This window comes from Dromiciops gliroides, chromosome 2 (genome assembly GCF_019393635.1).
Source record: "Dromiciops gliroides isolate mDroGli1 chromosome 2, mDroGli1.pri, whole genome shotgun sequence".
In the NCBI taxonomy this organism is placed as follows: domain Eukaryota; kingdom Metazoa; phylum Chordata; class Mammalia; order Microbiotheria; family Microbiotheriidae; genus Dromiciops; species Dromiciops gliroides.
The window spans coordinates 176,518,000-176,588,727 of record NC_057862.1 but is presented as its reverse complement, the minus strand read 5'-3'; the positions used below and the strand labels follow the sequence as shown (position 1 = coordinate 176,588,727).

At 45.1% G+C, this 70,728-nt stretch overlaps 3 protein-coding genes and 1 long non-coding RNA gene across 4 annotated transcripts; 3 read left to right on the top strand and 1 right to left on the bottom strand.

The window, feature by feature from the left end:
* Positions 1-4,944: 4,944 nt before the first annotated feature.
* Positions 4,945-10,598, top strand: MRPL52 (mitochondrial ribosomal protein L52). Its single transcript, XM_043981102.1, has 5 exons — positions 4,945-5,149; positions 5,289-5,346; positions 5,567-5,634; positions 9,285-9,349; positions 10,432-10,598. Exons 1-5 carry the CDS (start codon positions 4,954-4,956, stop codon positions 10,570-10,572), a joined length of 528 nt encoding a protein of 175 aa, XP_043837037.1. The 5' UTR covers positions 4,945-4,953; the 3' UTR covers positions 10,573-10,598.
* A 2,263-nt stretch (positions 10,599-12,861) lies between these two features.
* Positions 12,862-31,385, top strand: MMP14 (matrix metallopeptidase 14). Its single transcript, XM_043990237.1, has 10 exons — positions 12,862-13,274; positions 21,944-22,092; positions 23,022-23,144; positions 23,537-23,844; positions 26,116-26,277; positions 26,676-26,836; positions 27,041-27,179; positions 27,332-27,482; positions 28,734-28,849; positions 29,230-31,385. The coding sequence occupies exons 1-10, from the start codon at positions 13,170-13,172 to the stop codon at positions 29,556-29,558; spliced, it is 1,743 nt and encodes a 580-aa protein (XP_043846172.1). The 5' UTR covers positions 12,862-13,169; the 3' UTR covers positions 29,559-31,385.
* A 68-nt stretch (positions 31,386-31,453) lies between these two features.
* Positions 31,454-60,561, bottom strand: LOC122741724. Its single transcript, XR_006354873.1, has 3 exons — positions 60,503-60,561; positions 32,422-32,490; positions 31,454-31,971 (listed from the first exon to the last, which is right to left on the bottom strand). It is a non-coding gene; the product is annotated as an uncharacterized LOC122741724 (long non-coding RNA).
* LRP10 (LDL receptor related protein 10) lies at positions 59,341-69,799 on the top strand. The gene is made up of 7 exons (XM_043985455.1): positions 59,341-59,972; positions 60,422-60,475; positions 62,716-62,851; positions 66,185-66,375; positions 66,711-67,719; positions 67,988-68,117; positions 68,665-69,799. Exons 1-7 carry the CDS (start codon positions 59,915-59,917, stop codon positions 69,238-69,240), a joined length of 2,154 nt encoding a protein of 717 aa, XP_043841390.1. The 5' UTR covers positions 59,341-59,914; the 3' UTR covers positions 69,241-69,799.
* The last annotated feature ends 929 nt before the right edge of the window (positions 69,800-70,728 follow it).

The following is a 70,728-nucleotide window of genomic DNA, read 5'->3' as shown; positions in this document are numbered from 1 at the left end:
TATTGTTTCCAGCTACATGTAAAGACAGTTTTCAACATTTGTTTTATACAAGATTTTTTTTTTTTGCGGGGCAATTGGGGTTAAGTGACTTGCCCAGGGTCATACAGCTAGTAAGTGTCATGTGTCTGAGGCCACATTTGAACTCAGGTACTCCTGAATCCAGGGCCCGGTGCTCTATCCACTTCGCCATCTAGCTGCCCCTCTTTTTATAAGATTTTGAGTTTCACATTTTTCTCCCACCCTCCCTTCCCTCCCCTCCTCCTCCCCAAGACAGAAAGCAATCTAATATAGGTTAAATATATACAATCACATTAAACATGTTTCTGCATTAGTCATGTTGTGAAAGAAGAATCAGAACAAAAGGAAAAAGCTTCAAAAAACAAACAAAACAAAACAAAAAAGAGTAGAAATAGTATGGTTCAATCTGCATTCAGATTCCACAGTTCTTTCTTCTGGATGTGGAGAGCATATTCTATCATGAGTCCTTTGGAATTGTCTTGGATCATTATATTGCTGAAAAGAGCCAACTCTATGACAGTTGATCATCACACAATGCTGCTGTTACTGTGTACAATGTTCTCCTGGTTCTGCTTACTTCACTCAGCATCAATCCACTTAAGTCTTTCCAAGTTTTTCTGAAATCTGCCTGCCCATCATTTCTTATAGCACAATAGTATTCCATTACATTCATGTACCAAAACTTGTTCAGCCATTCCCCAATTGATGGTCATCCCCTTGATTTCCAATTCTTTGCCACCACAAAGAGAGCTGCTATAAATATTCTTGTACATGTGGGTGCTTTTCCCTTTTTTATGATCTCTTTGGGATACAAACCTAGTAATGGTATTACTGGGTCAAAGGGTATGCACAGTTTGATAGCCCTTTGGGCATAGTTCAAAACTGCTCTCCAGAATGGTTCAATCAAGGGGGCAGCTAGGTGACACAGTGGATAAAGCATTGGCCCTGGATTCAAGAGGACCTGAGTTCAAATCTGCCCTCAGACACTTGATACTAGCTGTGTGACCCTGGGCAAGTCACTTAACCCTCATTGCCCCACAAAAAAACAAAAAACAAACAGAATAGTTCAATCAGTTCACAATTCCACCAACAATGCATTAGTGTTCCGATTTTTCCACACCTTCTCAAACATTTATTATTTCCTTTTTTGTCATCTTAGCCAATCTTTTTATTTATTTGTTTGTTTGTTTATTTATTTATTTTAGTGAGGCAATTGGGGTTAAGTGATTTGCCCAGAGTCACACAGCTAGTAAGTGTTAAGTATCTGAGGCTGGATTTGAACTCAGGTACTCCTGACTCCAGGGCCAGTGCTCTATCTACTGTGCCACCTAGCCGCCCCCCTCATTTTAGCCAATCTAATAGGTGTGAGGTGGTACCTCAGAGTTGTTTTAATTTGCATTTCTCCAATCAATAGTGGTTTAGAGTTTTTTTCATATGGCAATAGATAGATTTGATTTCTTCATCTGAAAACTGCCTGTTCATATCTTTTGACCATTTCTCAATTGGGGAATGCCTCTGTCTATTCTTTACACAGAACTCCAATTCTTCATCCTATCCCACATGCCTACAATAGACACTTCTCTCGTCTCTACCTCACAGGATCTCTCTTTTCCTTCAAAACATATCAAGCACCACCTTCTCAGTCTCTAAGTCTCACAATAACATTTATCAAGCTACCATGCCAAGTACAAGAGATAATCCCTTTTGTTAAGGAGCTCACAGTGTAATGGAGGAGACTATCTTGATTACACATAATATAAGCTCTTTGAAAGTATTTCCCCAGCAATTAGCACAGTGCCTGGCAATAGTAGTCACTTAATAAATGCTGGTTGGTTGATTTTTTAAATGTTATTTTTTGCCTTTCTGTGTATCCCTAGTCGTTAGTACAGTGAAAAGTGATTGGCACAGAGTTCAAATTCAGCCTCAGATAATTATTTGTTGGGTGACCCCGGACAAATCACTTAATCTCTGTCTGCCTCAGTTCCTTCATCTGTAAAATAGGGGATAATAATAGTGTCTTTTCCTCAAGGTTTTTGTGAAGATTAAATAAGATAGCTGTAAAGCCCTTTGCAAACTGTTAAGAATGCCATATAAATGAAAAAAAAACAAAAACAAAAAAAATGAAAAAGAAGGTAGCCTAGCAATACCAGATCTCAAACTGTATTATAAGTTGGTAATTATCAAAACAATGATTTGGTACTGGCTAAGAAATAGAGTAGTGGATCAGTGGAATAGAATAGGTATGAATTACACTATGGTAATCTAGTATATGATAAACCCAAAGATCCAAGCTTTTGGAACAAAAACTCATTATTTAACAAAAACTGCTGGGAAAATGGGAAAAAAATTATGACAGAACTTAGGAATAGACCAACATTTCGCACCATATACTAAAATAAGGTCAAAATGGGTACATGATTTACACATAGAGGCTGATACCATAAGCAAATAAAGAGAGAATAGAATAGTTTATCTGTCAGATTTATGGACATGGGAAGATTTTAGGACCAAAGAAGATATAAAGAACATTACAAAATATAAAATAGATAATTTTGATTATATATAATTAAAAAGCTTTTGGACAAACAAAACCAATGTAGCCAAAATTATAAGGAGGCAAAAGACTGGAATTTTACAAGTATCACTGGATAAAGGACTCATTTCTCAAATATATAGAAACCTGAATCAAATCTAAAAAAAAATACAAGTCATTTCCCAATTGATAAATGGTCAAAGAATATAAACAGGCAGTTTTCAGACAAAGAAATCAAAGTTATTTATAGTCATATGAAAAAATGCTCTAAATCACTATTGATCAGAGAAATGCAAATTTTTTTCTTTTTGCAACAAACATTTATTTTATTTTCCCTTTACATGAAAGGGTAGTTTTCAATATTCATTTTCATAAGATTTAGAGTTCCAAATTTTTCTCCCTCCCTCCCTCCCTTTCCTCCCCCCTCCACAAGATTGCAACCAGATTATATATGTACAATCCACAAGTGTTCTTTTTATCAGTTCTTTCTAAGGGGGTACATAGTAAGCTTCCTTATTAGTTCCTTGGGATTGTCTTGGATCATTGCACTGCTGAGAGTAGTTAAGTCATTCACAATTGCTCATTGAACAATACTGCTGTCACTTTGCACAATGTCCCCTCAGCTCTGCTCACTTCACTATACATCGATGTTCATTAGTCTTTCAAGGTTTTTCGGGGATCATCCTGTTTGTCATTTCCTGTAGCACAAGACCATTCCACTATAATCATGTAACACAGCTTTTTCCATCATTCCTCAATTGATGGACATTCCCTTGGTTCTCAATTCTTAGCCTCTACCAAGAGTTGCTATAAATATTTTTTGTACAATTTTTCCCCCTTTTCTCTTTTTCATGATTACTATTGTTAACTGTTTCCCTTGCATCCTATTCCCTTCCCCATGATATTTATTCTATTATCCATCTTCTTTCATCCCATCACTCTTCAAAAGGGATTTGCTTCTGTCTGTCCCCTCTCCCACTCTGCCCTTCCTTCTTTTGCCCCTCTCTCTTTATCCCCTTCCCTGTTTTCCTTCATAGTTAGAGAGATTACTCCACCCAACTGATTGTGTACATTATTCCCTCCTTGAGCCAATTCTAATGAGATTGAGGTCTTTGAGCCAATTTTGATGAGTGTTAGGCTCATTTACTGCCCAGATTAAATAGATTAGTCCACCCAGTTGGGTGTGTCTGTTAGTTCCTCCTAGAGGCTGCTCTGATGAGTTTAGGATCTTTGAGCCTTTTCAGACACGTGTAAAATTCATTTACTGCCCTGCTCCTCTCCCATCTCTTCCCCCACTCCATAAGCCTTTTCCTGTTACTTTCATGTAGGATTTCACTTCTGCCCTTCCCCCTCCCCCAGTGAATTCCCTTCACCCCTCAATTTAACCCTAAAGATGTTATCATCTAGCTAAGTGACACACTGGACAAATCATCACCCCTGGACCCAGGGGGATCCCAGCCAAAACCCGGTCTCAGACACAAGACAGTTGCCCATTGTACGACCCCAGGTATGTCCCCTAGCTCCAATTTTTTTATGGTTCTCTAGGGTCTTGTATTTGAAAGTCAAATTTGCCATTCAGTTCAAGTCTTTTCATCACAAATATCTGAAAGTCTTCTTTCTCATTAAAGTCCCATTTTTTCCGCTGATAGATAATGCTGAAGGGGGCAGCTAGGTGGCGCAGTGGATAAAGCACTGGCCCTGGATTCAGGAGTACCTGAGTTCAAATCCGGACTCAGACACTTGACACTTACTAGCTGTGTGACCCTGGGCAAGTCACTTAACCCTCATTGCCCAGCAAAAAAAAAAAAAAAAAAAAGATAATGCTGAGTTTTGCTGGGTAGGTGATTCTTGGTTGTAATCCCATTTCCTTTGCCCTTTGGAATATCATATTCCATGCCCTCCAGTCCTTTAACGAAGAAGCTGCTAGATCTTGTGCTATCCTGACTGGGGCTCCACAGTACTTGAATTCTTTCTTTTTGGCAGCTTGCAATATTTTCTCCTTGACCTGAGAGCTCTGGAATTTGGCTATAATATTCCTAGGAGTTTTCCTTTTGGGATCTCTTTCTGGAGGAAGGAGGGGGAAAAAGGGAGGAAGGAGGAGGAAAAAGAAGGAAGTGCTTAATAAACACCAGTTTGCTGACTGCTAATATGCTAATATTTTATTTGCTTTTCTCTGTACATGCTACATGTTACTCTCTCCACCCCACACGAATATAACCTCCTAGACGAAAGAGGACTGTTTCATTTTTGTCACTGTATCCCCATGGCCTGTGCCTAGCACATAGTAGGTTGCTTAATAAATTGTCTTGAATTGAGGCAGGTAGTGTCAACGACAGCGCAGGCGCAGAAGGACCCCTTGCTGCAACAACTAAAAATGCCTGTGGTAGATTCGTCTGATCAAGATGGCAACGGCTTTCAGTCCGTACAAAGAAGGAAGATGGCAGCGTCTTCCGTTTGCACACGCAAGATGGCGGCACCCAGACGTCTCCTCGCGGACAGTACTAGAGCACTTCCGCTCCTGCCCTTTCCCGTACCCCGCCCCTTCCGTTTTCCTCAACCCTTCCCTTGGCATGGCTGGGCTGGCTGTTACGTGGTTGGGTAGGTGGGAGCTGGGGAGCCGGACGGGGCTGAGGGGCCGGGCTGGGGGCGTCCCTGGAGCCGGGGCCAGCTAGGGTGCGGCCTGATCGGAGCCCCCCGGCTCTGGGGACACTAACGGTGTTCCTCTCCCTCTCCCCAGGTGTGCGGCGGCTACATTTGAGCGTTGCGAGCCGGGCTGGCGGCGCGTGGCGTACCCAGTGAGGGGCTGGGGCTGGGGTGGAGGACTCCTGGGCGGGTGGGGGCGGACCAAGGAGCGCCGGGAGGGGTCCTCCTGAGGCGGGGTACGGGGTGAAGGGCACGGGGGGGGGAGGGGCGGGGAACCGAGGAGAGGGATGGCTGGAGGGCGAGGCTGGAAAGAGCCCAGGTGTGGGGGCGGGACTTCCCTGACCTCTCCGGCCTTTCTCTCCCCCTCCCCAGGCAGGGCTTGGCCGCCAGCCCCTCTGGCTATGGGCCTCTAACGGAGCTGCCCGACTGGTCCTATGCAGGTGAGCCCTTCCATCCAGCGACCTTGAGACATATGCCTGAGATGAAGGGAAAGAAGGGCCAGTCCAATAATAGTCCGGTCCTTTTTATACAACCCATAAGTTTTGCAAAGCCCTTTACTTTTATTAACTCATTGAGCCACCCAAACCTTGTGAGGTAGGTGCTGCTAGGTGGCACAGTGGATAGACCCACCAGGCCAGGAGTCAGGAGGACCTAAGTACAAATCCAGCCTGAGACAAACTCTGTAATCCTGGCCAATTCATTTAATCCTTTTGCCTCTGTTTACTCATCTGTAAAATGAACTAGAGAAGGAAATGACAAGCCACTTGCCAAGAAAACCCCACATGGGGTCAGAAGAGTGGAACAGGACAGAACAAGAGTAGCCATTAACTGCATTTTACAGTTGAGGAAAGAGACAGATTAAATAACTTGCCCAGGGTCACATAGTTTATGAGCATTTGGGACTGGGGCCAGGTGAGTAAGAATTGCAAACCTTATGGTTTGCTAGTGATTTACCAGGGTTATTTGATCCTCAAAACAATCCTGAAGGGGCAGCTAGGTGGCGCAGTGGATAAAGCACTGGCCCTAGATTCAGGAGGAGACCCGAGTTCAAATTGACCTCAGGCACTTGGCACTTACTAGTTGTATGACCCTGGGCAAGTCACTTAACCGTCATTGCCCTGTGTCTCCCCACCACCCCCACCCCAATTTTTTTTTGATCCCTATCTCAATTGAGGAAACAGGTTAATCGACATTCCCACAGTCTTACAGCTAGCAAGTTGTACAGTTGATTTGAACTTAGGTCTTCCTTACTCTAGGTCCAACATTCTATTCAGTGCACCACCTAGTTGCCTCTCTCTATAAGCATTTATTAAAGATCTCTTCTGTGAAAGGAGCTGTTCTGGGCCCTGGAGATAGATTTAGAAGCCAGACCTGTGATTTCACTGATACAGGGAACTCCTATATGAGAAAACTGCCTCTGCCAAAGCAGGTCAGCATCTTACATTCAAAGAGTTGTCTGGCTTGTTGAGTGGTTGAGTGACTTGACCCAGGTTCACACAGCCAGCATGTGTCAGAATCCAGGGCTTCTTGGTTCAGAGGCCAACTCTGTCTACCCTGCTCCCTCCCAGTTGGAGATAAAAAGACTAGTTTTAAAAAATAAAACATTGAAAACAGTCATTTCCTCAACACACTAGACCAGCAGTCAAAGTGCCCATCTATGTCTTTTGCTTCAACAAATGTTTATCAACTTTACTAGTGCTTTGCTCTAGATACTGGGAATTCAGAGATAATCATAGGATTTAGAACTGAATAATAAGAGTCCATCTAGCCCAATCCTGTTGTTTTGTAGATAAATAAATTGAAGTCTAAAGAAGGCTCCCTGCACTTTCCACTACACCAGAGTTTCTTCCAGAAAAAAACAAGACAAAGTCTTTGCTCTGCTTGAGTGGCAGCCACCTCTTGTATGAAAATCTTCCTGATACTGCCCAGTTGAAAGTTAACTTTCTCTCCCTTGATTTTCATAAAGCATTTGGTCTGGCTCTCTACTTTGCTCTTATCACACTCTACCTTGTAATATGCTTTCTTATTTACATATAGCTCTGTCCTCTAATGGATTTTAAGAATAGAGACCATTGTGGGTTTTATTTTCATATTTTCTCATCCCGAGAGTCTAGCCCCAGACCCTGGCTATAGTAAGCGTTCAACAAATATTTGTCGAATTGAATGCTAGGATGCCACTCTGAGAGATACAAAGGGGCAGCATGGCATAATGGAAAAAGCTTGTGACTAAACAAATCAGTTAGCCAGTAAGCATTTATTAAATACTTACTATATGCCAGGCACTTTGCTAAGCACTGGGGTTACAAAAAGTCCCTGCCCTCAAGGAGTTCACAGACTAATGTGGGAGACAGTAGGCAAACAAATATGTACAAAATGCTATATGCAGGATAAATAGAAGATATTTACCAGGGGAGGCACTAGAAGTGGATTGTGAAAGGCTTCCTGTAGGAAGTGAGATTTTAACCTGGGACTTGAAGAAAGCCAGGTGGCAGAGATGAGTGAGAACATTCAGACATGGGTGGTAGCCAGAGAAAATACTTGCTAAGAGATGTAGGGTTTTGTTCATGAACTATTATGAAGACCATTATCACTAGATGGGAAAATACTTAGGGGGATAAAGGGATAAGATGTAAGAAGACTGGAAAAGTAGAGGAAATCAAATCACCCAACTTCTCTGAGCATTAGTTTCACAATCTGTAAAATAAAGCTACTATTTGCCCTATTTGAAAGAGATGCTATTAGGACCAAAGGAGATAATGGATGCCATTTCTTTGTCACAACTCTGCAGTATCTGTTGAACCTGTTTCTCACCAAGCACCTGGGTACACTGGCTACCAACCTAGTGTAAACTATCATTATCACTTGCCTGGACTACTAAAATAGCTTTTGCACTGATCTTCCCAGCAGTTCAACCCTCCTTACTCCCATCGACTTGCTTATGTATTGATTTAATTGTCTTATTCTGCTCAAAAATCTTCAGGGGCTCCCTAGTGCCTTCAGAAAAAAATTCAGATTTCTTTGCATGGCATTCGAGGCCATATAAAATCTAGCAAAATCTTAACCACCCCACCTTTCCAGCCTTATTGGATATGATTTTCCCTTACAAATATTTACTCTATCACTCCTAAACTGGACCACTGTGTTTCCTGAACAGATCATTTACTTAACTATAACTGTCAACATGCCTTTGCTCATGAGGTTCTTTAAGCATGAAATATCCTTCCCTCTGCCTCTTGAGTTCCTACACAAATGTTGAAGCTCAATATAAAAACTTCCTTGAAAACTTCCCTAATTGTTTTTGATGACCACCACCTTCTTTGAACCTTACATAGGGCTTTGTTTTACAATATTCTGAAGCACTTCTTTATTGGACTAGATAGAAACCCTAGGAGGACAAGGAGTCACTTATTTAAATTTGTCTCATCAGCCCACTACTGTGTTTTGCATGTAGTAGGCAAGTAATAAATATATGTTGAATTGAGTAATATACATAGAAGTGCTTTGAAAACTGGAGGATGCTGTGTAAAGTGTTGGTGATTTTTACCTTTTTTTTTTTTTTTGGCTGGGCAATGAGGGTTAAGTGACTTGCCCGTGGTCACACAGCTAGTGAGTGTCAAGTGTCTGAGGCTGCATTTGAACTCAGATCACCCTGAATCCAGGGCCGGTGCTCTATCCACTGCTCCACCTAGCTGCCCCTATTTTATTTTTTGGTGGTGTTACTATTAATGGAGGCCATGCCTTCAAGGCAACAAAACATAAAAGAAAAAACTGACATTGGTGTACTGGATGGATTAGAAAGGAAGAACCTAAAGGCAGCAATAACAGGTTATTCTAATAATCCAGGTATGAGTGGAGCTCTTCCTGAAATAGACAAATACGGTATTTTGTCTTTAATGTTGCTGACTGCCTTTAATAAGACATGCCTTTGGGGGGCAGCTAGGTGGCGCAGTGGATAAAACACTGGACCTGGATTCAAATGTGACCTCAGACACTTGACACTTACTAGCTGTGTGACCCTGGGCAAGTCACTTAACCCTCATTGCCCCACACAAAATAATAAGACATACCTTTTTCTTATCTCTGTTTATAGATGGTAGATGTGCTCCCCCAATGAAAGGGCAGCTCCAACGGAAAGCACAGAGGGAAAAGTTTGCGGTAAGTCACTAGAGCTCTATTAGGGGCACTAGGAGGACAATGGATGCCTGCACTTGCATTATCTCTGAGTTCCCCTGACTTAAAGGTTTTAATCACTTGTATGTGAAGGAGACCACTTCTTTAATATCCTCTCTTGGCTTCCATGACACTGCTCTCTCCTGGTTCATCCCCCACCTCCCTGATCTCTTCTCCCTCCTCCAAAAAAGCTGGTATCTCACAAAGCTCTAGCTATAACTCTCTTCATTTTCCCGTGGTGACCTTATTCATATTAATGACCTCTCTGTAAGTCTGAAATGCTGATCTCTAGTTCCACTTTTTTTTTTTCTTTTTTTTTTGGCTGGGCAATTGGGGTTAAGTGACTTTCCCAGGGTCACACAGCTAGTAAGTGTTAAGTGTCTGAGGCCGGATTTGAACTCAGGTACTTCTGACTCCAGGGCCGGTGCTCTGCCCCTAATCTGCATTATTAACATTTCCTCTATCCTTAAGTCTAAATAATCCATAAAACAAATTAAACCTTGATTTGTAGCATTTGACAATTTCCTGGGTGTAAACGATCACATTTTGACAGCTTTCTCCAGCTGGTATGAGCTGGCTCCTGCATACCCCTTCCCCTTTGCCCCATCTAAATTCAAATTTTCTGTTGATGGACTACAATGCTTTACCCACCTCATGTAAACCTACATTTTCTTACTGTTTGTTTTATTGCTGCTCTTTAAAAATAATACTCTCCTAATCACTCCCTTTCCACTTCATCCTCACAACTCCTCTCGTTATGGATAAGTTCAGTATAAACAAAATAAATCAGCATTTAGACATTCTAAAAATGGATGGCGCCACCATTCTTCCAATTTGTGGGACTTGAAGACCCAGGCCCAGACCTCCTTTCCAGTCAGAAGCATTTGACTTTGATCTGACAGTAGAAAGATGGGTGGCAGGACTGGAGTCCCCAGGTGAGCACTAGATTTACCCTTTCTAGGTATCAGTTTCCTCATCTATAAAATAAAAAAGTTAGATGAAATGAAGTCTGAGGCCCTTTTCCATCTCCAAATCCTCTTAACCTGTTCTCATTGGTTCTCTTTCAGAGAAGAGTCGTGCTGCTATCCCAGGAAATGGATGCAGGATTGAAGACGTGGGAGCAAAAGCAGCAGGAAAAAAGGCAGGAGGAGGAAAAGAAACTGCAAAATTTGCTCAAGCCCAAAGGGGCTTCAATGAAGGACCCATGAATCAATAAAGCAAAGCCCCTCCTCCAGCCCCAGCTTTCCTTCCTGTCTTTTTCAATGTTCTCTTCACCAGCTTCAGCAAAGGGAGCCTTTCACAACTCCAGGGAACACCCCCCCCCCCCAGGAAAAAGAACATAAACACCATCGCAGAGGGGAAAACTGTGGGGTCACTTGTTTAGAAGGGTAATTAGTGCCCTTGTCCCTGGGAAGCAACACAGTGCATTGGAGAGAGTGATGGAGAACTTGATGGAGTGATGGACCTAAGTTCAGCTCCTTGCTCTGCAGCTGACTGTCCATGGGACCTTGGGCAAATCATTTAACCTCTATGGGTCTCAAATTCTTCATCTGTAAAATGAGAGGGTGGAGCTAGATTACCTCTAAAGTCTTTCCCAGCACTAGATCTATGATCCTATTATCCCTGGTTCCTTTCCAACTTAACTGAACAAAAGAGAAGTCAATATCTTCCCATCTCAGGATATAGAACTGGCCTGTATCCTGTATTTTTGAAGGTACCATGCCATGTGAACACAAAGTAGAACTGGGGGCTGCCCTGGATTTGACTAGGAACCCAAGCCTTATAGAATCAAGATAACTAACATATGCCACCAATTAAGCATTTAGTAGTAAATGCAATTAATAAGCTCTGAGATTCATATCTTGCCCATAAGCCTCTAGTCCAACCTGTTTAGGGTTCTATTAACCTTGGAGGATATCCTGTGGTGAGGTCAAAATTAGGAGCCAAGATACCTCCATTTCTGGCTCCTGGGAAACATGCCAAAAGTTCAGTAGGTGAAACCTTGAGGAAAAAGGGATGGGTACCTGTGAGTGAATGAATACAAGGAAGGTCATGAGGAGCTTACTCCCTGACTGGTGGTTACATCTTGCCTAAGGAAGATAGCTGATAAATTCTAACAATGTACAAATAATAAGTCTTAAAATGGCTATAATATAATGTTCCTAATAATATTAGGAAGAAGTGTTGCCTGTTCGATTCATTTCAGGATCCTGGTAGAGAAACCCAGCCCAGAATGAGTAGGACCAGTATACCATCTGATCAAGATTCTCTCATATTTCCCATTCTCCAACTCTCCCCCCCCCCCCCCCATCCCAGCTATTAACAGCAGAAGAACTGGTTTTGGTCCCCTCCTGTGAACTGGATTCTTCCTTCCCTCCCTAGGAATCCCCTACCTGGCCAGCTAACTGCTTACGCTCCTTTCTTCCCTTGATTCCTCCCTCTCTGCTCCCCTCCCTTCCTCCTTCCTCTCCCGCTGACCAAATGCAATTCTTGGCTCTTAGATTTCGCTGATTGTCAATTTTGTCTCCCACTCTTTTCCTGCTTGTTTTTGTGCTGCCTCTCCAGATCAGCTTCTTATCGGGTTCCCCTCCTTCCTTCCCATTCTTTATGTCAGCTGGACCCCCTCCCAAATCTGTTCACTTTAAAAGCCCAATCCTTGAAGAGAAGTAGAGTTTAATCATATTTCAATACAATTACATCCCTCCTCTTTCTGTTCCCTCACCGTTTTACCAAGTCCCTTTGCTTCATGTTCCTACTAATGGTCACTGGATTGAGCCTTTGGCCCATTTCAGGTACTGAAAAGCAGCTTAACACCAGCTTCCCCCACCACATCCCAAGAAACACTTTAAGATAAAGTCCCTATAGTTTATAGATACTCCAACCCAGTGTCCTCAATCTTTTTAAAATGCTACTTTTAACAAGGCTTTTGCAAAAGGAATGTATTTTGTCAGATTGTATTTTGATCCTAAGTATGGTCACCTTTATCGACTCTACCTATATATGAGGATTATGGGGTAAAGGAAGACAATGAAGGGACAAAGGTCTCCAATCGAGGCTGGCTGGATTCCTATAAACAGACCCTGAATTGTTGCCGTGCTCAGCTCTTCCTCTACCCCAAATGCTGAACCTCTGGACACTTAGCCCTATCTAGCCCCAACCCCCAACCTGAGCCTCCCCAGACTTCCCCACTCCCTGGGGAGAGAGAGGCTAAATGCCAGAGGAACAAAGCCACCCTAAATATGCTTATGATGAGAAAACCTCCCACATCCAGCCTCTAACCCCCCCTTCCCTCAACTCCCTGCTCTTGACTGTGGGCTCAGCCCCTGCAGATGGCAGCCTATACCACAAAAAGGCAACTTATTATTTTTTTTCCTGCTCTTTGCTGTAATTGGATTCATACTAAAGCAACCACGTCCCCATCAGAAAAGAAGGAGGGGGCAAGGGGAAGAGGCTGGGAGAGAAGGGAGGGACAAGAGTAGTAAGTGAGTGAGAGAGAGAGAGAGAAGAGGGCTCCAGATCGCCGAGTAAGCAGAAAAAGAACAAAAAAACAAAAAAAAAAAACCAAAACAAAAAAAAAAACCCAGGAATCTGAAAGAAGAACCAGACAACCACTTCCACAGAACAAACCCCCCAACTCCAGCCTGCTCCTGCTACTGAAATCCAAGGGGGAAACGAGACAGAACAAAGGAGCCCAGAGAGAGAAGAGACAGAGACACTAGGGGGGTGTGTGGGGCATAGGGGGTGTACAAGGCTCAGAATACCAACAGAGAGATTCCCAAAAGTTGCCCAGAATTGGGTGTGAACCATGTTCTGTGGCCCTAGCCCCGACGGGAGCCTGCTTCTCTCTCTCCTCACTCTCAGCACAGCCCTCACCTCCCTCTGCTCCGCAGACAGCAGCTTTAGCCCAGAAGTAAGTGTGATTCTCCCTCCTTCCCCCACTTCCTATCTGTCATGGGGGGTACAAGCCTCTTCGTTTCTCAAAAAGCCAAGAAAAGGGACTCAGATCTGCATGGGGGATTGTTTCTTGGGTGCCCCAGCCTCTCTGGCCCTGGGCTCTCCTCCCCTACTTTCCTCTCCCCTTTCATCTCCTGCCTCCAAGTTGGTAAAAACTTTTGTTTGTCTCCCAGTCCCATGCTTAACTTTCCCATTCCTTTCTTTAGGAAAGCTGCACAACTAGCGGGCAGAACTTTCCCCTTGAATCCCCCTGGGTTCTGAGCTCAGCTCTGGATCGGGTTGGGATTTGGATAAATATTTGGAGCCGGCTCAAACCCCGGCCGCTGTCCCCATTTCTTGTCATGTGCCGAGTTTGTTGTTTTTCCAACTTTCCACATCTCCAGTTCTCACTTGCACACCGCTCGCCCTGGAGCCAACCTCCCTCCTTCCTTCCCTCCCTCCCTCCATCTCTCCCCTCCAGCTTCATCTGCTCTGCTCATCCCCGGGCCGGGTGGGGGAGGGGGGAAAGAGTTAATCGTTTGGAAGTCTGGCACTGGAAGGAAAGGGAGCTCTGTGCCTCCCATCTCCCCTCCTCTAGTTTTTCCTTCCCTCGTCCCCTCCCCTTCGCTCTTCTCCGCTGGGTTCCTCTCCAGTCCTTCTTCCTCAGAGAACTGTTTCTGTGCCCTGGCGTCGAGGTCCACGGGGCGGTCACCCTGGCCTGGCTCGGCCCCACACCCGAGCTGGGGTTTCCATCCACACAAAGCTCTCCTTGTGAGCAAAGGGCTCCACAGGAGCTGGGCTTAGGGACTGGGGCACTTCTCTACCTCCCCTACCTCCCCAGTCTTCGGCATGCGGGGGAGGGGTGTCCTTTCTTTCTTTTTAATGTGAAAAAGGAAACTAGGGACGGGTTCTGAGGGAGAGTAGAACTGGGTCAAACCTGGCAGGAGAAGCCACCTTCACTGGCTTCTTCCTACCCTGACTTCCAAAGGGGAAGACCCTCAATGCATGTTTTTTCCACCTCTGGGTTAGTCTAACCTGCATCTTAGCCTTCTGTAGTCTCCCTCCCCCCCACCCCCAGCTGTCCCAGGCCATGGGTCTCCAGGTCTCCCAAAGGAAGCTGTGTGGGAGTTGTCTGTGGAGTTTTTTTTCTTCTCTCTGCTTTTTATTTTGGGGTGAAGGTGGGAGACAGATTTAACCAGCTTCTTATTTTGGGCCATCCCATCCCACTCAGCTCAGCCGTGGCAAAAGGCCTGGGTGCGGCAGGGAGGGGCTGGGTAGGGCAGTGGGGGAGAGGGAGGGGGAGAATCCAGAGTCAGCCCCTTTGGGCCCTGGGTAGTTGGGCAGTTTAAGAGAGCGGAAACATCTCTAGCCAGCAAGAAGGGAATCCCAGGCTGCAGGGAGGCTTTTGTGGTTATCTGTATCAACCCAGAGGCCCTGAATGGAAAAAATGTCTCCCTGATAAAGAAAAAGGTAGAGCCTGCCCTGAGGCTGGTGTTAGAGCAAGGGCTAGGAGGAGGCAGTTATCTTTCTAGGTTGGCAGTCTGGGGCCTAGAGTTCCAGCTACTCTATGGGATGAAGAGGAGAGTCTAGAACAAAAGGAGCTTGGGCATCTGTGGGACCTGCCCACTGCCAACTCCTGCCCTGATCCTAGCCAGCCTCCCCTCCTCTGGGGCCCTGGTCCAGGCCCTCTGAGGGGAGGGGCTGGGCAGCCCTGGCACTAGGCTAAACTGGGTCATAAGCGGTCCCAGTGCCAGAGCCACCATCTGCTTCTGGGCCTCTGCCTGGGCCACTGAGGGGTGGAGAGAGAGAGAGAGAGGAAGGGAGGAGCAGGGCCTAGGGGGGCCTGCTCCAGGGTGGGAGATGCTCAGGCAATGTTTCCAGGCCCCCACCCATGGCTCAGCAGTGGGAATCTAAACTAGGCAGGAAGATGGGAAGGGGCCTGTTGACCTTGGCTACCACCAGGGCTAGGCTCCTGGGTTCACTCCCACCCATCCTCCCCTACTCCCTACTCCATATAAATTCTAAGACAGGGAGAGTTCCAGAGACAGAATCCTTAACCCCAGAACCCCTGAGCCTCTCTCCCTAAGGAGTGCATGAGAGTGTTGGGGAGCTTCAGGGAACTGAAGCAAATTTTTCCTCTCCAGAGCCCCTCAAAATCTTGAACTAGGGGCCTTTTTTGTCCTAACTCTATAGCTGACCTCTAGACCCCATGGCTTGTATCTTACTTAGCCTTTCCCCGACCCTCACCACAGACACAAGAGTCTTCTCTTCTGTGGTCTCTGCTTCATTCCATGGTTCTTACCCCACTGGGCTTCCTGTCACTATGAGAGAGGGAAGAGACCCTGAGGCCTGGGAAGAGGGATTATTGGATCATTTCACTGGAAAGGATGAGAGAGGTCATCTGGTCCAACCTCCAATTTTCCAGATTAAGGAATCTGAGGCCCAAAGTAGCAAAATATCCAATTCAGTCTGATCCAAATCAATAGTCATAGATTGAGAGCCTAATCGTGTATTTCAGATTGTGCTAAGTTGGGAAAACTATAAGTTATAAATAAGAGATAGTTCCAGCTCCTTTGGAATTTTGTTTTCTTAGTTTCCCTAACTGTAATACTTTCTTGTTGTTTGACTCTAGAGAAGTCACTATCTTACTCTTGGCCTCAGTTTTCCTGTCTAAAAAATGGATTGGAAGCTGGTTGGGTTAGGCTTACAGGATGTAAATATTTATTGCCTGCTTCCCTAACTGGGACAGAGCCTGGGGGGGGGGGGGGAAAGGGAGGGTGGATTAATGTTATCTGAAAGTATCTTTAAAAATTTCGTTCCTGCTCTCCCCTCTACTCAACCCACCAGAAACCCTCAGAGCCTCAAAAATCAAGACAATGACCTGCTATTCTGTTGATTCAGTGCTGGAGACATCCCTTAATCCAGAGACCTCCCCTCCCCACCCCCAGTTTTTCTCCCAGTCTGATTTAAAGCTAAGGCAAGTACCTCAATGTAGCACTGCCCAACTACCCATCTCCTTCCCTGAAACAGTCATGTCTTCTTGTTAGGGGTAAGATGCCCAGGTCTTCCCCACAGGTAAAGCACAGGGATGATCTAGGAATGATGGGAGTTCCCTACATACTTGAGTACAGGCCACTGCAGGTCTTATGCATACATTGGCAGTGGGGCACACCTGGCCAGCCCAGCACAGGTCAGGACAGGCCTATGGCTCCCAGAGACCCAACATGCCTGAAATGGGTTTGTTCCAGAATTTAGGAGGTTAAGCTCCTTCCCTTCTCCCTCCTCTCTTCTCTCAAGGAGGGACTGAACAGAAAAGGGGGATGAAGGATCTTGAAGAGATTGATTTGTTTACAGTTTGGGCCCTACGTCCTATCAGCCCTTGTAGAATGGCTTCCCAGAATTAGTGTTGCAATGTCTATCCCTCTGGGCTCAGGTCCCCTGTCAGCTGCTCCTGAGTCACCCCTAGCCAACCCCACTGCAGAAGTCCCAACTCTACCGCCTGAGATATCACCCTTATGCAAAGTTTGGAGTTACCTAATTGCCACACGCACACTGAAGTCCCATCTGCAGCTAATAAATCTCTGTTCCTTTTTAGCCCTAACCCAAGTTTCTGGTAACTCTTCTTCCTATCCCTTAAAAATGCCAAACTAGGGAATAGTCCAAAGTATCTCTTGATCCTATCTCCACTCATTCTTCTACCTCTTTCCCCATAAAAGAATTCAAATATAGCCATACCCTATCTTCTGTACTTTACTCTTCCAATTTTAATTTTCAGGCTCTGGATACTACCTCATTGTTCCTACAATAAAGGCTGATTTTGTCAGAAATTGGGCTTTTACAATATGTGTGTGTTTATCATTCAAATATCAAAAAAAGCCTCCTTTCAATGTTGTTGTTTTTTTTAAAGAAAAAAACAACCTACCCAGCCTTTATCATATGAACAATTCATAAAACAGACTTTGAATCAAATACTATCTTCCCATTCAACCCCCCTTTCTTTTCCTTACCTCATTAGAATGCTGAAAGCAATTCATAGGCCTTTAGGGTAAACCATCAACCCAGAGGTCAGATGGTACCTGGAACAGGGATAATTTGATGGATATCATGTAATCTCAGTAAGTCACTTGGGCAAGTCATTTCCCTTTCCTCAGCCTCAGTTTCTTCATCTGTAAAATGTAAGCACTGGACTAGATGACCTCTAAGGTCTCTTGCAGCACTAATCTGTCTGTCTCTTCTCTGCCTTACTCATCTTACTCTTACCCAGGCATTCTTATAAATCCATTGGCTGGGGGTCATAGGGGTACCAGTGGACCCTATGGGCTGCTAATCTGTCATCCTTCAGTCTTGCCACCTGAATGACCTCCTTTTCTAGTCATACATCTATCTCTTTTTTTTTTTTAATTTTAGTGAGGCAATTGGGGTTAAGTGACTTGCCCAAGGTCACACAGCTAGTGTTAAGTGTCTGAGGCCGGATTTGAACTCAGGTACTCCTGATTCCAGGGCCGGTGCTCTATCCACAGCCGCCCCTATATATCTATCTCTTTGATACATCTATCTCTTTGAAGACCTTCTGCCACTTCTTGTGATAATTCTTCATTGGCTATAGGCTACAACCCTCCATGTGTTTGCATTGCCCTTTGAGTGACCTGAAGTTTTGATTCGCTAGAGACTATAGTATGCCATATGATTCACAGCCATAAAATGATATATTGGAGTTAAAAAGACAGGGATTTGTTTTAGGAAATGTAGGGCCATTAAGAGCATTGTATAATTTCCCAAATGTTAACTAGCCTATTCTCTTCCTACTCAGTTCTGGGCACAGGAATGGTGATAAACTTCAATGGAATATAGATTTCTAGATAGATGATACCTTCTCTAACATATCACTTTCTCTAATGCCACTGAGTTCAACCATATCATTTTATTTATTTGGGGGGGAGGCGGGGCAATGGGGGTTAAGTGACTTGCCCAAGGTCACACAGCTAGTAAGTGTCAAGTGTCTGAGGCCGCATTTGAACTCAGGTCCTCCTGAATCCAGGGCCAGTGCTTTATCCACTGCGCCACCTAGCTGCCCTCAACCATACCATTTTAAATGACGTGTCCAGGTCACACAGTTATTAGGAGTTTGAGGCAAGGTTTTAGTCCAGATTTTCCTTATCCCAGGTCCAGTGCCTTATCCAGGCATGAGGTTAGCACCATAGCCTTACACTAAGCACTTAGTCTATGATATTGCCATACCAACACCATGACCCTGACCAATCCTTTTTCCCCAATCTTCATGCACACCTATAACCTCAGTTCCTTTCTCTCTACCTTACTCCTGTCTTAGTACAAACCCTAATGGGTGCCCCAAAAGGATCATAAACACTGAATTCATGAGGCATGGGCTGCCTAGTCCCAGTGGGGACTTCATGCTAAGCTTTAAAAGCATCCTTTTTAGAGATATACTCCAAAGAGCTGGAAGGGGTCCTAGAGCTATTTTATTCATATTAAAGGAACCCTTTATTTTACAGAGAAGGAAACTGAAACCTAGAAATATAGCATTACTTATCCCAAAGTCATGCAATAAGTAACAAAGCCAGTTTTAGAGTCAGCCTAGCCCTTCCTCTGCCTGCTTCTCCTATAGTATATAGAGTACTGAATTCAAGAAGATCTGAGTTCAAAATCTGATTCAGATACATATTAACTGTGTGATCCTGGATAAGTGATTTAACCTCTCTCTGCTTAAGTTCCTTCACCTGTAAAAAGGAGAAAATTAGACTAACTCAAAATGGCTTGTGATATCCCTCCCACCTCTAAATCCATGACCCTAAGGGCCTTCCCCAAGCATCTCAATTTACTAAGGACACTTTACTGACAGGAAAAATGACATTGGTGGGGAAAGTCCCAAGGTACGATTCTGTTATTTTTTTCAAGCCCACTGTTTTTTCATCCTCACCAAAATCATAATAGCCCAATACTCCCAATTCCTAACCAGACCAAGTGGTTAGGCTATTCCACAGAGCAACGTTAATACTTATGATATATGTGTGTTTTAGTCATTTTTTTCAGTTGTATCTAGCTTTTTGTGACCCCATTTGGGGGTTTCTTGGCAGAGATACTGGAGTGGTTTGCCATTTCCTTCCCCAGCTTATTTTACAGATGAGGAAACTGAAGCAAACAGGGTTAATTGACTTGCCCAGGGTCATACAGCTAGTAGGTGTCTGAACCCAGATTTGAACTTAGAAAGATGTCTTCCAGACTCCAGACCCAGAGCTCTATCCACTGTACCATCTAGCTTCCCGTGATATATATGTATATCATAGGATTCTGAGCTGGAGAAGATCTTAGAGATGATCCAAGCAGAATCACTGAATCTCAGAATGGGAAGGACCCTCAAAGGCCATCTAGACCAATTGGTACTAAGGGGCAGCTAGGTGGCACAGTGGATAAAGCACCAGCCCTGGATTCAGGAGGACCTGAGTTCAAGTCTGACCTCAGACACTTGATTGACACTTACTAGCTGTGTGACCTTGGGCAAGTCACTTACCCTCATTGCCCCGCAAAAAAACTAAAAATAATTAGACCAAATGGTACTCGATGGAGAATTCTCTCTGTGAAATAGCCGTCCATTCTCAGCTTGAAGACCTCCAGTGAGAAACCCACCACCTCCCAAGACTGTTCACCTTGCTTTTAGATACTCTCATCCTTTTGTTTCTATCAAACCAAAGTCTACCTCTGCTACTGCTCCCTTCTCATTCTGCCTTCCGAGGCCAAGAAGAACAGGTTTGATCTGTTTGCCACTGGACAGTCTTTCAGATGCTTGAAGATAGCTCCATATTCCTACTAAATCTAGTTTTCTCTGGGCTAAGCACCCCTAAACCTGCATTTCATCCCTATCATCTCCAGTCTCTTCGGCATCCTGGTCACCCTATTCTAGACACATTCCAAAATGTCAATATCCTCCCTAAAATCAAATCATTTCCTTCATTCTAGACAATATGCTTCTCAATATAGTGTAGGGTACTACTGTTTTAGCTGCCCTGTCACACTGTTGACTAATATTGAGCTTGCTGTTCACGAACCCCCCCATCTTTTCCCCATTACTTATTTTCTCATAATCACTTTTTAAAAAAAAAATAAAAGTATTTTATTATTTTTCAGTTACATGTAGAGATAGTTTTCAACATTTGTTTATATAAGATTTCAAATTTCAAATTTTTTCCCCTCCCTCCCCCCTCCCCTAGACAGCAGGTAATCTGATATAGGTTATTTATATATATATATATATAATATTATATATATATAATATTAAACATCATAACCACTTGTTAATCCTAATTTAAAAGAAAAAGATTTATTGATACCTTATTTTCATATCACAGTTATTTCCAGATATAAGCCCATTTGCCCTGCTATGACCCTGAGATTGGTTTGCTTTGGTTAAACAAAACCAGTGGATACAATGAGAATGCCTGACACTGCATTCAACATTCCATACCCCTAACCCTTTCTTCTCAACTGAAAGGAAAGACCATTCTATATTTATGAAGTTCATTTTTGTTTTTTTGTTTTGTTTTGTTTTTCGAAGCAATGAGGGTTAAGTGATTTTCCCAAGGTCACACAGCTAGTAAGTGTCAAGTGTCTGAGGTCAGATTTGAACTCAGGTCCTGAATCCAGCGTCTACGTTTTATCCACTGCGCCACCTAGCTGCCCCAAAGTTCATTTTTTAAATCCAATTTAAAACTTTAGATCTACCCCTTTTTCATCTTAGTGAGATTGGCTGTTGTTCTAATGCATCAAGGATCTCTTTAGATCCTGACTTTGTCATCCAAAGTGCTACCCATCCCTTCCAGTTCCATATTATCTACAAATTTGACAAGCATACCTGCCTTCTAAACCATCAACTGATTAATTGGTTGAACGGTAGAGGATCAAGAACAGATCCCTGGGATCTTTTACTTGGGCCTTCTCTCCAAGGTGACCTCAATTCTCATTAATTACCACTCTTTGGGTCCTATCATTCAGCAAATTCCTGCTTTCAACCATCACCTAGCCCAGATCTCTCCATCTTAGATCCCCAAGGAATGCTTTGTTTCTGAAATCTCAGGCTACTATGTCCAACTCCCTCATTTTACAGATGAAGAAACAGTCCCTAAGAAATTAAGTGACCCAAAGACCACAGTAAGTAGAATAGCCTTAATTTGAACCCAAGTCCTCATACTACTATCACAGGACCAATCTTAACCTCTCAGGTCAAGATTTTTTTTTTTTTTGCTGGGCAATTGGGGTTAAGTGACTTGCCCAGGATCACACAGCTAGTAAGTGTTAAGTGTCTGAGGCAGGATTTGAACTCAGGTCCTCCTGAATCCAGGGCTGGTGCTCTATCCACTACGCCATCTAGCTGCCTCTTCAGGTCAAGATTTAGACAAAATATTAGATGCTTCTGGGTCTGTCTTCCCAGGAAAGAAGACAGACTAGCTCATACCTGGTGCTTCTCAGCCTTTCAACGCTCATCCAGAGGAGAAGCCTAGTCTAGTCCATTAAAGGGGTTGAGGGGACCTAGGATCTGGGGATGTAAAATGCTGAAAGGATAGAGGGAACAAAGCCTCCTTGTTCCTTGCCTGCCCCTTAGAGAGTCAACGACTACTCCCTTCTCCCTTCCAGGCTTGGCTCCAACAGTATGGCTACCTCCCCCCTGGAGACCTGCGTACCCACACCCAGCGCTCTCCCCAGTCCCTCTCTACCGCTATTGCCGCCATGCAGAGGTTCTACGGGCTGCGTGTTACAGGCACTGCTGATGGAGACACCATGAAGTGAGTGCCAGATGCCAGCTTGGACCTGATCTGGCCCCCCTGACTTCTCCACTGCCCTTCCCCACCCCCTAGACCTCATCATTAATAATAGCTAACATTCACTATGTACCAGGCACTGCTAAGTGCTTTACAGTTATCTTATTGGATCCTTACAACCCTGGGAGGTAGGGACTATTATAATCCTTATAATTTTACAGATGAGGAAACTGAGGCAGACAGAAGTTAAGTGACTTGCCCAGGGTCACACAGCTAGTAAGTGTTTGAAGCCAGATTTTTTTTTTTTAGTGAGGCAATTGGGGTTAAGTGACTTGCCCAGGGTCACACAGCTAGTAAGTGTTAAGTGTCTGAAGCCAGATTTGAACTCAGGGACTCCTGACTCCAGGGCCGGTGCTCTACCCACTGCGCCACCTGCCCCTGAAGCCAGATTTGATTTCAAGTCTTCCTGACTCCAAGCCCTGTGCTCTAGCCACTGTACCACCTGGCTGTCTCAATCAATCGATTAATTAATTAATTAGTCAATAAAGCATTTATTACCATGATCCAGGCTATACTAGGCAATAGAGATACAAAAACAAAAGTTGAAACAGTGCTCAAGGAGCTCATATTCTCCTTACATTTGTCACCCATTACCCACATAACAGGCATTCAGAAACACTGGCTGACTATCCCTCTCCCTTGAAGTGATCCTACCCTTACCCATACACTGACCTGGGCCATCTCCACACATGGGCCCTGCCTTTCAATTCATCTACAAAATATTTATTAAATAACAACTTATATACCAGGCACTGTGGCAGGCACTGAAGATACAGGTGAAAACTAAACAGGTCTTGCGCCCTTCCTTCCCCCCCACAGATCCCCCATCTTTACCCAGCATTCTTTGATCCCCCTCCCACACTGACCCTGACCCTCTCCTCCCCCATCCTCAGGGCCATGAAGCGCCCCAGATGTGGTGTCCCAGACAAATTTGGTGCAGAAATCAAGGCCAATGTCCGGAGGAAGCGCTATGCCATCCAGGGTCTAAAATGGCAACATAACGAGATCACATTTTGGTGAGTCCCAGGGAGGTACAGAGGACAGACTTTTTGCTGGGTTCACACTCAGTCTGCTATGCTTAAGAGGCATAGACCTCCCCTCCCCCAACTGCAGAAAAAAGGAGCATTGCTCCCATCCCTAGCCCAAGCCCAGATGGAGGAGAAGGGGAATGGGGCACTCCTGGGAGATTGTGGGGCCTATGGAGCAATAACTATGGATGGGATATCCCAATGCTGGGAGGAAAGGCACCTCCTGAACTCAAGGAACAAAGGCAGAAGGAAGAGCCCTGTTTTGAGGGGATTGGAAGAATGGAGAGTACAATCCCTGGAGTGGGGAATAGGGAGGGCTCCCTATACTCACTACACTAATTATTATACCTCATGTCTTCTTCCCCCACTCTGGACTCCAGCATTCAGAATTACACACCCAAAGTAGGTGAATATGCCACATTCGAAGCTATCCGAAAAGCCTTCAAAGTGTGGGAGGGAGCAACACCTCTGCGCTTCCGTGAGGTCCCCTATTCCTACATACAAGATGGTCACGAGAAGCAAGCGGACATCATGATCTTCTTTGCGGAGGGCTTTCACGGGGACAGCACACCCTTTGACGGGGAAGGTGGCTTCTTGGCCCACGCATATTTCCCCGGCCCTAACATTGGCGGAGACACTCACTTTGATTCAGCTGAGCCCTGGACTGTCCGAAATGAGGATCTCAATGGTGAGTAAGGTGGTCAGGGTGAGAGAGAGAGAAGAGTATGGGGACCGAGGAGATGAAACAAACTTCATGGAGATATGAAGTACAATAGTATCATTCTGGTATAAAGGGAAAGGTTATTGACTCTCAGGAGTCAGGTGACCTGGAAATAACATAGCCAAACATTCCTCAGGTTTGTGAGAGTGTGGACTCCTTTCATATATGGTTTGGACCATATCACTACTGAGTCCCATCCAACTCTCAAATTCCAGGATTCTTGTTCAAATCCTACCAGTGAAACCTTTGTAATCTACATAACCACCCAGGGTCTCAGTTTTCTCATTTATAAAATGAATGGATTGGCTTAGATGACCTCTGAAGTCTCTTCTACCTCTTGATCTTTTTCCTTGTCCTCTCAGATGTAGCTTGCTCTAAGAAATTTCTTTTCCATCAGATTCTGCCCAGCTAATGTGCCATGATTTAGTTAATAGAGGGCTAACCTTGGAATTAGGAAAACTTGCGTTCAGCCTCAGACACATAGTTCTGTGATCATATGAGATCAAGTCATTTAACTCTGAAGTGCTAGAGGTACTTCCTTTTTTTTTCCTTAAGTAATATTTTATTTTTTCTCAATAACATGTAAAAACAACTTTTAACATTCATTTAAAATTCTTTGAGATCCAAATTCTCTCCCTCCCTTCCTCTCCTCCCCTTTCCCTGAGATGGCAAGCAATTTGATATAGGTTTAGTCATGTTGTGAAGGAAAACAGACCAAAAAGAAAAACACACACACAAAAATAAAGTGCAAAATAATATGCTTCAATCTGTATTCAGACTCTATTAGTTCTTTTTTTTTTTTTTTTTGCGAGGCAATTGGGGTTAAGCGACTCACCCAGGGTCACACAGCTAGTAAGTGTTAAGTGTCTGAGGCCAGATTTGAACTCAGGTCCTCCTGACTCCAGGGCCGGTGCTCTATCCACTGCGCCACCTAGCTGCCCCTCTATCAGTTCTTTCTCTGTTGGTGGATAGCATTTTTCATTATGAGTCCTTTGGAATTGTCTTGCATATTTGTATTGCTGAAAATAGCTGTCATTCACAGTTGATTATCACACAATATTGCTGTACCTGTATACAATATTCTCCTGGTTCTGCTCACCTCACTTTGCATTAGTTCATGTAAATCTTTCCAGCTTTTTCTGAAAGTCAGAGGCACTTCTAAAAGTAAAAGATACAGACTTTGCCCATCTACATCTATTGAGGGAGTTTCCCATACCAATGAAGTAATAAGCCCCCTGTTGCCTTCCAAAGAACACCTCCACTTCTTGGGAGAATCTGTGGCACAATGGAGGGGGGAGAGAGAGAAAGAGAGAGAGAGAGAGAGAGAGAGAGAGAGAGAGAGAGAGAGAGAGAGAGAGAGAGAGAGAGAAACTCAGGAAACTTGACTGAAGCTTCTCCTAAAACTCCTAAGTTCCTAAGGTATGTGGGGTATTGGCTCTATAACCAATTCCTGGGATTCTTGTCCATAGCTTGCCTTTGGTCATGGCATCATAGGATTGAGAGCTGGAAAGGTTCTTAGAGATCAGTAAGTCTAACTCCCTCTTTTTATTTTTGTTTTCGTCGGGCAATGGGGGTTAAGTGACTTGCCCAGGGTCACACAGCTAGTTAGTGTCAAGTGTCTGAGGTTGGATTTGAACTCAGGTTCTCCTGAATCAAGGGCTGGTGCTTTTATGTTTTTTTGTTTTTGTTTGTTTTTTTGTTGTTTTGTTTTTAGTGAGGCAATTGGGGTTAAGTGACTTGCCCAGGGTCACACAGCTAGTAAGTGTTAAGTGTGTGAGGCCGGATTTGAACTCAGGTCCTCCTGACTCCAGGGCCAGTGCTCTATCCACTGCGCCACCTAGCTGCCCCCCTTAACTCCCTCTTTTTACAAATAAGGAAATTGAGGCCCAGAGAGGTCAAGTGAATTATCCAAGGTCACTCAGATTTAGTAGCAGAACTAGGCTTTGAAACCCAGTTCCATCTTGATGTCCTTCAAAATATTTTGTGAAATACCAATCTCTACAGTGAAGCCCATTCATTCTATTCCTTGTTCCACCTCCCCATTTGTAGGGCAGGAATGACTTGAGTTTATGACCCAATTAACAAAGCTATGGCAGAGTGTAGAGCTCAGAGTCTGCCAGGTGGGTGAGGGTGTGGTTACGCAGACTGTGGGCTGGGTTGGATAGGGAACTGAGGCCTGGGGCAGCTACAGAAGCAATAGAGGGGAGCTGCCCATGTGACAGGACCTGCTCCTTTCAGGGAATGACATATTCCTGGTGGCTGTACATGAGCTGGGCCATGCACTGGGTCTGGAGCACTCCAATGATCCCTCCGCCATCATGGCCCCCTTCTACCAGTGGATGGACACAGAGAACTTTGTCCTTCCTGAGGATGATCGCCGGGGCATCCAGCAACTCTATGGTGAGCTAGCTCTCTGATCCCCTCATAGTCTCCCCTCTCTTGAACCTTGTTTCATCTCAGCCCTTCACAGGCTCATTTCCTCCTGACGGCTGATTATCATTAGTAGTAATAATACCCATGCTTAAAAACACACACACACATCAAGAGCAAAGAATCTCTTTGGATTCTTGTTGCCCAGCACAGTGCCTAGCAGACAGTTGACACTTAGTAAATGCCTGTTGAATTGAATCCAACTGAATGCAGTTTAGTTGGTCTCTTTCCATTTCCTTTCTCTACATCTCTCTCCATTTCCTCACACCCCACTTCTGCCCATATAGAACTCACTCTCTCTTCCTTGAGGAGGTCTCAGTCCTTTCCAACTGAGGCCATGTCTGATATGCACCTGTTCTTGGTCCCAGGGAGTAAGTTTGCACCCCCCACCAAGAATCCTTCACAACCCAGGACCACCTCCAAGCCCTCTGTCCCAGGCAAGCCCAAAAACCCCACCTACGGACCTAACATCTGTGATGGGAACTTTGACACAGTGGCAGTGCTTCGGGGGGAAATGTTTGTCTTCAAGGTAAGGGGAAGCAAGAATAAAGCTGTTGGGGATGGAGAGCTAGAGTTTGGGGACATAAGGGATTCTGACCTGGAAGTGGGAGGAGGCCTACAAGAGGTGTTTCAGAATAGCTCAATGCCTAAAACCTGGTGAGGGAGGGACAGTGACAAGATGGGAACAGCAGATACAAGAGGCACCATCTCTGCTTCCCTTTGCCCCATTTAGGAGCGGTGGTTCTGGCGAGTTCGGAATAACCAGGTGATGGATGGGTATCCGATGCCCATTGGTCAGTTCTGGAGGGGCCTGCCTGCTTCTGTCAACACAGCCTATGAAAGAAAGGATGGCAAATTTGTCTTCTTCAAAGGTAACCAGGCATTTGGCTTAGGGGGCCTAAAGATTCTAGGCGTTCTGGGGTAGGGGAGGCATCTCCTTTGGAATAACAGACTCCTCCATGAATCTGTGGGTCTCTGAGGCCTGAACTAGCCACAGTTTTCCTTCCTGCTTCCCTCTCCAAAGGAGACAAACACTGGGTGTTCGATGAGGCCTCCCTGGAACCTGGCTACCCCAAGCACATCAAGGAGCTGGGAAGGGGCCTACCCACCGACAAGATTGATGCAGCACTTTTCTGGATGCCCAGTGGAAAGACCTACTTCTTCCGGGGAAATAAGTGAGGACCCCACTCTCCACCCCCTAAAAACTTGTAGCTCAGGCACCCAGGCCCTCTCCCAGAGAAATGCACCCTCCTAGCCCTGTAGAGATCTTTCCCACACAAAGTGACTGGCCATCGGCTGTTGCCTAGCAACAGCAGCCAAAATCAGGTGCTAAATCAAATCAGTGGGATGTGACCCGGTCATCGTTTCGGACCTGGTCATTTGGTGCTTTCTGCCCACTGCAACCCTCCCTCCCTCCCTCCCTCCCTCCATTCCAACTCCCCACCCCACCCCCCAAGCTCCACCCAGGCTGTCTGGCCTCCTCTTGACAAACTCTATGATTAAAAGCTGGTGATGGTTCATGTGAGGGCTAATCATGGGTACTGTAGGAGGCTCAGTCCCTCCCCTTCCCCCATGCTGCAATCCCTCATTATCAGGCAGGCATTCCCCATGTGCACAATCCACAGCTCTATCTAAGGATGAGCCGCCTGGGACTCTATCCCTAGGGCACTGAAATTTAAAGAGTGCTGACCACATATGCATTCCTTTAACTGGTGGCACAGAAATAATTGAGCTTAGCACCTAGTTAGGAAAAATAATTAAAGTAGGAAGCAACCAAAGTGTCCAATTCCCTCACTTACACACTGCAGTCACATTCCAAGTCAAGTTCTGGCCAGCTCTGCCCTGTAATCTGACCCTCCACCTCCCTTGGACAGGCTTTCCAGCATTAGCCTTACAATGATGTAGGGTCTCTCTCCCCACCATAAGACATTTTCCTGAGATCTTTCCCTCTATGAGAGAATGTCCTGGGGACTCCCCATTGCAACTGAATTTGCCTTAAAAAGTCAATTTGGGCATACATTTGGGGACGGGGGCAGCTCACTTGTTCTGAGCATCAAAATTACTGCACTTCGAGGCAGCATTGAAGATAGACTGTTAGACTTGGAATTAGGAAAACCTGAGTTTGAATCCTGCCTCAGATACTTTTACTAGCTGTAGGACCCTGGGAAAGTCACTTAACCTCTCCGCTTTGGTTTCTTCATTTTTTTTGTTGTTGGGTTTTTTGTTTTGTTTTTTTTTTTTTGGTGAGGCAATTGGGGTTAAGTGATGGTTTCTTCATTTGTAAAGGAAGAACAATAATAGCACTGACCTCAGGATTGTTGTAAGGGTCAGAGAAGACGCACTGCGAACCTTAAAGCACTCAGTAAATGTCAGCTCTTCTTATTTGCTACAGTTTCCAACTGACCCTTTTTCCTACTCTTCCTCAGGTACTACCGCTTCAATGAGGAGTTCAGATCAGTGGACAGCGAGTACCCCAAAGATATCAAAGTCTGGGAAGGAATCCCAGAATCCCCCAGGGGGTCATTCATGGGCAGTGATGAAGGTGAGAGACTGAGGAAGCAGGCCAGCCAGCCAGCCTCTCCGGGCCTCTGTTTCCTCTTCTGTAAATTGAGGGCAGGGGTGGATTTGGGGATCTTGCTCTAAGGTTTGCTTCTAGCTCTGAATCTTAGGGTCCCATAAGGCAGGAAGGATGGGAGGTGAGGAAAGGAAAATGCCTGAGCCGGGAAGGACAGGAAGGAAGGAGACTGCACAGTGACTCTTAATGGAGCCTTCTTTTCATCTCTGCCTTTCTTCGGGCCCTTTCCTGTTTCTAGGGATCCCTCTCTCTGCCTTCCTGGACTCTCTCCCCAGCCCCTCTGGTCCTTTTGCCCTCCTTTGTTCCTTCCTCCCCATCATCCAACACAATTTGTGTCTTCCCCACAGCTTTCACCTATTTCTACAAGGGGAACAAATACTGGAAATTCAATAACCAGAAGCTAAAAGTGGAGCCTGGCTACCCCAAATCCGCGCTTCGGGACTGGATGGGCTGCCCCTCTGGGGGCCGGCCTGATGAGACTGAGGAAGAGACTGAGGTGATCATCATTGAAGTGGATGAGGAGGGCAGTGGTTCAGTGAACGCGGCCGCCATTGTGCTCCCCGTACTTCTGCTCCTCTGTGTCATTGCTGTCGGCCTGGCCGTCTTCTTCTTCAAACGCCACGGGACCCCCAAGAAGCTGCTCTACTGCCAGCGTTCCCTGCTGGACAAGGTCTGACCCCCCCAACAGGCTGGGGGGCTGGCACCCCTCCCCTGCCCACCCCCACCACACAGACTTTGCCTCTGGGGGCCAGGGGCTACAGGTGTAGGGGGAGGGATGGTCCCATATTTCCTCATGGTCTCCTTGATGCCCCACAACTCTCCTTCTGTCCCCTTCACCCCCAATCCCTTTCCTTGCATCCTCCCCCTCCTTCTGCTCCCCTCACTTCATCACTATACAGGTCCCTAGGGTACTGAGCAGCAGTAGCATCATAGAGGCCCCTTGTCTCCCTCTGGGGAGCTCTCCTACTTGGTGCCATCCCCAACCCTGCTGGTCATCCTGGGGGCTCCGCACTTGAAGGCTAGTACTCTCTGGCCTCCCTGGTGAAGGTCAAAGTCTGGGTCACCTGCTCCTTTTCCTTTCCTGGACATAACCTTGCACCTCTGAACTTTAACCTCAGGAGGCTCTGCATGCTTCCATCCCCACAGACCCCCAGGTCTGCCAAGTTGGTAGCTTACCACCCCCTTTTCTGGCTAAAATGAACCTCAGTAAGGAAAGAGGAAAAGGCTCTGTGGGAATCTGCAGGGGCAGAGGTAGTGGGGTTGTGTGGGACGGAGTATTTCATTCCCAGGGTTGCCCATCCCAAACCATCGGGGTTGGAACACAGACAAAGGAAAACAGGGTGGCCATTTTGCTTTCAGCGTTGCTGGGTCAATCCATCTCCCTCCTCATGGGAATCATCTGTTTCTTTCCCACTCACCTGTTCACTCCAAGGAATTTCTTTGCAAGTCAAAAAGCTTGAACCTTTAAGGAATAAACTTAGTAGGGGAAAAATCCTCAGCTGCCCCACCTCACGTCTCCCCAGCTCTGTCCCTGCCCAGTCCCCTTCCAAACCTTAACCTTGGATTTGGGAAACCAAGGTTGGAAGAGCCAGCCATAGGGTAGCTACTGAGGGAAGGGATGGGACCAAGGAGAGAGGGCAGAGTCATGGAAACTCAGGGGTGTAGCTATATAGAGAAAGAAGAGACTGAAAAAAGGATCAATGGCCCAGTGATCGGGTGGAGAGACTGTTAACAATGGAAGCAAGAGCCACATGGAGAAGGAGTGGAGCTGGGGCTGGGACCCAGGGGCAGGGGTGGGGGAAGAAGGGAATGGTAGACTAAGAGAAGATAAAAGGGAATAAACCAAACCAAAAGACTAAACTAGAGGACGTAGCTGGTGCCAAGGGTTGGGGTTAGAATTGACTAGTGAGGAGTTCTATGATGGGGGCGGGGCATTTATGAAGGCTAGAGAAAGGGGCTGGTTTAGAGAGGAGATACTTTTTTAAAAAATTGGTCCCCACACCTTTGCATGTGAGCAGGACCCAAGGAGAGGGGACTCAATGAAAGCTGGGGTAAGAAGGAGGAATAATAAAAGATGATAGTAGAGCTCCTAGAGATAGTAACAATGTCCTGAGCCCAGATGGAATAGGCTAGGCTAGTGCCCAGTGAAACCTCTTCAGAGGTCTGGCCTGCTTGCTGGGGTCCGGGTTCTGACCCTAAACGGTTGGGATGAATCTTGGCCATGGTGAGAAGAGCTGAGCAGCCTCAGCCCCCTATGTAGTCAGGAGGGAGGGCTGGGATTTAGCTCTCAGCCCTGGGTGTTTCCTGGGTGACATTAGTCTACCTTCGCATCCGTGATTCCTCTCCTTACACCTTAACCTTAGCATTACCCCTCTTTGTCCTGGACCGCCCCTCCCCTTTCCCCACCTAACTTGTCCATTTCCAAACTCCTTCAGCCACCAGAAGGTAGACATGGTACTGGGGGACTTGGGAGAGGGAGGAACCTTGTGGGGAAGGGAAAAGGGAGAAAGGGGAAGGGGGGAAAAGGGAGGGGGGGCACATCATGGGGATGGGGTCAACGGTGCTGGCAATTCGGCTAAATTTCTGTTTCTTGTTTGGTTTTTTTGTTTTTTTAATGTATATTTTATTATAATTATTATATGATTCCATTAAAATAGTTCCTTTTTGTTAACAAAGGGTATGGGAAATGGCGGGTGGGGGTGGGGGTGGGAAGGAGGGAATTTTAACCCCAGGAACCTGCAGGGCGGGTCTGGGTCAGTCCCCTCTGAGAAGAACATTTTTTTTTAAATCCTTCAATGTTTTCACAAAGAATAAAAGTGTTTCACATTCTCCAAGTGATTACTGCTCTTTCCAGGGGTAGCTGGGATTTGGATGTGCATGTGGCAAAGAAAAGGGTGTGTGGAGGGAAGATGGAGGGAAAAGTGAGATCCATGATGGTTGTTCAAAAGAGCACTGGTGGGGGCAGCTAGGTGGTGCAGTAGATAAGGCATTGGCCCTGGATTCAGAAGTGCCTGAGTTCAAATCCAGCCTCAGACATTTGACACTTACTAGCTGTGTGACCCTGAGCAAGCCACTTAACCTTCATTGCCCTGCAAAAAAAAAAAACAACAAAGAGCACTGGTTTGGGAACAAGCTCTGCCATCGATTAGCTGTGTGATCCTAGACAAGTCACTTCACATTTAGGGGTCTCAGCTTCCTCTAATGTCCTTTCGTGAGATAGTGGATAGAACACAGCACTTAGAGACAGGAAGACTCGGTTTTGAATCCTACCTAGGAGACTTACTAGCATGTGTGTCCACAGACAGACGAGTCACTTAACATTCTGAACCTCAGTTTCCTCATATGTATAATGGGGATGGCACTACCTGTGTAGTACCTACCTCACTGGGTTGTTGTGAGGCCCAAATGAGATAATATATGTAAAATGTTTTGCAGATCTTAAAGGGCCATATAAACAACCACTATTATTTATTCCATCTCTGAGTCCTATGGTGCTACGGGAGGGAAGAATGAAGGGTACAGATGGTGGAGAATTTTACCTTCTGTTTCTGTGGAGCGGGGCTTGGGTATTCTTCATAAGTGGTTATGACAACTCCCAGAATCCTACCCTGAGGGAATCAGAAGACAGACTCTTAGAGGTGATGTCAAGGCTGCTTTTTCATTCCCCAGATCAGATGCAGGGTAGAGGATAAAACATCATAAATGAGAGGCTGAGACATGTCTGAAGGTCCCTTGGCAAGAGGAAGTGGTCAAACTGATGGTAGCTAGGAAAATCTTCCTAAATTTTCCTGACCTGGCCATGTGATCTCAGCATCAATTATCATTTCCCTTTTATCTTGAACAAACCGGGGAATTTCCAAACTTCTAAGCCGCATGGGGTACAATCCCAGGGTAGTTCCCCCAAAGTCTTCTAAGCACTGGTTACCTCTCAGACACAAAAGCCCAGAAATCATGAAGGATGGAAATGGCCACATAGCTCCCTTGGGGCAGAAGCCTGACCCCATTGTGGTATCTGACGTAATTGGAATGAATGGAATATGAGGGTTCCCACCCCAACCCAGGGGAGGGTCAATCAGTCAAAAAGCATTTATTAAGGGGCAGCTAGGTGGTGCAGTGGATAGAGCACCAGCCCTGGATTCAGGAGGACCTGAGTTCAAATCCGGCCTCAGACACTTAACACTTACTAGCTGTGTGACCCTGGGCAAGTCACTTAACCCCAACTGCCCCGCAAAAAAACAAACAAAAAAAAAACATTTATTAAGTCAGGCATTATGGTAAGTGCTGAGGGTACAGACAAAGTCTCTGCCCTCAGGAAGCTCACATCTAATATGGAAGACAACATGAAAATGACCAGGTACACTTAAGATATATTCAGAGTGAATGGCAGGTAACCTCGGAGAAAAAAGGTGGGGCTGCTCCAGAAAAGGCCTCCTGCAGAAGGTGGGGTTTGAACTGAGTCTTGAAGGAGGCCAAGAAAGCCAGGAGGTAGAGGTGAAGAAGGAAAGCAGACATGGGGAAGAGCCAGCCAGTGCCAAAGCTAGAAGAAGGTCAGAGTGGTTAGAACAATTCTGCAGAACAAAAGGCGCTTTACTAAAAATCTTCTCAGATGAATCCCCATCCAACAAAGAGAATCCCACGGAAGGGGGCCCCATATCACAGTCCCATCCTCCCTTCCTTCCCTCCCTACCACAGGAATAGGCTTTACCATCCTGTGGATCCATCCCACCAGGAAGATGAGCATAGTCAGCTCACAGTTCATTTGGACAGGAAAAACTCCATGCTGAGTCAGCCCAGCTGGGGAAGGGTAGCCTCTTCCCTTGGTGTTGCCCAGTCTAACCCCTGGCTTCTGGGAGGGGGTACGAGAGGGAAAGATCCATGCATGACCCAACATTTGCACTCCAGATTCAGACCCTTTAAGACCTATCCAATGCACCCCGAGTGCCCTGGGCTCCTCTGCTCCCTACCCTTCGGCCCTCTGGGCCCCCAGGCTCCACCTCTAGTCTCCTTTAGCCCCAGACAGTTTATCCAGCTGCTCTGCAGAGCTGGGTTGGTCTGATTGCTTTGGCAGAAAGGGGTCTCCCACCTTCCTGCCAACCAGGAACCCTGACCCTATGCCCGGCCCCCTGCCTTTTCCCTGCCAACAGCTGTTTGGACTGCTGCCCCTGCCTGGGTAGGGCCAGAATCTCCCATTAGAGACATCCTGCCCCTCCTCATTGAGGGGAATTCAGTGGGGGAGGGGATCCCGAGTGACCTGATTTGGGCCTGGATGGGGGAGCCTCCAAAGGTAGCAGGGTAGTTTGCTCTTGTGGCATGGAGCTCAAAGATGAGCTCATGGCCCCTTTGTGTTTGTGTGGTGCACATCTGGAGGCAATTACAGATGTTCTCCAGTGGGAATTCTGCAAAACACAGCTGGAGCCAGTGAAAGAGAATGATGGAGCCTAAAGGGAGGGGGGCAGCCAAGGGAAAAGAGGAGGGGAGCCCAGGGCTCCTGCTGCTGGAGTGCGGTTTCCCCATCACGAGGAAAATTATTTGGAGCTGATTCTGCAATCACAAGATGCTCTCAGCAGCCAAGTGGGAGAGACGGGGCAGGCGAAAAAAAAAAAAAAAAGAGGGGGAACGAGGTGAGGGTAGCTTCAATACAAGCACAGCAGCATCATGGGCACCCACACATTCACCTCAGCCCAGATCACTCATGCTGTATCACACTGGGGCTCGAGAAGCCCAATCCTGCCCCTTTGGGGGAGCAGAAAAATGGAGTTGTGTCCCCACGCCCACCCCACCCCCCCAGTCTGAAGTCCCTGAGTGTGTGGCTTGGGTTGGGCCAGAGCAATCGAGGGGAAGGACAAGGGTAATGGATGGAAGAAGAGGAAAGAAAAAGCTATGGGAGGAGAGAACAACCACCTGGCCCCGCTTGGATCTTTCCCTGACCCAACTCGCCCAGCCCGGCCTGACCCACTTTTTCCCATTCCAAGTTCCTTTATTCGAAAGCAGCACCATGTGAGAAAGAGCTGGACTGAAGATGGGAGAGGGATGGCAAGGGGAGAACTGGGGGGCAAAAAGATCCACAAGAGGGGAGGGGATCCTTCCCCCCTCACCCCTACCCCTTAATGGGGTGAGGAGCTAGGGACTCCCCTGTCATCTCTTCTCTCCTCCAGAGACTCCTGCGGCCAGCTAGGCTCCCTGCCTGCGGGGCTGCCAGCCAGGCGCTGGGTCAGCGGGATGGGGAGGGAAGAGCTGAACCAAGCCCAGTCATCGGAGGGAGGGAACCCCATGGCTTACTTCCCCTCCTCCCCTAGGGCCGGCCACCTCTGCTCCTCCCTTCCCCTTCCCCCTCCCCAAGATCTCCCCTCTTCCCACTCACCTCTCTATCCCCATTTCCAGTCAGAAGCTTTTCTGATTCTGGGGGAGTCTTTTCCCTACATATTCCTCTAATAATTCAGGTCTCCATCTTCTCTACAACTTATAGTCCCAGAAGAGTTGCTTAGAGAACTAAGAGGTTCAATCACTTGCCCATGGTCACACAGCCAGTGTGTGTCAGAGGTGGTCGTCCTGGATTCCAGGCTAGCTCCCTAACCAATGCGCAACACTGCCTCTTGTGTGCCCGTGTAGACTGGAATTCCAGGCTCTTTAAGTTCAAGTGTCTACAGGTCTCTGTGTGAATGCCTCTGTGGGGTACTATGTAAGTGTCAGTATGTGTAAGGATGGACGTGAACTATGTCTGTTTCTATTTGTTTGACTTAGAGAGAGAGGATCCTCTTCCCTTTGGGGCAGCAGGCTCCCCGGGGTCCAGAAGGGATGATCATTGGCCTAGGAAGTGTCCATTCTCTGGGGTCCCTGAAGGAAATCCTTGCCAAAGCGACTCCATTGTTAGGGTCCTTGGCATGGCCCCCTCCCCTGGCTCTGATTTATATCTATTAGGCTGGTTCCCATAAACCCAGCCCCTGTCCTGGGGAGACATCACTGGATTGCTGCCTTCCTGCCCCCCAACAGTCTCAGGAGCCACAGGGAAGACCCAGAGCCCAGAAGGGGGAAGGGAAGCAGGCCTGCCGCCTTCCAAATGAGCTCACTCACACATACTTTCCACCCTGGCCCACTGCCGATGGCTGAGCTCTTCCCAGGCTGGGTTTTCCCCAAGCCAAGACCCACCTCCCTCCAACCTCCACTGCTACCTTCTTCTGGGACCCCTGGAGATACCACAGCCAAGGAGTTTCCTCCATTGACCCCAAAGGGACCAGGCTCCCCGGCCCACCATCCGGAAGACCAGTGGGACACCAAACTCCACCAGCTTCCTCACTCCTCCCACTTCACTAACGGCCCAGTGGTCACAGAGAGGAAGAGGCGCTTATGACAAGGGCTCTTAGTTGGGGTGGAGGGAGCAGAACAGAAAAGGAAGAAGGAAGGGGTAGTGACCTAGGGGCAGAGGGATGAATAGGCTTCCTCTAAAGGCCCAAAGTAGCTGATGACTCACTAGACCAGAGTAAAAAGAATGAATTAGTTACACTGCCTCATAAGACCAGTCACATCCTGCTGTCTTCCTGGGTTGCATGTAAAGGGCATTTCCCTTGCACGGGACAGACTATGGTCTGGGACCAGGTGAAAGAGTGCGGCAAGGCCACGGAAATTACAAATATCAAAAGATTTGTTTCTTCAAAAGTCGTGCTTGTGAACATCTACATACTGATACCTTCCCCACGGGAATGCCAAGGCCGTCGAGGTTTTAGCAACAAGTCTCAATCTGATTCATACTAAAAAGATGAACACCTTTGACCCCAGACAAGGAGTTCAAACAAGTGTGAGCTAGGGCAAGAGTCAGTCATTCAATAAGACTTTATTAAGCTCCTATTATGTGCCCGGCACTGCAGATACAAAGAAAGACTCAAAAAAACATTTATCAAGCACCTACTGCTTGCAAAGTCCCCAGGTTTGGGGAATGCAAAAACAACAAAAAGTCCCTGACTTTAACGTAAAAATTTTACATCTATATGTTAGGCACTATGAAATAATTTTCTTATAACAAACTTGTGAAAGAGAAAGATCATGTCTTTGTTTTACATATAAGAAAATTGTTTAGAGGATTTAAGCAACTCTGATTATTTTTTTTTTCTGCTGGGCAATGAGGGTTAAGTGACTTGCCCAGGGTCACACAGCTAGTAAGTGTCAAGTATCTGAGGTCTGAGGCCAGATTTGAACTCAGATCCTCCTGAACCCAAGGCTGGCGTTTTATCCATTGTGCCACCTAGCTGCCCCAACTCTGATTAATTCTTATTTTGAACTTAACAAATGCCAAATAAAATGGGTATTTTCAAATAGCAGATCAGAAAAAAGATTGCTCATGAAACAGCATATCTCTTTTATAACTTTAAAGGTTATTATTATTATTATTATTATTATTATTATTGAATCTCAGCTGGTTTCTTTTTTTCCATCTAGTATTTTTTTAACAATCACAAGTAAAGATAGTTTTCAACATTCATTTTTGTAAGATTTTGAGTTCTAAATTTTTCTCCCTTCCTCCCATCCCTCCCTCTGCCTAAGACAATAAGCAATCTGCCTCTCTCTCTCTCTCTCTCTCTCTCTCTCTCTCTCTCTTGGCAGGGCAATGAGGGTTAAATAACTTGCCCAGGGTCACACAACTAGTAAGTATCAAGTATCTGAGGCTGAATTTGAACTCAGGTCCTACTAAATCCAGGGCTGGTGCTTTATCCACTGCGCCACCTAGCTGCCCCCAAAGAAAGCAATCTGATATAGGTTATACAGTTCAATCACATCTTATATACAGTTTTTCATTTTACATTCAGTATCTAATGCATCCAACCTGTAGCTTTCAAAGCTGTCTTACTTGTCTGTGCTTATTTCTGACCTTCCTTCTCTTCTATGCATATTTTATGCACTTGGTTTTTTGTTTTATTTTGTTTGTTTGTTTTTTGCTGGGCAATGAGGGTTAAGTGACTTGCCCAGGGTTACACAGCTAGTAAGTGTCAAGTGTCTGAGGCTGGATTTGAACTCAGGTCCTCTTGAATCCAAGGCCAGTGCTTTATCCACTGCACCACCTAACTGCCCCCTTCTATGCATATTTTAAAAGATGCTTCGCCTCTTTTTTTCTGTTTCTTTTTCTTTCTATCCTATCCCTATCACCTCTTGACTTCCCAGTACTCCCTCACCCACATTGGTGGTAGTGGTGGTAGTGGGGAAGCTTACATCCTACTGTCGGAGGAGAGTATATGAAATATACTCAAATCAATATACAACATACTAGAGAGTGATGGGGTAAAAGAGACATCCAGACAAAGGCTCTAGAATATCTAAAGAGAAAGAAAACACCTTTAAGAGAATCAGGGAAGACTTCACAGTAGAGGTAAAGAGAAGGGAGCATTCTCTAGGCAAGGGAGACAGCTCCAGCAAATAAATGAACAAAGGCAGGAAATGGGGTGCTAAATTCAAGTTATGGTTCAATTTGACTGGGAGAGAATATAAGAAGGGGAATAATGTGAAATAAGGTTGGAAAGGTAGATTGGAGCCAGTATCTTGAGGGCCTTAAAAAAACTAAGTAATACAAAGTCACTGAAGAGTTTTGAGCCAGCTAGTGGCATGATGAGACCTGTGCCTTATTAAATTGGAAGATTAAGCCAGCAGCCATGAGCAGGAAGGACTGAAGAGGGAGAGAGCTGTAGGCAGAAAAATAAGTGACAGTGGTCTAGGTAAAAGGTGAGAAGGGGGATGAAGAAGGGTGAGTATGAAAGGATTACCTCTCACCTGGACTATTGCAATAGTCTCAGAATTGGTTTCCTTGTCTGGTGGATCTCTTAACTCCGATCGTTCCTCCACACAGCTCATTTTCCTAAAGCACTGTGTCCCTCTACTACTTAAAAAAACCTTTTGTTGTTATTATTCAGTCGTGTGGTGTATTTTTTTTTAGTCGTGTCCGACTCTTCGTGACCCTACTTGGGGTTTTCTTGACAACGATACTGGAGTGGTTTGTCATCTTCTTTTCCACCTCATTTTACAGATGAGGAAACTGAGGCAAACAGGATGAAGTGACTTGCCCAGGGTCACACAGCTAGTGAGTGTCTGAGGCCAGATTTGAACTCAGGAAGATGGGTCTTCTTGACTTCGGGCTGGCACTCTCTCCACTTGGCCACCTAGTTGCCCTCTAAACTCTAGAGGCTCCCTATTGCTCATAGGTTCAAGACATTACCTATTACTCCTCTCTTCATGCACTCCAGCCAAACTGGTCTTATTGTTCCTCACAAGGAAACTCCATTTCCTGCCTCCTTGCCTTTGTACTGCCTATTTTTCATTCCTGAAACACTCCCTTTGAATCAACTCAAGCATCAAGGCTTTCCTGGCCACTACAGTTGATAGCCCCCTCCTCCTCCAAATTGCTTTGTATTCATTTTGCCTGAATTTTACACCTATTCATCTCAGTCAATCAACAAGCATTTATTTTTTTTCTTTCTTTTTTTCTTTTTTGGTGGGGCAATTGGGGTTAAGTGACTTGCCCAGGGTCACACAGCTAGTGTCAAGTGTCTGAGGTCAGATTTGAACTCAGGTACTCCTGAATCCAGGGCCGGTGCTTTATCCACTGTGCCACCTAGCTGCCCCATCAACAAGCATTTATTAAGCACCACTACATGCTAAGCACTGTACTAAGTGCTGAGGGTACAGAGAAAAGCAAAAGATAATCCCTGCCCTTGAGGAGTTTGCAATAGGGGAAAGAACATGTAAACAATCCTGTAGAAATGAGCTATATAGAGGATAAAAAACTATATAGTGTGTGGGCATTGCCTCACTGGCCCCCGTGCCTGGAATGTTCTCCCTCCTCAGCTCTGACCTCTGCTAACTTCTTTGGCTTCCTCTAGGTCCTAACTAAAATCCTACCTTCTACAGGAAACCTTCCCCAACCCCTCTTAATTCCAGTGCCTTCACTCTGTTAGTTATTGCCAGGGTCCATCAGTATACGCCAATAGTGATTCTAGTAGCTCTATTTATGTAGTTTTTAAGCACTTCCATATCCATTATATCATATATACATGATATTATTTATCCTCTATCCTCTATCTTCTATCAATCTATCTTTCTATCATCTATCTACATTTTTTTTTTGGTGAGGCAATTGGGGTTAAGTGACTTGCCCAGAGTCACACAGCTAGTGGAAGTGTTAAGTGTCTGAGGCCGGATTTGAACTCAGGTCCTCCTGAATCCAGGGCCAGTGCTCTATCCACTGTGCCACCTAACTGCCCCTACATTTATTTTTATGTTGTTTCCTCCATTAGATTGTAAATTCCCTGTGTTATATGATGGTGATGGAATATATTGTGCTATAATAAATGACAAGCAGGGGGCAGCTAGGTGGCGCAGTGGATAGAGCACTGGCCCTGGATTCAGGAGGACCTGAGTTCAAATCCGACCTCAGACACTTGACACTTACTAGCTGTGTGATCCTGGGCAAGTCACTTAAGCCTCATTGCCCTGCAAAAAAACCAAACAAACAAACAAAAAAGAAATGACAAGCAGGATGATCTCAGATGTATAGTGAAGTGAGCAGAACCAAGAGGACAGTTGTACATAGAAGAACTGTGAATGACAACTATTCTCAACAACACAATGATCCAAGGCAATCCCAAAGGACTAATGATGAAGCATATTATCCACATCCAAAGAACTGATATTGATTAAACACAGATTGAAGCATGCTAGTTTTCACTTTCTTTCATTTTTTCTTTTATTCAAGTTTTCTTGTACAAAATGACTAATGTGTCAAAGTTTTACATAATTGCTCATATATAACCTATATCTGATTGCTTATTGCCTTAGAGAGTGGAGAGGGGAGGGAGGAAAGGAAGGATAAAATTTGGAACTCAAAACTTTAAATAAAGGAGTATTTACTGAGAAAAAATAAAATAATTTTTTTTTTAAAAAAAGATTGTGGGGCAGCTAGATGGCACAGTGGATAAAGAACCGGCCCTGGATTCAGGAGCACCTGAGTTCAAATCCAACCTCAGACACTTGACGCTTACTAGCTGTGTGACCCTGGGCAAGTCACTTAACCCTCATTGCCCCACGAAAAAAGAAAAGGGTTTGGGAGAGGCTTTCCGTAGAAGACGGGATTTTAGCTGGGGCTTGAAAGAAGCCAGAAAATCCAGAAGGTGGAGATGAGGGGGAAGAGCATTCCAGGCAAGTAAAAATTCCTGGAAATCTATTGTCTTGCTCATGGAACACAAATGGATCAAAGAATACCATACTGAGGTATAAGATATGAGAAGAATGGAAAGGTTGGGGGGGGGGTTAGGGGGAGGGGAGAATTTTGTATTTGATCCTGGGATCGATCGATAGGGAGCCATTGAAGTTCTTTGAGTAAGGACTTGGAGTAGGGGAAGGATGGAGAGGAACATGGTTGGACCTGCACTTTAGAAAAAACACTCTGGTGGCTGAATAGAGGATGGATTGGAGCAAGGAGAGACTTGTGGCAAGCAGAGCAACCAGCCCGCTATTGCCAATATGCCAGACTTGAGATGAGGGCCAACACCAGGACAGTGGCAGTACCAAAGGAGAGATATTGCAAAGGTGAAATCTCTAGGCCTTGGCAACAGATTGGATATGGGGAGTGAGAGATTGCGAAGAATGAGGATGCCAGCTAGGTTGCAAACCTGAGTGACTAGGAAGATGGTGGTAGTTTCAACAGTAATGGGGGGGGGCAGCTAGGTGGCACAGTGAATAGAGTACCAGCCCTGGAGTCAGGAGGACCTGAGTTCAAATCTGGCCTCAGACACTTAACACTTACTAGCCCTGGGCTAGTCACTTAACCCCATTGCCTCACCAACCCCCCCCCCCCCAAAACCCAGTAATAGGGAAGTCTACTTCATCTCTCCTGATAGAATGTAAGTTCCTAGAGAGCGGAGAGTATTTCATTTTTGTTGTTGTATACTCAAGAGCCTATTATGGTGCCTATTAGGTACTTAAATGCTTGTTGATCAATTGGTGGCTTTATTCAAACAATGTTATAGAATCAACAAGACTCAGCAACAGATTGGAATTTGGATGGGAGAAGGAGGAAGCAAAGATGACTCTGAAATTTAGAACTCTGATTGACAGGGAACACGGCGAGACCCCCTCCCCAATAGAAACAAGGATGTTAGGGAGGCAGGTTTTGTTTTATTGTGGGATTTGGGGGCACAATTAGGGGTGAAGAACTGATGAGTTTAGCATCAGTCAGTAAGTATTTACTGCTTGTGTACTATATAGCCAATACTGTGACAAGTATTGTGGAGATTCAGAAGGCCAAGAACAAATATTCCTGACCACAAGGAACGTATGACCTTTGTATGTCCATTAGTCCCAATCTCAACTACTGAAAAAGCCATTTATAAGTTCACACCCCCCTCCTCCTTTTCCATAACATCTTCCAGCTCCATTAGGTTGGGCTGACCCAGCCAGGAAAAACTGATTGGACTCTGTTTGAATAGTTCCAATTTCTGTGTAGGACCGAGAGCCTGAGGATGGGGGAGGTGGGGAATTAGGGTGGGCTGGAGACAAGAGGCAGCTCAATTCCACCCCCAGGCCCTACTGGAAAGAGCAGCTGGTCTTGGAGTGATAAGAGCCCAGTTTGATCCTAAGCTCCAACACTTTTTAACACAAGTCACTTTAGCTTAGCTGAGCCTCAGTTTCCTCATCTATAAAATGAAGATGACACTTGCCCTCGGGTTGTGAAAAGCAGTTCTTTGCAAACCTTGATTTCTGAATGAACCTGCAAACCTTAATGTGCTATGTAACCGTGAATTATGAGTATTTGCCACCACGATTCCCCAAATACTCCCTAGGGTCCATCGGCATACCCCCATAGTAATTATAGTAGCTCACAATTATGTCATGTTTTAAAACCCTTCCATATATATTACATCATCTAATTCTGCCAATACCTTCACCTCCTTCCCTCCCATACCATCCCCAGAGAGATCACGGGAGAAGCAGGAGGGCTATAGATGGAAGGAGAGGAGCTGGCTCAGGGGCCAGCCTTAGTCTTCAGTAAGCCAAAGTTTTCTCGAAGTCTGTGAGATAGCAGCACCCCCTGGTGATGGGTGTGGGGAAAGGGAGTCATGCCCAGCGAATGTGAGGTGGCTAGGAGAGCAGCTCCCTCCCCTGAGCTCCCCAGCCCTTATTGCCACCCTGTTTCCCTTTCTCCTTTTTCCACTCCAGCCAGACACCTGTACTTAAAGGGGTGGGGCTAGGGGTCGAGACAGGCTTTTCTTAGCCCCTCAGTGGCAGGAAGGGAAAAAGTCAGTTTCCTGCCCGCCCTGGCCCATTGTGGGCGCAGTCCTTTGGAGGTAGACTCAGGGAGGGAGTGGAAAGGGTGAGGAAGGGCACTGAGGAGAGGAGGATCCAGCCTGATTCTTCACTGTCCCCAGAAAGGGGCCTCTGAAGATGGTGATAGGAGGCAAACCCAACCTGAGTGAGGTTCATCAAATCCCAGAGTGCAGCTAGGACTTAGGGTCCAGTGACACGGCACACACACACACACACACACACACACACACACACACACACACACACACACACACACTCACTTCCCAGAAAGAAACTGGGATATTTCCTTCCAGTAGCCTGGAGAATTCATGTTTACCTATTTACTATGTCCATGGCACTGTCCCGGACAAGAAATAAGGGATGAAAAAAAAAATCCCTGCCTTCAAGGTACAAATAAATACATAGTCATTTGGGGTGGTGGTGGGGAGGAACACTACCAGCCAGAGGCATCTGGGAAGAAAGACTTAATGGAGAAGATGGCACCTGATAAAAATCCTGAAAGAAATGAAGGGAGAGTACATTCCAAGTATCTGGAACTGTTCAGGCAAAAGCATGGCAGCAGAAGATGTTTTTGTAAATATAGTGTGTCCCCAAAGTATGACTATATTAAGACTTTTGGGACGCCTTTTATTTATTAGTCTCCAATAGCCTGTGCCCACACCTTGCCCTCTTATCTTCTGTAAATGTTATTATCCTCTGGGCCCAGGATGACAACAGTTCAGGGAGAGGGAGAGGAGGAGAGAGAGAGAGAAAGAGAAAGAGAGAGAGAATGGCAAAGTGGTTTTTAATGATTGATCCTGGCAAACACATGTAATCCCTGTCCCAATGCCAGCTGACTCCCCCCCCCCGCCCCCCCCCCCGCCCAGTACTGGCTTATTTATATTATTTTATTTTCCTTAGTAGTATTTTATTTTTTTCCAGTTATACATAAAGATAGTTTTCAACATTCATTTTTATAAGATTTTGAGTTCCAAATTTTTCTCCCTCCTTCTCTTCCCTCCCCCTTCCCCAAGATAGCAAGCAATCACATAGATTGTATAGATATACAATCACATTAAACTTATTTCCACATTCAGCTCTTTCTTAATACACAAAAGATGACTTCCCTTTCCTGATGTCTGAGAGAGAGAGCTCATAAAGGGCAGATAGCCATGTGATAAAACAAAGAAGGTCATGGGTCTGAGTTCAGACACTTCTGCTGCACTTGAGAGTTAGATTTCCTGATTACCATTTGGACAACTGGATAAAAGTGACCATTGCTCTTGGTTTGGGTCTTCTGGTCTTCCATGGATATGCTATGGGGAAATAGGTGGGGGTTTGGGGATAGGGGTTTGGGATAGGGCTAGGGGTCCTTAGGAATTCTTCTTTAAAGAATTACACCCTCTTGCACACAAATCCAATGAGAATAGAATAATAGTTTATTTAGGGTGCTAGGGAAAGGAAATCAAGAGAGAAATCCTTGGACTTCTTCTCATGGGGAGAAGGCATAGCACAGAGGCATGACTCTGAGATATCTATCTCCTCAAGCAGGAGACAGGCAGATACTTTTATAGAGGTCCAATGGTGGTTCGATGAGGTGATCGTCTGACTGTGGAAAGTTCCCCTATTGGGGGAGGACCATCCCCCCACTGGTGGTGGCTGGGGGAAGTTGGGTGAGGGGTGGCTCTGGATTTCTCAAGACCTCTCTGCTCCTCATGCCATAAAGGCAGCAGCCACACCCAATCCCATCTCCTTGAGGGGTGAGGGAGACTGGTTAGGTGTGTCTGTCCTTTGGTTTAGTTTCTCAAGGAGAAGGTTCTTTGATGTACCCCAGAAAACTTCTGGGGTATGCTAGCTAGGCCCATAACAGATAGATCGGGGGCAGCTAGGTGGCACAGTGGATAAAGCACCAGCCCTGGATTCAGAAGGACCTGAGTTCAAATCTGACCTCAGACACTTGACACTTACTAGCTGTGTGACCTTGGGCAAGTCACTTAACCCTCATTACCCCACCAAAAAAAAAAAAAAGATACAGATAGACCAGAGCCAGGACACTAGTACTAAAGAGGCAGCCTAGATGGTAAAGCAGACAAAGAGCCACTGAGATGAAGGATCTCTAGTCCCTTGCTGTGACTTCCATTAGGCTGGTGCCATGGGGAGGGAAAATAATTTCTCTCATTTTCTTCTGCCCAATTTCCCAGTTAGAGTCACTGATCCTGAGCCAGGCTCAGTTCAACAGGTCACCTTCCCTTATTTCCATGAGAATTATTTAGGGGGAAGGGGTCCATAATTTACCCCTGCCGGTCATCCCTGAAGGTTTGGAAGGTCAGGCAGGAGGAGGTTTAGAAGATGGCCCAGGCAAAACCAAATAAGCAACATCAGGAAAACAATATGCTTAACGACTACAAAAACATAAATGGTGTCAATTTTTGTTCTTATGCCTGTCTCCTACAGAAAAAAAAACAGATCAGAGAAATTATTTTCATATCTACTACAGGAAAAACTAGATCAAAGACAGACAGGGAAGATATAGTACCAGTTTATTTGTCCCAATAACAAGCGGGCATGAATCATGCAGAGACCCCTTCCAAAGAAGGAGCTCAAAGACCCTCTTTCTGAGGTTTCTTTGCTCCCTAACTTCAGCAGCAGATACAAATCAACCTAAAAGCAAATACTATGATAAGAATGGACTAAATGCAAATCAGTTTAACAATTTCAGTTATAACAAGTACGTAGGAAATATCACTCAGTTTGATAGTTCGATTTAACAGAAACACTATGATAAGATTATATGATTCCTAAAAAGGGTTTGGTAAGAAGGAGGATGCCCAGATGTTTTTACAAGATAGGGATTTACTATCCTGGGGAAAGAAGTCAGCAGATAGGGACTTATCTGCTAGCTGTCTGGGTTCAATTTGAAGTTCAAAGGGCATTTTGCTCCTATTAATGCAGGGTTTCATAAAATCCTTTTGGATAATAAGGCAGCTCCATCAAATCCAGGTGGTCCATACAATCATCATAACAATGGAAAGAACAAAAAACAACCCAACAACAAAGACATTTTTATAATGACCATGCTTGGCCCTGAAGAAGAGATGAAAAAATAATCTTTCTCTTCTTTGCAGAACGCAGATATAGAACATTGTTCTATAGACTATCAACTCAATTCATGTGTTAGTTTTACTAAACTGCCTTCTCCCCGCTGCCTTTCCTCTAGGTAGGGAAGTGGAAAATAATATATTTAGAAATGAAGGTGATGTCAAAATACAAGATATTAAGGGAAAATGTAAATAAAAAAATCAAAGGAGATGGCTGGAGGTCTGTGATATCTATTTCCAATTTCACTTGATTTAATAAATTATGTGATGACATGACTAATATGGAAATATATTTTACATGAGTGGACATATATAAGCTATATCAAATTGCTTATGGTCTCAGAGGAAGGGAGGGTGAAAATTTGGAACTTACAATTTTCTAAAAGTGAATGTTAAAAACTGTCTTACTATAATTGTAAATATATATAAAATTTTTAAAAATAAACTCTGATGACAGTATTTGAAGTTTCTGAGTCTGTAAATGCAAGGGAGAAAAGAGAGTCCTGGCAGATGGGGTGGTGCTTATAATCTGTGAAGACCCCAGAGATCTCAGAATCTGATACATTGAATAATATCCCCTAGATTGATTCTGTGCAGAAGCAGCATCACCACAGAATGAATCTGATGCTTGTTCCAAATGAAAACATGAAGAGGCTCCCTTTACTTTCTCACCATCCATTTCCTCTTTAACTTTCCTACAGTCTGATTTCCTTTCCCACTGGACTACTGAAACTGCTTTCTTTAAAGGATTTCCTTCTTATCAAACCAATGGACTTTTTCTTGTAATTCTTTTTAATTTTATGACTTCAGACAATGTCAATGACAACCATCCACTTCTTGGAGGTGGGGGTTGGGAGGATCCATCTAATTGTCTGTCGGCCGAGTACCCTCTGGGAACCAGTGTCAGGAACAGTGTTCCACTCATATGCCAAAGACACCACCAGAATGACCAGCAGATGGCTCAAATAGAATGCTATCTGATATCAGATCATTTATCTCTTTCTTGAAGTCATATAGACACATGAGATGACGTTGACGTCCCACATTCTCTTTCTTGATGCACCCAAGATGACTGTGATATGATCCCTTTCTGTAGGCCTAAAGGAAAGGAGTACTCAAGCCACATGACCCAATGGGTCCCCAAAGAAGGGGACATGGAGGACTACAGGGATCACACTCTTTCTATGTGGAACATACTGTGCTAGGTACTGAGGAAATTGCTATCTTCTAAATTCAAATGTTCTCATATTACCTTTTTATCCCAGGCCCTTTGTTTCAGAAAGTAGCATCTCTGTGTCCAAGGGTTATTTAGTCACTCTTTTTTTTTTTTTTTTTAGTGAGGCAATTGGGGTTAAGTGACTTGCCCAGGGTCACACAGCTAGTAAGTGTTAAGTGTCTGAGGCCAGATTTGAACTCAGGTACTCCTGACTCCAGGGCCGGTGCTCTATCCACTGTGCCACCTAGCTGCCCCAGTCACTCTTTTTTCTTGCCTAGCTTCAAGGACTTTACTAGATTTCTCTGTGATTTTCTAGTACTAAGCTCCAATAGTATCTCCTCTCTGACTCCAGTCTCAGGATATGTACTAAATCCTCTTTTATTGAGAAAATTATATGGGTTCCTTCATCTACTTCTCTTCTCCTTTACAGTTGAACCTCAATCTTTCTTTTTCAATTTTTGATTTATTGGTTAGACCAGGACTTTTTTAACTTTTTCTACTTGCAACCTGTTTTCACCTAAGAAATTTTTACACAACCCAGGTATATAGGTATATAAAATAGGCATACATAACCTTTTACTGTTACATGTCCTCCCTCCTTTGAATCTATGGACTGGGAGACTTCAAATACTATCATCACATAGTTTATTTAACAAAGTGAAATTGGAAATAGATACCTATGCCTCCATTCATCTCCTTTGCTTGTTTGTATTCTTTTATTCTTCCCACAGAGTTCTTGATGTTGTGTCTTTTTCAGTTCTCATTCAAATCTTCCTGACCCCATTTGGGGTTTTCTTAGCAAAGATACTAGAGTGATTTGCCATTTCCTTCTCTAGCTCATTTTACAGATGTGAAAAATAAGGCAAACAGGGTTAAGTGATTTGCACAAGATCACAGAGCAAGTAAGTGTCTGAGGCTGGATTTGAACTCAGATCTTCCTGATTCTAGGCCTAACACTCTATCCACTGGACCACCTAACTGCCCATAGAAAAGCATGGAATGACTTATATGAACTGATGCAAAATAAAGAAGAACCAGGAAAACAACATACACAGTGACTGCAATCATATAAATGTAAAGAACAACAAAATAATTTAAAGTGGATGGTAAGAAATTATAATGACTGGGTTTGTCCCCAAAGAAGAGATATGAGATGATAGCTCCCTTCCCACTCATTTACAGAAACGTAAGGTAGCTGGCATGGATGCCAAATATTGCATGTAATGTCAGGCATTTTTGGTATGTTGGTTAATTTTGTGTAACTTTTTTCCATTCCTTCCAGGGTTTTTTCATTTTTTTTTTTTTTTTTGCTGGGCAATGGGGGTTAAGTGACTTGCCCAGGGTCACACAGCTAGTAAGTCAAGTGTCTGAGGCCGGATTTGAACTCAGGTACTCCTGAATCCAAGGCCGGTGCTTTATCCACTGCGCCACCTAGCCGCCCCATTTATTTTTTATTATAAGGGCTTTTTGGGGGGAGGGATTGTGTTTTGTCCTTAGTTCTCAAAGAGGACCATGACATCAGGAGTGATATCATGATTTGCACTGAATTGGATTTAAGTGAGGGAGGTCACCAACCTCACTCTTTGCTCCAGAGTCATCTAGGTCCAGTGACAAGATGTACATCAGGACAACTGGAGATGGCCCCAGTTGTTTTAAGGCAATTGGGGTTGTGACTTTGCCCAGGGTCACATAACTAGTAAGTGTCTGAAGTGACATTTGAACTCAGGACCTCCCAACTTTAAGGCTAGTGCTCTATCCACTGAGCCACCTAGCTACAGGGATACAGTGGGAATGCAGGTGATGTAAAAACAAAAGATAATCAATAAAACTAGCTTCTAAAACAAACAAATAAAGCTACCCTTTCTACTTGTGCTCTTGATCCCACCCTTCCTGACTCCAGAAGAAACTTGCCTTTACAATTATCCCTTTGATATAGTGGGAAATGGGGTACGGGTTGGGGTTGGGGTTCTTGGGAATTCCTCTTTAAAGAATTACACCCTCTTGCACACAAAACATAGTTAGAACAAGGTGATAGTTTATTTAGGAGCAAGGGAAGGGAAGGGTGGGGGGAGGGAAACCATGAAAGAAATCCTTAGACTTTTCATGGGGAGATTTGGCATAAAGCACATGGCTCAGAGGTACCAAATCTCCTCGAACAGGAGACCGGAAGGTACTTTTATAGAGGACTGATGGGGGTGGACCATCTGCCCGTGAAAAATTCCTTTAGTGAGAAAGGACCATCCCCTACTGGTGGTAGCTGGGGGAATTGGGTGAGCAGTGGAGGACCATCCCCCACTGGTAGTGACTAAAGGAATTGGGTGAGGGATGGCTATGGATCCCTCTTCAGGACACAAAGGCCGAAGCCACACCCAAACTTATCTCCCCAGGATAAGGGAGACCAGAATGAAGGGTAGGAATCCCAAGCTAGCTCAGTCCGATTTGGTTCCTCTAGGCGTTATCTGTCCTCTGGTTTAGTTTCTCAAGGAGAAGATTCCTCGGTGTGCCCCAGAGAAATTCTGGGGTGCTCTGCGCCCCATGACACCTTCTCTTCCCCCAGCATCTTCAGTCCCTCTCTTCCTTCATACATGGTCTCTCCCATCTCTTATTATTTTTTTTTTGTGGGGCAATGGGGGTTAAGTGACTTGCCCAGGGTCACACAGTTAGTAAGTGTCAAGTGTCTGAGGCTGGATTTGAACTCAGGTACTCCTGAATCCAGGGCCAGTGCTTTATCCACTGCGCCACCTAGCTGCCCCTCTCCCATCTCTTGAAAGCATCATCTTCCTTCCCCTGCCTCCACCCCCCCAAACCAGTTCTTCTACCTGGCTTCCCTATATCTGTTGATTGTACTAGTCACCTAGGCTTGAAACCTGAGTCATCTCCAACTCCTCCCTCTTCCTCACCACCCCCATCCAATAAATTTCAAAGCCCTGTTGATGTTATGTCACACTCATCAGTCATCTCTTTTCCATTCCCCATCACCGCCTTTGATCAGATCCTCATTAACTCTTCCCTAGATTATTGAGATACCCCACCCAAACCCTCCCCAAGAATTGAACTCCCTGCCTCTAGTCTCTCACCTCCAATTCATTCCTGCATACTGATACCAGAGTAATTTTCCTAAGGCACAACTTCGACTCCATCCCTCCTATCCTCAAAATCCTTGGAAAGCTCCCCATCATCCAAACTATAATTTCAAACTCCTTAGCTTCAAGGCTCAACATAATCTACTATTTGACCCGGGCCTTATTTTTTTTTAGCCTTATTTCATAACTCTCTACTTTGAACATCCCTGTGTTATAGTCAAATCAGATTATACACCATTCCTCAAACATGCCTTATACTTTCCTAGGGGCAGCTAGGTGATGAAGTAGATAGAACACTGGCCCTGAACTTGGGAGGACCTGAGAAAACAGGCCTCAGTCACTTACTAGCTGTTGATCTTAGACAAGTCACTTAACTTTGCCTCAGTTTCCTCATATGTAAAATGAGCTGGAGAGGGAAATGGCAAACCACTCCAGTATCTTTGCCAGGAGAATCCCAAATACATGACTAATCACCTAAACGACAATAACAACAACAAGCATGACATAATGGACAGTCAGCTAGTCTTGCCTAGGGGTCAAAAAGACCCAGGTACAAGTTTCATACAAATTTGACACACATTAGCTATGTACTTGGAGCATTGCCTTTCCCCTGCCCCCTCACCAATTCACTTAAGGTTAGAGACCAATCTATGACTATACATTGCAGAAAAGTTGCCTATATTTAATTGAAGGAGTTCCTTCACAAAGAGTTCCTCACCTTGGTGGGATCACAGGTCCAAAGCAAGATCCCTTACCAAAACAAAGAGTCAATCCACACCATTTTCTGTGCCAGGAATCCTCTCCCCATCCATCTCTACTTGTTGAAACTTGTACCCAAGTCTTCTTGACCCCCCCCCCTCAAGACCTGCTGACTTTCCATCATACAAAGTTGTAGACAGAGGTGTGCTGGAAACAGCTCAAGTCAGCTGTCAAGAGTTGATTGTTAAATTTTCCGGTGTGAAAATTTATACTTTGGAAATCAGCAAAAAGAAAAAAGATTACCTCTCTCTCTGTCTCTCTCTCTCTCTATTTTTTTTTTGCTGGCTAATGAGGGTTAAATGACTTGCCCAGGATAAAACAACTAGTAAGTATCAAGTGTCTGAATCTGGATTTGAACTCAGGTCCTCCTGAATTCAGGGCCAGTGCATTGCACCACCTAGCTGCCCCTCACATAGCTTTTCTTTTTTTAATAAAAGTATTTTATTTTTTTCCATTACATGTAGAGATAGCTTCCAGCATTTGTTTACATAAGATTTCTAATTTCAAATTTTTCTCCCTCCCTCTCCTCCTTTCCCCCTCCCCCAGACAACAGGCAATTCGATATAGGTTATATATATATATATACACATATATACACGCACATATATACACATATACATATATATACACAATACACATACATAACAACATTAAACATATTTCTGCATCAGTCATGCTATAAGAGAAGAATCAGAGCAATAAGGAAAAGCCTTAAAATAGAAAAACAACAGCATGAAAAACAAAAGAAATAGTATGAATACTTGGGAGTCTACTTGCCAAGACAAACCCAGGAACTCTATGAACACAACTACCAAACACACTTCACACAAATCAAATCAGATCTAAATAATTGGAAAGATATCAATTGCTCATGGATAGGCAGAGCTAATATAGTAAAAATGACAATACTGCCTAAATTAATTAATTCAGTGCCATACCAATCAGACTACCTAAAAATTATTTTATACAGCTAGAAAAAATAATAACAAAAATAACAAAATTCATCTGGAAAAACAAAAAATCAAGAATATCCAGGGAAATAATGAAAAAAAATTCACAGGAAGGTGGGTTAGCGGTACCAAACCTGGAGCTTTACTATAAAGCGGCAGTCATCAAAACTATCTGGTACTGGCTAAAAAATAGAGTGGTAGATCAATGGAATAGGCTAGGCTCAGGAAATGCAGTAGTAAATGACACTAGTAATGTAGTGTTTGATAAACCCAAAGACTCCAGCTTCTGGGATAGGAACTCAGTATTTGACAAAAACTGCTGGGAAAACTGGAAGATAATATGGCAGAAATTAGGCATAGACCAACATCTTACACCTTATACTAAAATAAGGTCAAAATGGATACATGATTTAGACATAAGAGGTGATACCATAGGTAAATTAGGAGAGAAAGGAATAGTGTACCTATCAGATCTTTGGAAAGGAAAACAGTTTTTGACCAAACAAGAGATAGAGTATATTATAAAATGCAAAATGGATGATTTTGATTATATTAAATTAAAAATTTTTTGTACAAACAGAAGCAATGCATCCAAAATTGGAAGGGAGGCAGAAAGCTGGGAAACAATTTTTGAGGCCAGTGCTTCTGATAAAGGCCTCATCTCTAAAATATATAGGGAATTAAATCAAATTTATAAGAATCCAAGTCATTCCCCAATTGAGAAATGGTCAAAGGATATGAACAGGCAGTTTTCTGATGAAGAAACCAAAGCTATCTATTCCCATATGAAAAAATGCTCTAAATCTCTAATGATTAGAGAAATGCAAATTAAAACAACTCTGAGGTACCACCTGACACCTATCAGATTGGCTAAAATGACAAAAAAGGAAGATAATAAATGTTGGAGAGGCTGTGGGAAAATTGGAACACTAATGCATTGTTGGTGGAGCTGTGAGCTGATCCAACCATTCTGGAGAGCAATTTGGAATTATGCCCAAAGGGTGATAAAGCTGTGCATACCCTTTGACCCAGCAATCCCACTTTTAGGTCTTTTGCCCAAAGAAATCATGGAAGGGGGAAAGGGACCCACATGTACAAAAATATTTATAGCTGCTCTTTATGTGGTAGCAAGGAATTGGAAGTTGAGGGGGTGCCCATCAATTGGGGAATGGCTGGACAAGTTGTGGTATATGAATACAATGGAATACTATTGTGCTGTAAGAAATGATGAGCAGGAAGAGTTCAGAGAGACCTGGAGAGTCTTGTGTGAGCTGATGATGAGTGAGATGAGCAGAACCAGAAGAACATTGTACACAGTATCATCAACATTGAGTGTTGACCTACTGTGATGGACTATATTCTTCTCACCAATGCAATGGTACAGAAGAGTTCCAGGGAACTCATGATAGAAGAGGATCTCCAAATCCAAGAAAAAAAAAAGAAAGAAAGAACTGTGGAGTATAGATGCTGATTGAACCATATTATTTCTTTTGTTTTGGGTGCTGTTGTTTTTTTTGTTTTTTCTATTTTGAGGTTTTGCATCACTGCTCTGATTCTTTCTCTTGTAACAGGATTAATGCAGAAATAGGATTAATGTTATTATGTGTATTTATATATATGTGTGTGTGTATATATATATCTATATGTATATGTATAGAGATATGTAGATATAACCTATATCAGATTACCTGCTGTCTAGGGGAGGGGGGAGGGAGGGGAGGGAGGGAGAAAAATCTGAAATTGTAAAGCTTGTATAAACAAAAGTTGAGAACTATCTTTACATGTAATGGAAAAAATAAAATACCTCATACATTAAAAAAAAAAAGAATAAGGGGAGGTCATGGGTCCCCAAAGATATGGATTATTTATAATTCTTTCTCACAGTGATGTAGTGGAAATATTAAATGAAGAAAGCATGTAATAAGTAAAAAAAAAAAAGAAATAGTATGGTTCAATCAAGCATCCATATTCCATAGGTGTTTTGCTTGTTTTTTTCTGGATTTGGAGAGCCTTTTCCATCATGAGTCTCCTGAAACTCTCTTGTACCATTGTATTGGTGAGAAGAATACAGTCCATCACAGTTGATCAACACACAATGTTGATGATACTGTGTATAATGTTCTTCTGGTTCTGCTCATCTCACTCATCATCAATTCATGCAAGTCCTTCCAGGTTTCTCACAGCACAATAGAATTCCATTACATTCATATACCACAACTTGTTCAACCATTCCCCAACTGATGGGCAACCCCTCAATTTCCAATTCCTTGCCACCACAAAAAGATCAGCTATAAATATTTTTGAACATGTGGGTCCTTTTCCCTTTTCTATGATCTCCTTGGGAAAAAGACCCAACAGCCTCACATAGCTTTTTCTTTGGAATCTCTTATGAATGCATCAACACCTACTTTAAATTGTGTTTATTTGTTACAATAAATGAGATAATATATTTAAAGTGCTTTGCAAAACATAAAGGACTCTATAAGTGACATAACAAATTATTATAAATTCTTTAAGGGCTAGGACAATGTCTTATTCATCTTTGGACAGGTACAATGTTTTATTTATTTATATTTTTGTATCTCCTTTCATCTCTTCTCCCCAATCATTTCCTACCTCTCCAGCATGGTGCCCCAGTAAATTTTTATTGAATGGATGAGAAACATTCACTGAATACTGCTGTCTCCTCTATTTCTGCTGCCTTATTTCTCTCCAACTCATCTGTGACCAAGATTCTCCTCAACATTATATCTGACAAATGATCACTTTTACTTGAAAACCAGAGCGGGGTGGGAACCTACTGTAAACAGGACTTTCATTGTACCCAGATCACCTAATATGGAGGTCCCACATGCCAGAAAACAGCTTCTGGGAGAAGACATTCTGCATTCTTCTACCACTTGGGTGGGAACAGCCTCTTTCCATTAGCTATGTAACCAGAACAGGTTTCATCTTTAAAACCACCAGGCTGGGACAGCCTCTTGTCTGTCTGTCTGTCTGTCTGTCTGTCTGTCTGTCTGTCTGTCTGTCTGTCTGTCTGTCTGTCTGTCTTCTGTCTCTCTCTCTCTCTCTTTCTGTGTGTGTGTGTGTGTGTGTGTGTGTGTGTGTGTCTGTCTGTCTGTCTCTGTGTCTTTCTGTGTCTGTTTCTCTCTTTCTCTCTGGTGCAAAGGGGGTGAAGCTCCCATTCACCTATAACACAAGCACTACGAACTGAAACTTATAGACCTTTTAGGTCTTGTAGCCCAGAGAAACGGGCTTGGGTTTTTGGTCTCATCTGTTTCATTTATACTTTTCAGTTCTAATTACAGGTGTTGAAGTCCTCAAACCTGGACTCAGACCCTGGCAACCTTGGAAACAGGGTTATTTCAGGCCGGATATTGCTGCCATCCCAGAAGGAATCGGAAAGCCTTGAGAAGACAGAGTTCCCAGGATTGGAGCCGGAGGGAGGCTTTGGACTTGGGACTTCATGGAACTGCACCACGTAAGATACTGAGCTAAACTATGAACCCTAATTCCCTTCCTCTCCTTCGGGACTGAGGTGGGACAAGGGGCCATTATGCTCCAGGGTCCAGGGGAAAATGTCTGTCTGTTTGTTCTGTCTATACCTTTGACGTAAATATTCCTTTGTAAAAGCTAATCTGACTGTTAAATGGAGCTAGGGTGCAAAGGACCCCTAAAATGGAAGGAACACAATCAGTAGAGGCTGGAGCCGATGGCAGAGAAACTGGACATCCCCTGAAAACCCCTTAAAGTACCAGAGAATCCTGGGGAAGGTAGAAAATGTACCTGGCCTTCAGACCAGGGTAATCACTGTTATATTACCATCTCCCCATTGCTGGGAATTTTTTTATTTATATCAAGCCTAAAAAATATGCCTCTCTCAACTTCTATCATTGCTTCTAATTCTGCTTTCTGGGACTCTGCAGAACAAAGTCTCCTCCTTTCTCTACAAGACAACCCGAAAAAGTGGCCGACTTCACTTTCTCATCATTCATTCCCTCTTCTTCCCCGCCCCCCCCACCGGAATTTGGCTTCCGTTCCCACAAGACTATTGAAACCACTTGCTCATAAGTCACCAATGACTTCCTGTTTGCCAAATCCAAGGGCCTTTTCTCAGTTCTCATTATTTTTAGACCTTACTTCAGCAGCAACTTCAGACACTGTTGACCACCACTGTCTCCTTCAAACTTTTTCTTCCCTGGGCTTCTGTAACAGACATCATCCTGGTCTAACCTCTTCTCCTTGTCCAAGATCTTATTTTTCCCACTGTCTTATATTGCATGTATAAACCTTGGAATTAACATATCTTGCCTCCCCAAGTGGGCTGCAGACTTTTTGAGGGAAGGAATTCTGCCTACATGTTCCCAAAAGCACTTATCCATTAACATATGCAGTGGTACTTGAGCCAGCTCAGACCAGCTGAGCCAATTGTAAATTTTCAGAGTGAGCATTTATACCTCAGAAATCTGCAAACAGAGTTTGGATTTATCATTTTATTGATTGTTTAGACTTAAGAAAGTGATGGAGAAAATAGTAATTATGCAGATTAAACTTAAAACATGCATACACTTAAAAATGTGGTTTGTTTTGTTTTTGTTTTTAAGTGAGGCAATTGGGGTTAAGTGACTTGCCCAGGGTCACACAGCTAGTAAGTGTTAAGAGTCTGAGGTCATATTTGAACTCAGGTACTCCTGACTCCAGGGCCGGTGCTCTATCCACTGCGCCACCTAGCTGCCCCTAAAAAATGTTTTTAACAGAGAACCAGTTCTTAAACATTTTATCAGCACACCACTGGGCATATATTCAGTAATGCAATCAGACATTTGTTAAGTTTCGCGGAGGTGGGGGGGGGGCCTGGAAATAGAAAGAAAGGAACAGATCCTGTCCTCAAAGAGATTACATTCTACACTTTAGGAAACAATTAGTAAAAGGGATAGAGCCCTGGGCCTGGAATCAGGAACATCTGAATTCAAATCCAACCTTAGACACTTATTAGCTATGTGACTCTGAGCACATCACATAACCTCTACTCATCCTCAGTTTCCTCAACTGCAAAAAAGGGATAACAACAGCACCTACCTTGCAGGATTGTTGTATGGATCAAATATGTTAATATTTATAAAAAGCACTTAGCATAGTGCCAGACACCAAGTAGATGTTAGAAGGCCTATTCTCTGCCCTTCCCAAGAGCTAAAACAATTCTAGAGAACTCTGAAAAACAAAAGAAAAAAGTTTGCATGGAAATGAAAACATCCATATTTCAATCCATCAGTGATCTCATTGACATGAGTATTCCCAGGGCAGCTAGGTGGTGCAGTGGATAGAGCACTGGCCCTGGAGTCAGGAGGACCTGAGTTCAAATCCTGCCTCAGACACTTAACACTAGCTGTGTGACCCTAGGCAAGTCGCTTAACCCCAACTGCCTCATTAAAAAAAAAAAAAAGACATGAGTATTCCCTACAAACATACCGATTGCAAGCCATCCGTGCCTTTTCATTTTGTGTCTAAGTCTTGTCTGTGGTCTCCTATAAATCTTCCATAATGGTTCTGCCTAACATGCTTGGGGATCTTCCTGTAGATTTCTTGACCTGAGCTGATGTGAGATGACCTGAATCTCACATCCTCAATACACATACAACTACTGTGTTCACTTCTAACTTCACATTATATGGTGAAAGGGGTAGGACTGTGCTAAGGTACAGCCTGATATTCATTAGGGGGGCTTGGGAGAAGGGCAGGGATCCGGGAAGCAAATTGCCTCCCACCCCCATCCCCCACCCTGCGAGGTATTTATTAAGGCTCTGACGTCCAAGATTTTTCATTAGGTACTTTCTAGAGAGAGTCAGCCAGAGTCCAACACTCTCTCATGTAGCATATATTTTCTACATAATCTCTTTGCGTATGTGACCTTCACGTAGAACTGGATTGTAAACTTTTTTGAATCAGAACTCATCCAGAACTCTCTTTGTCGGATATCACTTAGCATAGTGCTAACTAAATGTTTAATGAATGAATCGCATGAGGGGATCTGCATCGGACTTCAAGATGCAGATACAATGGGGCAGGGCTGGAGGTGGGGGTGGGGGTAAGGTTGACGGAGGCAAGTGGAAATAAAAAATTTAAAGCCAGGAAGCCATTACATCTGAAAGATTCAAACATGGAGCTAGAATATCTTCCTAGGGCTTTCCAGGCCAGGTTTCCTGGCACAGGAGACTCAAGCACTAAGACACTAAATGCATTGAAAGGCATTAAGACGCTAAAAGCTTTAAACTTTCTTCCCTTAAATGGTTCGAGTCGTTATGGAAAGAACACTAAAAGGGGAGTCAGATGAACTGGGTTCTAATCCTGGCTGTTATTTAATAATGAGCATTAACATCCTGCAACGGTTTGCAAAGCACTCAGTTTATCCTACCTCACTTGATCCCCTCAGCAACACCTGCGACGTGGGTTCTATTAATGTCCCCATTTTACAGATAGTGAAACTGAGGAGAGGTGTTAAGTGACTTTTCCAGGTGTCGCATGGCTAGTTTTAAACCGTGGTCTTCCGGATTGCAGGTTCAATGCTCTATCTACTGAGCCACCTGGCAGTAATGTTATCATTTAACTTAGCCTCAGTTTCCTCATCTGTACAACGAAGGGGATGGATTAGAAGATTTTTAAGATCCCTTTTAGCTTTATAAATATGAGCTTAGTGTAAGCCTAACACTTAGCACCGTTCTTGGCATACTGTCGGTGCTTAATAAATGTTTACTTACTGACTGTGGCACCTGCATCCTAGAATTCTAAGCGCAAAGGGGGCGGAGGTGTACTTGAGAGTTAAATATATAACAGGGAATGAGTTAAAGGCTGCCCAGAAAGGAAGGGTAAAGGTCCAATGGAGAAGCATTTAAAGGGCCAGACTCAGGGGTGGTTGGGAGGGGGTGGGGTGGGGTCCCCTCTGCTCCTGCTGTTAGGGAAGTCCGGGCGAAGCAGGGAAGAGGTTAATGAGGACAGAGGGGAGGAGCCCAGCGAGGTGATTGGCAGGAGATGGGGCCAAGTTGACGTCACTCCCCCCTCCTCTCCTCCCCCTCATTCCCGGACCCACAGCTGGGGGGACCGAGGGTGCGCAAGAGGGCTGGGAAAGTTGGGGGCAGTCACCTCTCCCCGCTCCTTTCCTCCCTCCCCCCTTCTTCCCCAGCAGGAAGTGGGAGCCAGGACCAGCAAAGTTGAGAGAGAAGGAAAGGCCCCATCCGACTGACAGACAAAGTTTGACCACAAGAGGAAGTGGCCCTGAGCGAGCACTGGGAAGGAGCCGGCTGGCCTGAGTAGGGGGCACCCTGTGCCCACTTCCCTCACCCAGTCCCACCCAGCCCCTGGGCAGCAGAGGAGCCCCCGCGGTGCGGCACCCCCTTCCCCCCCAGCCACCCCAAGACTGCCAGCTTCCGGAGCCGGCCCCAGGAGGAAGCTCCCGGGGAAAACAACTCTGAAGTTGGCCAGAGGCACCGCCCCGGCTGCTGCTGCTCCTGCTTCTCCTGCGGGCACCACCTCCCCGCCCCCAGCCCTGGCATCCAGACCAAAGGCCACTCAGTGGAGGCGATGGGGCCCAGGCAGGGAGGCTGCCCCGGGGGGCAGGACAGACCCTGAGGGCCACCCCGAAGAGTATTGACATGACCCCCTTCAGACGAGCCAGGATGTTCCCTGCCTTCTTCCTCTTCCTCCTCCTAGGTAAGGTTCTGAGCCCCTGCCCCTTCCAGTAACCAGCTGGGCTTCAGACACTGGCCCCTGTCCTCAAGTGTCTTGTCTCTCTGTCCTCACCTAGCTCTCTATGGGGGGGGGGGGACTAGGTGCCCACCTCTGCCTTGGTCCTTTCTCCCCAGTGCTTCAATTGCCCTCAGCCTCTTACCCCCCACCCCCATCCCATCTCCTCTCCACTCCCACTCCTCATGATTCGAGAGCAGCCCTGACTCCCCAGGCCAGACCTTCCCTCCCTTCCTTCCTGCCCACTTCTAACCACCTGTTGCTTTGCTGCCTTTCACTTCCCTGCTGCCCCTGTCCTGGGTCCCCCTGGATCCCCAGGCCTCCCGGAAGTATTGGAAAGCTTCTTTTCTTCTTCCTCTGATTGGTTGTTTTCCGATGAGCTTTCAAGGGTGACTCACTCCTGTCCTTTCTCCCAGTTCCCCTAGGAGGAATCGGGGCCCACCTGGACCGGACCCTCTTTCCAAATCCCGGTGAGTAAGGAGAATCCTTGAGCGTACCTCTGGGTCTGGGAGCACACAGGAGGGATGACATTGGTGACAGGCAGGGAGGATAGAAATTCTTCCCCACCCCCAGCCAGAAGGGAACTATTTGTACCTTCTCTGAGCTACCTTTGACCCCAGAATCGCAGTACTTAGAACTGGAGAGAACCTCAAGAATCCTCTGGTCAAACTTCCTCATTTTATAGATGAGAAAATTGAAGCCCAGAAAGCTAAAGAAATGGGGTACAGGGGAAAGAGCACCAAGGACCTGGGCCCATAATCCACCTCAGATGCTTTCCTTGTGACCTTAGGTGAGTCGCTTATCCTTTTCAGGCTCTCAGTCACCTCACCTGTAAAATGAGGAGATTGGACTAGATGGCATCTGATATCCTTCCTGGTCCTAAATTTGTGATCCTGTGTCACAAACAACATGCCTTCCTTAAGATCACACAGATGTTAGGGCAGCTAGGTGGTGCAGTGGATAGAGCACCAGCCCTGGATTCAGGAGGACCTGAGTTCAAATCCGGCCTCACACACTTAACACTTACTAGCTGTGTGACCCTGGGCAAGTCACTTTAACCCCAATTGCCTCACCAAAAAAAAAAAAAAAATCACACAGATATAATTGGTAGCGGGGCAGTGCTCACTCTGGTTTCACATCTAGAGTTCTTCCCACTTTAAAGACCTTAGAGATCATCAGACTCAGAGGTTTATTTCCCATATTGGGAAGCCATCACCTTCTATGCTAGGGTATGGGGTAAACACACTTGGTTTCACTTAATCATCCCTTGTCTGTCATCCACTCCCTCAAAATATATGCATATAGCCCAGTGGAAGAAGAGGGACTTCCGGAAACATCAGGTCTTGTTAGTGTTATTATCTCTCCAACTGAACAGGAAGGCCCATGATAGCAGAGTCCGAGACAGTGGCTTGTAATGGAATGGACATTGAACCCGAAGTCGGGACATTGGAGTTCAAGTCTTGGCTTTCACACTTGCTATGGATGTGACTGGGGTCTAATTACTTAACTGGAATGCTGTCAGATAAGGATAAAGACACTTAGACCAGGACACTTAGAGGCAGTTGGTAGCATAGTGGTTAGAGTGAGAGGTTTGGAGTCAGGAAGACCTGAGTTCAAATTCCACCTTTAGCACTTACTAGCTGTATGACCCTGGGCAAGTCATTTAACCTCTGCCTGCCTCAGTTTCTTCACCTGTAAAATGAGAATAATAAGAGCATCTACTTCCCAGGATTGTTGTGAGGATCAAATGACACCCTGGGTATGTCATTTAACCTCTCCTTGCCTCAGTTTCCTTAAATGTAAAATGGTAATCAAATGAGATAATATTTGTAACCCACCTGGTACATAGTAGATGCTATATAAATGCTTATTCCCTCCCCCCTTATACTATACTTGTTGTTGTTAGGAAAACATTTTGTAAACCTTAAAGGTTTGTAGAAATGTGATTTATCTTTTGAGGGAAGGAGAAGGGAATTCCAGACCGGTGTTTTCATTGGTATAGGTGAGTCTGATAACCAATTCCCTCTATTCATGCAGACTGGCAACTCAATCGGAAATTTACAGTCCTAGAGAGTTGCCTGAGGACCAGAGAGGTTAAATAGTTTGCCCATGGCCACACAGCAAGTAGTCTGAAGCAGGACTTGACTCCTGATTCTCCTGACTAAGTCTGGCCTTCAATCCACTGTCTCCCCTTATCATTTTAGACCTTTTATTTCATTGGAATAAGGAACTACTAATGCAAATCAGCATCTGCTCTTCTATATTTAGTCTTAGAGGTTGCCTGGGGCACTGAGAGGTTAGATGATCTGTCATGGCCACCCAACCAGGATGTGTCAGAAGAAGAAGCCTCCTTGTCATTTTGATGAGGATTATTCATCTTTATAACCCCCACCAGGTAGCTCCAGGCCTTGTGCCAAGGAGGTGTTCCGGAAATATTTATGGATCATCATGGTATTTGGGGTGAGGGCTGAGAAGGGATGGGTGGGAGGGAAAGGAGGACATGTCAGCCTGGGTATGGGATAGACTCTGAGGGCTTGTCAGGGTCTAGAATCTCCCTCCTGCGTCTGTTCTTGGCTCAGCATCTCTATTTAAGGAGGCCAGGTCAAAATTCTAGGCCTCCCAAAGGTTCTCAAAGATTCTAGGCCTAGTTGGAAAGCAAGGAGAGAAGGGAGTTCCCAAGGGCTCAGCCCCCAAACCTTCTTCTTTGCAGCCTGCAGGGACCCTCCTGCTATCCTCTCCGGCATCCAGGGAATCCTGCAGTGGCCCCAAGGCCGGGAAAGCCGTCTTCTTCCTGTCACTTGCATCTGGGTCATCGTGGGCAGCAAGGAGCAGACGGTGACCATCAGGTACGACCTAGAGCCAGATTCCTCTGGACATAGCCAAGGAGAAGATCTTGGGGTGGGGGTGGGGTGGAAAGGGTGGACATTATCAGAGCTTCTCTACCCACGTGCCCAGTGGCACTGATGAGATTATTCTATATTGGTCTGACTTCCCATACCTTGAAGGCAAGTCCATTTCAGGGTCTGGACATGATTGGTATCGGGCAAATGACTGCCTGCTGTGCTAATCATGTATCCAACTCTATCCCCAAACCTCTTGGAATCCTTGTCCCCACCTCCAGCTACATTCCCTTAATCTTCTCTACTTCCTCTCCTCTCTAAGTCCTGGCTACCATTAACATTTGTGGCAGCAGCAATGGCTGGACCCTTATCTCAAGGCTGTTCAGTAGAATCCAATTAGTAGTTCTTTTTCCTATTTTTAACTTTTTTTTTTTTAGTGAGGCAATTGGGGTTAAGTGACTTGCCCAGGGTCACACACCTAGTAAGTATTAAGTGTCTGAGGCTGGATTTGAACTCAGGTACTCCTGAATCTAGGGCCGGTGCTCTATCCACTGCGCCACCTAGCTGCCCCTATTTTTAACATTTTTAATAAAATTAACCAGCATTTATTTTCTCTCTCTCTTGCTTTACCCCCATTCACTTGCCCACCCCATCATTGAAAAAAAAAAATACAGAACAAACCTCTTGTAACAAATACGCATAATCCAGCAAAACAAATCTCCAAAGTGAATCAGATTCAAAAACCTCATTCTGCATGAGTACATCACTTGTCTGTCTGGGGTCAACTAGTATTTTTCTAGGCCTATTAGACATAGCAAGACCTGGAGTAGGAGAAGGTCAAGAGGAAGAAGGAGGAGGGAGCTAGTGAGGATGCTGGAAGTATGGTAGTTGGAAGGGGAGATGTTTCTGGTAACTAGGGACCCAGAGCAGGAGCATAGGGTACTCTAGACAAGAGGAGGAAAGATATGTGGGGGAAATTCTGTGGAAAAATAGGGCAGATAGACCAAAGTTTCTTAAACTGTGGGTCACAACCCCATATAGGGGAACTGAATGTGGGGTTCATGAAAAATTTGGCAACATTAAAAGGTTATGTATACCTGTTTTATATATCTATATACCCATATACCCAGGGCTGTGTAAACATTTCTCAGGCAAAAAGGGGTTGGGAGTGGAAAAAGTTTAAGAAGCCCTGAAATACTCTGTATTCAACAAGTAAGCTCTAGACAAAGTGTGACCATTATACCAGGACACTCTGTCCCTCCCATTTGAAAATTGTTCCCCCTTTGTATTTCTGTCTCTTGGAGTCCCTAAACTTTTGCTGTATCACAAAATAAATACCTGGATGTCATTGAAAGCACAATTTTCTGGCATTAAAAATATGTGCATTGGGGCAGCTAGGTGGCGCAATGGATAAAGCACCGGTCCTGGATTCGGGAGTACCTGAGTTCAAATACGTCCTCAGACACTTGACACTAGCTGTGTGACCTTGGGCAAGTCACTTAACCCTCATTGCCCCACAGAAAAAAAAATATGTGCATTTCATCTCTATTCATTGCAGAGGTGGAAAATTATGAGTATTGAACCCTGACCAATGTCACACTTGGTTAATGCATTAATTAATTTTGAAAAACTGATTTTTTTCTCTTTATTCCTTTTTAAATGGGTAGAAAAGGCCAGGAGGAGCATATTTGAAATAGACTATGATGTGAAAACAAAGGATGCATGAATAAAAATTGAGAGGGGAATGGGTACAATTTTCATTTATGATAAATTAATATGATAAAGTTTATTTCATCATTCCCCCTTGATGTTGTACTTTGCCTATCTTGCACACACTTAGTTTTCACTTTGCCTAACAGACATAATCAAGAGAATGGGGTATTCTGGTTAATTGACTAACTTGGGTAAACTGATGTATCATCAGTGCCATGCTTTGATGCTTCCTACCTGTGTGACATGGATAAGGACACTTCACCCCTCTGAACTTCTAGTACCACATCTATAAAGTGGAGAATTAGGGTTAGGGTTATTGTCAGAAAAGCCCTCAATGAACTATGGGAATGTGAGCTATTACCAGGACTTGAAAAAGATGCAATAGTATAGATCCTTCCTTTGCCCTTTTGACACTTTGTTTCATATTATGCTTACTTATGGATGGATCATATTACTGCTAGATTGTAAACTCCTTGAGGGTAGGGATTATATAATTTTTCATCCGTGCCTCTCCAGTACCTGAGACAGCACCTTGTACAGAATAGGCACTTAATCCATTTTTTTATTTTGGTTTGGATTGAATTGAAAAGAATTGTCTGTGTGATCCAGAAGGCTATTCAAAATCTCCCTTGGCCTGAAGGTTATAGTAATGCCCATTGGTTTCCCTAGTATGAGACTACAAAAAATTCTGGTTGTTACTGAGTTCTAGATAAATAGATGTTTGCTTCACTTGGGATCCTGCAGCAAAGAATGTAGAACTGCAACCAACCCATTGTCTAAGCCAATCAGTGTTCCCAGATGTACAAGGCTTTAAAAAAAAGTTTTATTGATCCTCTTTTCTTCCATTTTTTTTTAACATCACTTTCACTTCTCTTTTTCCCCACTCTAAACCCCATCTCAAAAAAAAAAAACCCTCTCCCTTGTGACAAAGAAATACAGTAGAGCAAAGCAAACATATTGGCAAGGTCTGAAAATGTGTCTCATTCTGCACCTCTTGTCCGCCATCTTTTTTGCCAAGATATAAGCAACATTTTTCATCATGAGTCCTCTGCACTATGATTCCATGACAGGCTTCTTCTTCTTCTTCTTCTTCTTCTTCTTCTTTTTTTTTTTTTTTGGTGAGGCAATTGGGGTTAAGTGACTTGCCCAGGATCACACAGCTACTAAGTGTCAAGTGTCTGAGGCCAGATTTGAACTCAGGTCCTCCTGACTCCAGGGCCAGTGCTCTATCCACTGCACCACCTAGCTGCCCCTATGCCAGGCTTCTTAAGAAAGAGAAGTCATTCTATCTTCTCTGGTCTTATGAGAGAGTAATAAAGGGCAAAGAGAAGGTAGAGTGGTTCAGTTCACCCCTTAAGATTTATTCCCCAGCCAAAGTTGTTGAGGTTGGGAACCAGTGTGGCAATGACCCCAATGATACTAACTGCCTCTCGGGGTTGTTGTGAGGATCAAATGAGATGCTCTTGGTAAAGTATTCTGTGGACTATAAATCACCATGCAAATATAATTCTAAAAGTCCTGTACTCTACTGAGTAGTCCTTATTTCTGGCTCACTGTCTAAGGTAGGGAGCTGATGGGGGTAGGATTGGGGGGATGGGCTCTTAGTATAACTTCTGCTTCTTTTAGGTTCCAGAAGTTACATCTGGCATGTGGCTCAGAGCGTCTGATGCTGCAGTCCCCTCTCCAGCCACTTATTTCCCTGTGTGAAGCACCTTCTAGTCCACTCCGCTTCCCTGGGGGCAACATCACCATCACCTACAGCTATATGGGAAATGGCCGGCCACTGGGACAAGGCTTTCTGCTTTCCTATATACAAGGTGAGCTAGATATGGGGACCCCCATAGAATAAAAAGAGGAAGATTCAGTAAGTCCTTTTTTTTTTTTAGTGAGGCAATTGGGGTTAAGTGACTTGCCCAAGGTCACATAGCTAGTAAGTGTTAAGTGTCTGAGGCCGGATTTGAACTCAGGTACTCCTGACTCCAGGGCCGGTGCTCTATCCACTGCACCACCTAGCTGCCCCAAGATTCAGTAGGTCCTAAGGGTGGGAATTGTGGTAGATCATTGCAGGACTGGAGTGGGGAAGGTCAGTTGAATGGGCAGTGGACTTGTCCAGCAACAGCCCGTACTTCACTGTCTTGGGCCCTATTCACAGATCGGTTCATGTGTCTCCGAGAGGAGTTCCGGTGCTTGAACCACAGATGTGTGCCAAGGGTCCAGCGCTGTGATGGGGTAGATGACTGTGGGGATCAATCTGATGAGACTGGCTGTAGCCCAAGTCCTTTCCATAGTTTGACTACTGTCCCTACCCCTGCCTGCAACCGTACCTTGGAAGATTTCTATGGTGTCTTTTCTTCCCCGGGCTATCCCCTCTCTGGACTGTACCCAACACCTCACTCCTGCCTCTGGCTGTTGGATCCCCATGATGGGCGACGGCTGAATGTTCGCTTCACCACTCTTGAGCTAGGCAAGTGGGATTCAGTGCACGTGTATGATGGTTCTGGGCCGCCAGACCCTGCTCGCCTGCTCCGAAGCCTCAACTATTTCAGCAATGGCAAAGCAATCATGGTGGAGACGCTCTCGGGCAAGGCCACGGTGACCTACCACATGAGGCCCTGGAGTACTGGCGGATTCAATGCCACCTACCATGTGAAAGGCTACTGCCTGCCCTGGGACCGGCCTTGTGGTGCTGGCTCTGGAGAGGGTCCTGGAGAGGGCCCGGGGGAGGGCTGCTATAGCGAAGCCCAGCGGTGTGATGGGATCTGGGACTGTGCAGATGGCACAGATGAAAAGGACTGCCCTGGATGCCTGCCTGGGCGCTATCCCTGTGGAGCTCCCGGCACCCCCGGTGCCACAGCCTGCTACCCATCTGCCGATCGCTGCAACTATCAGACATTCTGCGTGAACGGGGCAGATGAACAGCAGTGCCGGTACTGCCAGCCAGGCAACTTCCGGTGCAAGGATGATCGGTGTGTGTATGAAACGTGGGTATGTGACGGGCAGCCTGACTGCTCTGATGGCAGCGACGAATGGGACTGTGCCTACGCCCTGCCCCGAAAAGTCATCACAGCTGCCGTCATTGGCAGTTTGATCTGCGGCCTGCTGCTTGTCATTGCCCTGGGCTGCACCTGCAAACTCTATGCCATCCGCACACAGGAATACAGGTCAGGGGGTCGGCACAGTATGCACCGTGCCAATGGGGGAGGGGAGGACTGGTTGTTCAAGGGATCAGGAAGCAAAGAAGGCAAGGGGTAGGAAAGGACACAGGACAAGGAAGGCTGAACAGTTTGGGGAACAGAATAAGATACCAGGGATCCCTGTTTGGAAAGGTGAAATCCTTTTATCATGCTATTCTAGAAGGAGCTAGATGTAGCATCCTGACTTAGCAGAGTCCTTGGGGGATTAAACCATAAATCTTGTTCTTCCCTACAGCATCTTTGCCCCACTTTCAAGGGTAGAGGCCGAGATTGTTCAGCAGCAAGCACCTCCATCCTACGGCCAGCTTATTGCTCAAGGTGCCATCCCACCTGTTGATGACTTTCCAACTGAGAACCCCAATGATGTAAGTAACTCTCCTACACCTTGCCTGTGGATGGCATGCCAGAATGGTGGAAAGAACCTTGGGCTTAGAATCTGAAAACTAAATCAGAAACCTGACTCTGTTACTACCTCTGTGGACTGGGGCAAGTCAGCCCTCAGGACCTCAATTTTCCCATTTTTAAAATGAGAAAATTAAAAGAAAGGCTCCCTAAGCTTCCTCTTATTGATTGGTTTGTTTGTGAGGCAATTGGGGTTAAGTGACTTGCCCAGGGTCACACAGCTAGTAAGTGTCAAGGGTCTGAGGTCAGATTTGAACTCAGGTCCTCCTGAATCCAGGGCTGGTGCTTTATCCACTGTGCCACCTAGTTGCCCCTCTCTTACTGATTTATTAACCCAATTAGGGTATCTCGACCAAGCCAAAGCTCAGCAGTGCTTTTTCCCTGATAACTGCACATCCCCTAATAGGCTCATTTCCCTTCTCTGTCTGTCCTACTCTGGATAGGATAGAAAGGAATTCTACTCTATTTGTCTTTCTCCACTGTGATGCTTCTTTATCTCTCGAATTATAGAACTCAGTGCTGGGGAACCTTCGATCTCTGCTACAAATCCTGCGCCAGGATGTGTCTTCAGGGGGCTCATCAGGTGCCCGCCGCCGCCAACGAAGCCGGTCCACACGACGATTGGTTCGCCGTCTCCGTCGTTGGGGCTTGCTTCCCCGTGCAAATCCCCCTGCCAGGGCCCCAGACTCCAACCTACAGGCTACATCTGCCCCATCTACCTCTGATACCCCAGAGGGCGGTCAGGGTACCCCTTTAGAAGGAGCAATGGGTGGGCGAGATCCAGAGGAGGCCCCTCCATTGCCTATCAAGGTACCCCTTTCTTCTACCAACTCCCCCTGTGTGCCCCCTGAAGACCCACCCCCTCCAACCACGCCACCTCCACCCCCATCCTCCCTGTTGTCTGGAGTGGTGCAGGCTTTTCGTGGCCGCTTCATGTCCAACCTTCGGTCCCCTATACCCCCCCAGGCCACACCAGACCCTCGAACAGTGCCCCCATCCCAAGAGGATGAGGATGATGTGCTTCTGCTGCCTCTGGCAGAGCCTGGGCCATGGGTAGGTGAGGAAGATGAACCACTGTTGACCTAAGTCCCTGTGGCAACAGCCCCTTTTCCCAGGAGGCCTATGAGAAGATCTGTGCAGTCTTCTTTATCTGAATGCCTGGGGAGATCTTCCCTAGGCTAGGCCTGAGGAGATGCCAAATGATACTCTTCTTCTCATTTCTTGCCCATAGCCTTCTTGTAGCTACTGTAAAGTTGAGTGTTGCTGGGCTAGTAGGACCCCTGACCCTGTTCCCTCACCCTGCCACCACCAGGGCAGTGCCTGCTATATCCTCAATAAGGGGCCTACACAGAGTTCCCACCTCAAGGCCAAAGATGAGTAATGCTCCCTGCTTTACCCTCAGAGTCTATGGCTATTCAAAAATAAGTTAAGTAAGTGAACTCTTAAAGGGTCAGGTGGCAGGACACTCCTCCTTCCTTTCCTAACCAGAATTCTTGGAGCAGGGAGACACACCAATCCACAAATGTCTGCAATCCCCAAAGGAAAGGGTTTGGATAGGACTTGGAGTTCCACTGTCTAGGGGACCCACACTGGTTCTTCTTGTTCACCAAGAAATGAAGATAATGAATAAAATAACTAAAAAGAAGTTTTTGCAGAATGATTGTGTCCTGTCTTGCACCCTTAGTTCCTCCTCCCAGGGCTAAGCCCAGAGAGTTCTTACACCTTCTCACACCCATCAGCCTGTCACCCTATGTAGAGGGAGAGAAGAAGCTAGCCAGAGAGAAGACTGAAGCTAAAGGGACATGTCCCATCTTGTTAACCTCTGGTTCTTCCCCTTGACCTAAGCCAGATTGTACAGATGTTCTCAGAGCTACCTCAAGCAAAGGTACAGTTCTTTTCTTTTTTTTTGGTGAGGCAATTGGGGTTAAGTGACTTGCCCAGGCTTACACAGCTAGTAAGTGTTAAGTGTGTGAGGTCGGATTTGAACTCAGGTCCTCCTGACTCCAGGGCTGGTGCTCTACCCACTGCGCCACCTAGCTGCCCCAAAGGTACAGTTCTTGATATTCACCCTCCTGGGCAGCAATGCACAACTTTGTCCCTTCACAGGCCAGGGAACATCACAGAGAGTCCTTACTCTTTTGCTCTTCCAATTTTCATCTATGGGATTATCAAAGGTATGTATGACTCACAGGACAAGATATTATGGAACAAAGAATATAAACAGTGAAAGCATAATTCCTGACCTCAGAGAACTTATAGTCTTTTTTTAGACAAGACAGATGAACTTTCACTAGTCAAAATAGCTCAAAGAATACAATATTGAGTATTAATATATTTAAATATCTTATAATGGTGATTCTTTTTTTAATTTAATAGTATTTTATTTTTTCCAATTACATGTAAAGATAGTTTTCAGCATTAATTTTTGTAAGATTTTGAGTTCCAAATTTTTTTCCCTCACTCCCTCCTTTTTCCCCTCCCTAAGACAGCAAACAGTCTGATATAGGTTATACAGTACAATCATGTTAAACATATTTCCACATTTGTTATGTTGTAAAAGTAGATTCAGAACAA

Coding starts and splice junctions, on each gene's coding strand:
- LRP10 (XM_043985455.1), top strand. CDS start 59,915: ATGACCCCCTTCAGACGAGCCAGGATGTTCCCTGCCTTCTTCCTCTTC. Junction 59,973..60,421: donor CTTCCTCTTCCTCCTCCTAG/GTAAGGTTCTGA, acceptor CCTTTCTCCCAG/TTCCCCTAGGAGGAATCGGG. Junction 67,720..67,987: donor ATCCGCACACAGGAATACAG/GTCAGGGGGTCG, acceptor TCTTCCCTACAG/CATCTTTGCCCCACTTTCAA.
- MMP14 (XM_043990237.1), top strand. CDS start 13,170: ATGTTCTGTGGCCCTAGCCCCGACGGGAGCCTGCTTCTCTCTCTCCTC. Junction 23,845..26,115: donor CCGAAATGAGGATCTCAATG/GTGAGTAAGGTG, acceptor TGCTCCTTTCAG/GGAATGACATATTCCTGGTG. Junction 26,278..26,675: donor GGGCATCCAGCAACTCTATG/GTGAGCTAGCTC, acceptor TCTTGGTCCCAG/GGAGTAAGTTTGCACCCCCC.
- MRPL52 (XM_043981102.1), top strand. CDS start 4,954: ATGGCAACGGCTTTCAGTCCGTACAAAGAAGGAAGATGGCAGCGTCTT. Junction 5,635..9,284: donor GCCCGACTGGTCCTATGCAG/GTGAGCCCTTCC, acceptor CTCTGTTTATAG/ATGGTAGATGTGCTCCCCCA. Junction 9,350..10,431: donor CACAGAGGGAAAAGTTTGCG/GTAAGTCACTAG, acceptor GTTCTCTTTCAG/AGAAGAGTCGTGCTGCTATC.